This window comes from Hirundo rustica, chromosome 2 (genome assembly GCF_015227805.2).
Source record: "Hirundo rustica isolate bHirRus1 chromosome 2, bHirRus1.pri.v3, whole genome shotgun sequence".
Classification (NCBI taxonomy): domain Eukaryota; kingdom Metazoa; phylum Chordata; class Aves; order Passeriformes; family Hirundinidae; genus Hirundo; species Hirundo rustica.
In genome coordinates, this window is record NC_053451.1 from 102,076,047 (window position 1) to 102,148,135 (window position 72,089).

At 41.7% G+C, this 72,089-nt stretch overlaps 1 protein-coding gene and 1 long non-coding RNA gene across 2 annotated transcripts; both read left to right on the forward strand.

The window, feature by feature from the left end:
• Nucleotides 1–15,861: 15,861 nt before the first annotated feature.
• LOC120764897 (uncharacterized) lies at nt 15,862–31,954 on the forward strand. The gene is made up of 3 exons (XR_005704321.1): nt 15,862–16,004; nt 16,180–16,241; nt 31,833–31,954. It is a non-coding gene; the product is annotated as an uncharacterized LOC120764897 (long non-coding RNA).
• Nucleotides 31,955–35,714: 3,760 nt separating this feature from the next.
• On the forward strand, nt 35,715–57,870 carry GRPR (gastrin releasing peptide receptor). Its single transcript, XM_040056791.2, has 3 exons — nt 35,715–36,729; nt 53,931–54,282; nt 56,786–57,870. Exons 1-3 carry the CDS (start codon nt 36,308–36,310, stop codon nt 57,176–57,178), a joined length of 1,167 nt encoding a protein of 388 aa, XP_039912725.1. The 5' UTR covers nt 35,715–36,307; the 3' UTR covers nt 57,179–57,870.
• The last annotated feature ends 14,219 nt before the right edge of the window (nt 57,871–72,089 follow it).

The following is a 72,089-nucleotide window of genomic DNA, read 5'->3' on the forward strand; positions in this document are numbered from 1 at the left end:
ATTTCATGATCTATGACAGTGTAGATGTGTCCTCTAGCCTAATTCCCTAGGCCAAAATACATGTAATTCTAGCTTATACCAGTAGTAAGGCTAAAGTTTAAATGTTTCTCTTTGCATCAACCTTGCTTCACTCCTACCTTTTAAAAATGATGAGTACAGAAAAGAAGAAAATATTAAATACTCAGTGTAGGCCAACTTTTGAAGTTAATATTATTTTATTTTACAAAGTCAGGAGCATGTATATAAATGTGATACTGCTACAGTGCTGGGTAGAACAGACAGTTCTGTTATCTCACTTGTATTTCACACAGATCTGAAAGCTGCCACAGGGAGAAGGGCCTATTAGATTCATCCAGTACCAGAATTTGTCTGTCCTGAAGAACAGCAGAGCACAGTTAGCAAGCATCGATGCCCAGAAGACTTGAAAGAGCAGGTTTGCTTGAGCAGCAATGGAGGATGCTGGTGGCAGATGTGTATTGGGTGCGCAGGAGAATTTGGGAAATAAGCTGTTCATTTTTCCTTCCGTTTGTGCTCAGAAACAGGTTCCTTTATTTTCTCACTTTGGCAATTTTTAAACCTTCATTTGACCATCTCTCTCCCAGTGTGATGACTCTCGGTTCGCTTTTGGCATTCGTTTCTTCCTCTCCTGTCACTCAATTGTCTCTTAAACAGTACAGCACACTTTGCTATCAGGCTGGAATACCCCTGTTATACATTATCTACTGGAGGTCTCCGTTCATAGTCTCTGTGGTAAAGGTCAGGTTTTGTGCCTGCAGCAGCACAGGGCCCTGCACTGAGGGCTCTTGCATGCTCCATGTGCCTTTGGGAGCCTGCTGAGGCTGCTGGGCCAGGGCTGTGCAATGGATTTCCTGCACACACATGCTAGTCACAGTCTGTACTGATATCTCTTGGAAAGCCCAGAATTAATATTCTGGTCATTTAGTCACTTGACTGTTGCATTCAGACCCACTCCACCAGACTCCTTCCATTTAATCCTTGTAAAATCTTTTTTCATCATTTTCATTAGAAATCACAAATTTGTCTCATTTTTAGAGGGGTTTTGCAGGGTTTTTGCATTTATTTAAAAGATACATCTTGGATTGTCTCTGAGCTTACTTGTTTACTAGCTGAAGAGTTGTTGCTAATACCATCATTTCCTTGATTCCTGTGCTTTCAAAATTATAGTATTTCCTATTCCTTTGATGTCCATATTTCTAACCATTGATCTTATCCCAAGGATCTTTTTACTTGCTAAAAGCACACATAGTTTTCCCAGCTTCCTCTTAACACTTGCCCTGCTTTCACCTTTTATGGACTATAGCCCAGATAAGGTACTCAGGGCTCAGAATCCTGTTCCTATAAATGTCTCAGGTTAAAAAACATACCCTAATGCAATAGCCCCAACACTGTCCCGCAGTCCTCTGTGCCGACTGGAAGAATTCCACAGAATGTCTGCGCACCTCTAGTTACAGGCATTGCAACTCTTAAATACATTGTCAGTTTAAGGGCACAGATTGCCCCATTCACTAAAAGAGAACATTGTTCCAGCTGTAATTGTCCTTCACCACTTTTATATATGGATAGCAGATTGTTTACAACTCTGTTTCTTGTAATTTAGAACCTCTGAATTGGCACTATAAAAGTTGTTCATTCAAATTAATGTTTCTATTGGGCTCCTGCTGTTTTAAATGGTGCAGAAAATATGTTTTTCAAAATAGAAATTGGTTTATTTGCCAGAAATAGGTCTTACTTACTATTCATAATTTAGAATATGTTTCTCTGGACTTATATATTTCACACCACTAAAATTAATATCCTCTTAAATGATCTTTCAAGCATTATCTGATTTTTAATATGTCCTTTTTAATCATGAACAGACAAGTGCAATTACTGTTCACTTCCTGATTTTCTCTTCATAACTACTACTTAGTCTGCATTAAGCCACTCCAAATGGGAGTCCTTCATCAAGCTACGGAACAATGTCTTTTGTGACTGAAAATCATAATGATGAAATTCTGAATAGCTTACACTTTGCTGTATGATCAGTTATAAAATGGGACACATTATTTTTAGAAACAGTACAGGAAGTTCAGGTGAGGCCAAAGGTCCCTTCCAACCCGAAATATTTTATAACCAGGCAAAGTGTCTTTTCGCACACTCCTTGCACAGGCGCCATTCCCACCTACTTCCCTGTTTCCTGCACCCGACTCAGCTGAAAAAACCATGCATCTGCCCACATTTGTGGGGAGCCACTCATCTTTGTAGCTCTGCCATGTGGACTAAGTGGGTACTGTAAGGAATACACTCACTCCCCGTATAATGTCGTGTAGCACGCACGTTTCTTGTTTACCTGTCAGAGGGAGGAAACACAGCATCTTCCATGGCAAGTTTCATCTCACTAAATCTAGATGTGTGCAGCTTCCTTGACCTGAGGTGGGTTCCTTGCCTTCCTTTGCATCAGTGGAGAAGCAGGAATTTCTAGGACATGAGTCACTGCACCTCAACACAGACCCCTGAAGTAAGTCAGACTAATTTCGCTTTGCTCTCTTTCTCTCTACTGCCTAGAGGCAGTCAGACTTTTCATCAATTCAGCTGGAGAACCCCATCCATCCCATTTTTTCTGGAAAAAAATTGAACCAAGAAATTTTGAATCAACAGCTTCCCAGACCTGAATGGAGAAAGGCAGGCACTGCATCTATTTAGTGAGAAACAGATTTTGTTAACAGCTTGGTATTAGGTACATTTTGACTTCACAGAAACTGCATGTCTCCTCTGTCATGCACAGTGTTTGCAAATGATCCAGTCCCAGAGATGGCTAAGATTGTTCAGACCTCACATCCCTGGAGCCTTGGGCATGTCTCAGAAGCCCTTCTGTGTCACTGTGGGTCTAAAGCCACCAGACATCACTGCCAAAACGTGCCATATTTTCCATGTCGTGCTGAAAAAGTCCAGCCAGTACTGTGTCCATTTCCTGTTCTGAAACTTGTTTATCGAGGATAACTTTTTGTTGGGTTTTTTTCTGAGGACCATCCCCCTTTCCTGACAAAACCAGTACAGTCAAAGGCCTGGAAAAAAAATTTTAAAAAATCCTTTTACTCCAGATTTTTAATGCAAATGTCTAATTTGGAGTTGAAGTGTAAGAGAATTCTTTAGTGGACTTCCCTCCCTCACCACCCCTTTCCCTTGAACTTTTCCAAGCCAAGTATTCAGGTATTTATCTTGGTATTTTGATGGAGAAAAAATTGATGCAGAAATTTATGTCTGTCTGGTCACAGTTTTTCATATTTTAAGTAACGATGTATTTCATAGGAGAGGGACCAGAACAGAAAGATGCTCAGCAAGCATCAATGCCACTGTGAGCTAATTGAGACTATAAATGAGAAGTGCTGGTTTTTTTCTTGAATATTCACTTCAGTGAATATTTTTCAACAGGTAGGTCAGGAACAGCGGCCATATGAATCTGGGTCATTAAAATCACAGTGGCGGAAATTCCAGGTAAGGACAAACTGTGGAGACTGAGCCTCTTATTTTTAGAGAGGCAATGGGGGAGCATTTGTTTGACTGCTTTTATAGGACAAATCCCAGTGTAATTATATGAAACTGTTTTTCCTAGGCATCTTTTCTTTTTTAGTATATATTTAGTCGGTCTTTATTGTCATATATTTCTCCATATTTTTGTCATAGTTTTTGTCTCTGTATTTTAGCTCATGCAGGCTATTGAAACTACACACTGGAGGCAAAACTATTTGCTTCTTCCCACCACTCTTATTTTTTGTGAGATTTGTTAATGACTCGTGTTTATTTTATACCCAGCAAATGAGTGGGGATCCACTTCACAAAGAGGGATCTGAGACACAGCTATTAGAGTTAAAAACATGCATTAATTTTGAGTACCTAATTAGAGATACATTCAACTTTATTTTTCCAAAGCCTTGTATAAAAAATCCTGACTCCAGCAACAAATCTGAGTGTTCAGTGTTTTGATAGACGTGATCCCAGAAAATGAGAAATGAACATTTTGACTATGTGTGAAAAGCGCACCATATGCTTTGAATGCCCTTGCACAGGAACATGGTGGCAGAGGCAATAATTGCAACTGATCCTCCACAGCATCATTTGGCCATTCTTTTTTCCTCCAAGAGGTTCCTGCAACTCCTCCCACCATCTTTAATATATGGTGCTGCAGTCTTACAAGGAGCCATCTTCTCGACGACGTCTGATATTTAAACTTTTGGAAGTTTAATTCTATGTTTTGACTGAGGAGGTGACCTTTATCCAAAATGATAAGTAATCATGTAATTGAAGACTTCAAAATAGAGTGCTCAACAGAGATATAATCCCACTGTACTGACAAGCTGAACTCTAGCACTGCTTTGTTCTGAAGCACTTTCTGTTTGTTCACAGGGCGTTGTTCCCATCACGTCTAGGTGCTGGGTGTGTCGCTAGTGGGCACAAGTAAATACTCACAGATTTGACTCCACACAAAATGAAGGCTGAAGAAGGAAAGACATTTATTATTTACAAAGACCTTGCTTTATAGGTTTTGAAGAATGACCAGGGACTGGAGAACAAGGCTACCACCTCTCCCTCCCACTGGCCAGGCTAGAAGTCCATCAGCCGGGTATCATCAGAAAGGAATGTGAAAAAACAAGATGTTTACATCAGGAAACTGTGAGAAAATTCAGTCAGAGCTGTAAACATCTCACAGAAGCTCACATAATATGGTGACACTGGGGTTGGATCAAGTGCAGGCACCTCAGCTGCAGCTCCTGGACTGATTCCTGCCCTACCTGTGTCACCACAGCCTGACTGGGACACCCTGGCCAATGTCCCACACCTGCTGGTTTGAAGCACAAGACACGTGCAGCTGAGGTCTTCAGCCGTGTGGGATGATGTGGGGGAGTCTGGCTCAGTCAGACTCACAGTCTCCTCACACAGTCACCATTTCTTCCAGCCTGACCTTCTCTTCCCTACCCCCCCTTCAGCCTCAGTGTACCCACACTGATGTTTCCCATCCCTGACTCTGCCCAGGCTGATCTGGGACCTGTAAGGGGATGAATGCCTCTGTTGCTACACAGGGAAGGAGATACAGAGACCAGGAGAACTGGCTGCACAGAGTAGCTGTAACAGAGTGAATATTCAAAGGAGAAGAGATCATTAGGACACAGTTCCCAAGACACTGAGCCATAGGGCCTGGATTATAGCTGAATAATCAAATTGCATCATAGTACTTTTCTTAATAGTGAAAAACAGCTTCTCTTCTTATGGGATTTTTTGGGTTTTTTTTCCTAGTTGTTTACTTCCTTCTCGGAAGTTGCTAAGCTACTTTGCCTGAAACGTCTGAAAAATATTCAGCTTAGGGCGAGCACGTAGAACTGACATTTACAGCCTGAAGCGTTCATGTCTGACAAAGTTAAAAGCAACTGAAAACAGGGTATTGTAATAGGAAACCAAATAGGAATACCAAACTTAATAATAAGAAGCTCTACCACCTCTGCCTATTGTAATGAATGATCCAGAGAAGGTAATTCAAAGGACTCTCGTTTGCCCTTTCTCAGAAGATGAACAAGGCAACATTAAATGAAATGGAAAGGCTAAAGGGAAATACTTCTCACAGAGCATGCAGCACCTGAAATTCACTGTCAGATGATAATGCTGAGACCAAGAGTGCAGTGATTCACAGAAGAGTCACTTCCACATAATAAGAACACCTGCAATTGTTTGATAAGACACATTTATAGAGGACATTTTTCTTTATGCTTGGGGACATATGGCAAGTGCTAACTGCCTGAAGAAGAACTTTTCCCAACAGATTATCTGGCCACTGGGATTATCAGATCTGCTTCTCCAAAGTATTCAGCAGTGCAGTTGAATATATTTCAACTATGAAATATTCAAACCTACTTGTACACTCCTGCAGACCTAGGCAGTCCGCTCAGCCAGTGATAGTTGAGTAGTGGGGTGGTGTTTTGGGTATTTCTCAATTTAGGAGCAAGGGAGATGAGTTGCTCTGTTCAAACTATGAAATATGGATCCTCTCATGAATTAAATAATTGCAGTTTTGACATCAACATTCAGTGTTCCCAGAACAGATTGAAAATACAACTATTTATTTAAAATATAACCTCTTTCCTCGATCAGTATCTCATCAATGCTTTTAAATTGTAGCATGTCCTATTCAGCAGACATTGCATGATATATTTCAAAGGAAGAAAAGTCAAAAACACCTTTCACAGTAAATGTCTAAAGGCAGCACACACTTTAATTGCCAACTTGCCACCAGATATTTTCTGTCATTTATCTAACGTACTGCTGAATGTTGTCATCAGTGCTACAGGTGACTAGTAATAAAACAAAGAGTACAATTTCCCTTAGAAGGGAATTCTGCTCACCCTGCCTAACCTGATATGCAGGGTATGCCTGATAGGCATTTTGTTTAGAACTTATTCTTCAGATACATCTCCCTGTATTTGTGCAATAATGGGCCTTGTATAAGCAACTTCATTTCCTCTGAACCACAACAGCTTATCACACATAAGGTGTGAGTTCACTATAAAACCACTCACCATTGTCAAATTGTAACCTATTTTTTTTTGCATGTAGGTTTTTTAAACTGGTAAATCATTAATTGCAACTAAAAGTGTCTACAGATAGCCTTATTCTTAAAAATAAAGTTATTCTGTGGGTTAGTTTAAATCAGTCTTGTCTCAGCAGCTCCAGCTGGGATGGAAGTAATCTGAATAATGAGTTTGTCTCACTAGAATATCTCAGTGTTTTTCTGGGCTTCAAAAATAATACTTGTATATAACTCAAGTTATATATAAATCATATAAATATTACCAAATTATCACTTTATTATCATCAGAGATTTAAAAAAAAATAAAGCCACAAATAAACCAGAACAAAAAACACAAGCAAAAGAGAAGAAATATCTACATATCTGGGATTATTTATCTACTTTTAGATTTATCAAACTTTTATGTGTGATATTGGTCAAGAACTGATAGGATCATGAAACATCCTGAGCCAGATGGGACTCACACAAATCACCAGAGTCCAGCTCCTGACCCTGCACAGGACAACCCCAGGATTCACATCACGTGCCCAGGAGTGTTGTCCAAGCACGTTGTGTTCATCTCTGGATGAGCAACCTTTTCCTAATGTCCAGCCTAGATGTCTCCTGACACAGGTTCCTGCTTTTTCCCTGGGTCCAAATCAGAACAGTTCATGTGTCTGTCATAGCCTCTCTTTCTCCGTGTGCTGGGGCAGAGGGCTCCTCCTTCTCTGAGCCAGAAATTGGCTGCTGCTCCTGATTTTGACAAGATGTGCAAACAGGATGTAGCAAGCAGCACCAGTGCGTGCCATGCCTGTGTGCCTGCTGCAATCTTGAAATGAAGTCAGCGTTGAAACTGTAAAAAAAAGTTGAAACCCCCACAATTAATAACTTAAAGGCACTCAGGGAAAAAGGGTCTTTACAGGACACTTTTTTTAAATGTCAGAATCTACTGTTCCAAAAAAAAGCAAATAACGTGCCTTATCCATTCTTTCAGTGGGGTTTTCTTGGGGTTTTTATTTGGTTTGGGCTTTGTTTTTGGGGTTTTTTTTCTGCACTGAATAATCAGTGTAGTAATTCAAGTCACTGAAGCAAAGCTGAATAAGTGCAGCAAGGATGCTGAGACTACAAGGATCTTCTGCTGGGCTACACATGCACAAACAATATGGGTACCACTTCACTGCTGAGAGAAAAGTCTGTGAAAAGCAGCTGTAAAGGCAGAATAAAGTGGGAGAGGACTGAGACATCCTGGTATTTTGCTATTTCATGTTACCTCATCTCACCCTCAAGTCTAAATTATTTGGTATTTTCTTTAATGGGCAGTAAAGTCAATTGAATTTTTAAAATTTTCATTATAATGACATTTAATTACTCATTCTAAGGAGCTGGTACAAAATATCTGGAGGAAAAAAATTATCCAGAATTAACTGACAATGCTAATATTGCCAAAAAAAAAAAAAAAAAAAAAAAAAAAAAAAAAAAAAAAAAAAAAATTAAGCCTTTTCCTGATATTTCAAAGAAAAAAGTAGTCATCAATATTTTGATCAGGCAACAGGACTGAGCAGGATATTATATATACACACACACACACACACACATATACATATCTATATACACACACATATACAGCTTGACCTCTATATCTGTGAATATGTGTGCATATATATGAGTGTATCTATATCTGCATGAGTAGGTATATGTCTACACACATAAAATGTATTAAATCACTGGAAAAGCCAGATACCTAATAAGTGAGAGATACTCTGCCTGTAAATGGGAGATATTCTGCCTGTGGAAATCCATTTTTTTCTAACCTATCATGACCAGCAGTCCAGGATAATTATCTGACAATAAGTGAGATCAATGAGAAAAGAGATTTAAAAATTTTCCTCTTCAGTTGCAAAAAAAAATATTCAGAATGATGGGTATATTTCCTTTTTTCCTGAGGACCTGGCTGAGGAGGTTCTCATCTCTGAACATTTAGCTCTATTATTATGAACTAATTGCTGCCATTTCATTCAAGGTGGTCCCCGTGCTTGTGAGGCACATAAATGAAATAATCATGGTGAAAAATAACACACCAAGTGCAATTTTTCCATGGATAGGACTAACCCGAATTGTTCCAGCATCTTGGGTCATACAGGAACAAGGAGTTGAAGGGAGCAGTAAGGCTCATTTAGGCAGCAGGATTGTACAGGCACAGAGGGAACCACTGAGGACCACACATGTAGGACAGAGAGTTAAGATACATAGAACTGAACCAAATGGATTGAAATGACTTGGTAAGCTCTGAGAGCAGCTGGGAAACTGAGGGAGGGAGGTGGTAAAGCAGGCAGCAGGTGACAGACACCTTGTCCCTGCTGAGGACTGGTAACTCCAGTGTGATTATAAGGTGCATTCAATGAAAACAATTATTGTGCTTGCTTTTGCCCACCATATTCTGTCTGATAAGCAGACATCAGGTTATATCAGTTTACACCACCAGAGCATTATTAATCTGTCGTGTTGCTTGTGATTTAGAACAATCCAGTTGAAAAAGGTTTGGAACCCAGTTTGCAAAAGCTTTGATATCTTCACAGAAAGGGACCTTATAAAGCAGAAATACTACCCAGTGCAGATATCACTTGCTCATACAAATGATTTATTGCACTGTAAAAAATGCAAAAAACCATCTTTTAAGGAAGCATCAAGAAAGACTATAGATAAAACTATGCCACCATGTCACTTCTGAGGAATCCATACCTCACAAGATGTCTTCTTGCTACCTCTGATTTTGTATAACTTGCAGCCAAGCCACTCCTGTTCAGTCTGTGATGCTTTTGGTTCAGCACATCAGTTGGGATCAACCAGCACAAAATCACTCATGTCAGTGAAACTGCGCCAATCTGCATTCACCATCTGGCCTAAGGCAGTTACCATGACTCTTATGTCAACAGTTACAGTTTTACTTCCGTTGGCTTTACATATCTGTGACATACCAGCTGCTAGACACCACAGCTTGTTTTATTTCTGATTCTTACTTCATATGGTGAAGTGCCTGGGTGTTCTGGTACAGTTGCACACGCTTTGGGAGTGTCAAATGGCCCAGTCTCACAGTTAGCACTACTTCAGCAGACTGCCTAGAAGCATCATCTTAGGTCATACTCAGCTATGGAGGCTTGCTTTGGTTTTGTTCACTGTATGCTACCAGTAACCTGGATTTGAACTGTTCTCCATAAGTATAAGCTTTGAACATGACTGTGTGGCCATATGGAGTCTGTAGTCTTCTGCAAGGTGAAACTCCCCTTCAGCAGAGAGCTTCCCCACCACCACCACCATGCTCCTCAGCCTAATTCCCAGACCAGGCCATCACACAAGATTCTCTCTCTGCCCAGCTAATACTGACATGCAATTTTTATGGAACGTGAGAAGTGTTTTATCACCATGTTTTATCATGAAAATGAAAATATGCTTAAAAGTTATCTGTGTCATTTAACTACCACTTGCATCTGGAGTATCCTTGTACATGTCTACACCAAGGAAAGAGAAGACCAAGGAACAATCTCTGCAAGTGAGGCAAACTGGCCCAGAGAGCTGAGATTTTCAAAGTACCTGAAGTGATGTTGGGGCCATGTGAGAGCTTGTCAGACTCTATTTATTACACCAAACTGAAAGTGTGTGTTGCGCTCTCTGGGGTGGCATGAAAATACAGATGAATGGTCGATGGGTTAGCTAAGGAAAAGATGTTACAGTGCAGGAGATCCCTACATGAATACCATCCCATCCTCTCATCCATGTTAACCCATGTTTGGGACATAAAGTCTTTGTTATTTCAGTTCTTTGCTGCAATTTCCATAATGAGCTGACATCTTTGAATTTGTAGATATATTAGCTACTGTCTGCCTATTTTAGTGCTTCACTGCAATTTAAGGAATGGGATAAATCAGATCAATCAATCCCCTCTACAAAAGGCTACAAATCAGCCGTGTACAACTGTCCTAGTGCCAACAAATCCACAAGAGGATATGAATAATAAAAGAAATGTATTAATAATGAGCGAAATAAGGGAAATAACTTCATTAAGGTAATTTCCCTGGAAACAGTTATTGCTTGAAGCATTATAACAAAAGATATTTTGTTTATATCACAATTTAAAGAAATTATTTAATGATTCCCATGAGCATTCTCTGACTTTAAAATAAACACACTCTGTCTTAGTCTGTGCCCAGAGAGTTAATGGCAAAACAAAACCGTTCAAACTTGGCTCTCACTGACATTAAAAGCATTTTGTACTGCCCTGCCAGTTTCAAGTAGCCAGACTTCTGTCAGGCTTAAGAATTAGGAATTGTATTTTTGCACATTTGGAAGAAGTCCAAAATGTATCTCAATACCGAGTACATTTTAAGCTGCTTAAGGCGACTTTACATGATGAGAACAGCGGAAAGGCTCAGGAAAGCAAATGACTGCGAGGTACAACAGCTCCACAGGCACCCCAGAGTTGTAGCAGCATTGTGACATTCTAGTTATTTAGCTGTTTTCCAAGATCAGAGGTCCCCTTGGGCACCAGTACCAGTGGGACAGACTCAGGTATGGTGTTCATGACTGCTCCAGAGAATGAAGAATAATATTTTTGTTACAGAGTGTATTAGCTGCAATAAAAAAAGACCGTGTACTTGGAACACAACTGGTTTCCAGATTTGTGGGGAGTTTCTTGCAAATTAAAGCAGTGCCGGGTTGTTTTCAATAAACTCAGTCCTGTTCACCCCATTTGGCAAATTGTTAAAAGGTCCCAACAAAAACCATGGGTTAATAACATGCTGCAAACTATTCTAATAATACTTTCATGAATAGATAATAAATACTATGAAATCAAAATACCAAAACAGATCTAGTAAATAGCACCATAGAATATTGGAATGGTCCTGCAAAATCAGTATCTTTCCCCAAATACTTAAGATTTGTCTATATTATGTATTGAATGAGTAAGAAGCCTCATAATCACAAACCCTACTTTTTTCTTTCAGCTTCTTTAAGACAGAACAGAGCCAATTGCTCAGAAATGTTTCTCCTGAGCTGTGTTCAAGTGGCAGTGATTTACATTTGAAGTGTCCATGTCTTACACTTCCAAAAATACACATGAATTTAAAACTGAATTTAAGTGGTCATGCCATCTTCTTATTTAGTAATTTTTTTCATTGTAGCACCCTTCTTTGTTCAGATGCAAAACAAGTTAATGAAGAATAGCTAACTTTTGTGATGTGGACTGAAATCCAAAAATGCCTACATGCTCATAAATGTCAGGCTCCTATTTACTTACGTTTCTCCCTTCTCAAGCTAAATTCCTGCATGCCTCACTGTGCAATATGAAGAATTGCTCTTCTGCAAAGGGAAGCAGGTTTAATTCTGTAATAACTTGCCTAGAGTCCATATCCTTGCATCCCCCCCACCAAAAAAAAAAAAAAAAAAAAGGCCAAAGAAAACCCCACAAACCCCCCCCCCCCCCCCCAAACCTGACACAACAACAAAGGGAAGAGAGAATTCCCTGATTAGTGCCAAAGCATGCAAAGCTTATAAAAGTTGTTTCAGTGTAAGACTTACAAAGCTTAATCTAGTTTCATTTATTCTCAACACTAATAGAAAAGCTTTGATTACAAGGGTATTCTTTGTGAGAGTGAAAAAAAATCTTTGTTAGACATTAGAAATTTCTACGCTATTTTGAGCAATTTCTTCTAAATTTTAATCCTACTTTAATTCCTGTGAGAACTTACAGCAGTAATGGGAGCAGGTTGCCCTGTAGAGTGCAGACAGACCCTTACTCTTTATTACCTCTCCAGCTACGTCAATCTGTTGCTCAGGCTAACAGATACTAGTGAGAGAGAAAAAATTATTCCCAGCACAATATGGATCTTTAGTCTGCTCTTGGAGGTGACTTGGTACATCCAGGAGAGGTTAATTGGTGATATATATCTGTCTCAAATACATATAAGTGTATCTATATATACAAACACCAAATTTGGGGGTGAAGGGGATTTGTAGATTCATTTGTGTGGATTGACTTCTGTAGCCTCTGACTCTGTAGATTCAGAGGATTTAAGTGGCTCCATGTTGAGCCTTAAGGAATTTCAAAATCAATCAGCTGTCACCCCTGTTGATACTTCTTTGACGTTTCATGCTAAGGCAGTAACAAATAATAGTTACCTGTAAGGGGTATCCCTCACTAATATTCATGAACCACCTTAAGGATGGACCCTTCATAAGTCAGCCTCAGAGGAGGATTATTCAAAAGACAGCAACAAATGAAGCCTGAGACATCCTGAGTAGCGAGGTGTTCTGAGTAAGAAGAAAAAATATTATTAATGGCAAAGTCCATTAACACCTAACCAATATTAAAGTGACTGTTAAATAGTAAGACTTATCCTTCCCTTGAAAGTGATTGCTCTTAGAGGAGCGATGCTACAGCAGGTACAAAAAGAGATCACACTGCCTTGTAATTAAAATACAAACACCCTCGCTGAAGGAAGGTGCGTCATAAAAAAGCCTGAAGTGATGTTTTACTAAAGTGATGAAGTCTAGCACAAAAACAAAGAAAAAGCAGAGTCAGCTGATCTCTGTTGTAAGATTCTGCTGTTTAGAGCCTTACTATGTCTAATCACGCTATCTTCACTCAACAGTACGACTACAGTAAATGGCTGGCACTTCAAAACCTGTTTAATCATCAAGAGTCAAGACAAAGGATGTTTCTGGGGCAGACAGTATAGTTTGCTGGCAATTTTCCACAGGAAAAGAAAGGGCAGAAAAGTAGCATGGATAACTTTGATGAGGAATAGTGCAGGCAAAATTTCTGTCTACTTCAGTGCTTTGAAGTTCATTCTTCCATATGCCCTTACATGTCGCACAGCCATCAGCCACCTGTGTATTTTACTGACGGAAGTTAGTGCGATACAAGTTTCCACATAAGTACAGTCAGACCCACTCTGCACTGAAAAGATTGCCCAGAGGACAGTAAAGGCTTTTTGAACTATTCAACACTTTTTCACACTGTACAATGTCCACCAGCAACCTTCAATGGCACCTTTTCCGGCTCAAGTTTCATATACAAAATATTCGGAGAATCAAACAAAAAACTGCACCTGCTTCTGACTTGTACTGAAATTTGATTTCCATATTTACTGTCCTCCATCTGGGAATGCAGAAGAAAGGAAGAAAATAAATGGAATACACAGCATCGGTTAGATGTAGTGGTGTTGACTAGTTTGGGAGGATATAATTAATTTTATATGGGATTACTGTGCTATGAGGCATGTGTGCTTGCAGACCTTGATCTACTATTTCAGCATGCAAGGTTCTTTTCAAAAACCTTTGTAGTAAGCTCCCCATTCTCAGCATCTAATGCAATCACTAAGTTATATATCCAAGAGATCTTGGTCTCTGACTATCTTCCCCCAGTTTTAATATAGAACAGTCAAGTCATTCTATCAAGACTGTCTTAGCATCATAACAGAATCATGTTTCTAAATAACAGTAATTTTTAATCATCAAGGGCCTACTTCTATTTATCTGCTGACTGAATCATTACAAATCAAACTGGTAGTAAATTTACTCCTGTTGAGAAGCCTTTACAGAATCATTCAATTTTCTATAAACATGTTTAATTTCTGTAAGCAATAGTAAATGATTTCTCTGATTATATTTCAAGAGTTTCTTCTTTCATTTTTCTGCCTCCCAAAGCTGTTGATTGAAATCTGGAGGCAGATGAATAATAACTAGCTCACTCCAAGTGTTCAAAATGCAATATGGGCTCCATGGTGATTCATTAAATTAGGTAAGAATACATGGAGGTTTTCCCAAATTGCAGGAAGCTGTCCTAGTTACTATAAATGATAAATATTGTTATGAAAATAAATGAAAACTAAATCATCGCTTTTATTCCTCGGGATGCTCACAAATCACTCACAGTAATGAGTCAAGATGAAATACCTCTACAGTCTAGGAGATCCAGAGTGTCTAAACTTTAGACATGAAATACCCATTTCTTGTCTGCCACCAGAGACTTTGTCTAGGATGGGATTTCAGGCCTCATTAAGTGGCCCTTGCCCACCAAAAGTTTGGATGAAAGTGCTGTTATTGCCATTTGAGAAAAATTGGTGCATTTGGTTCTTCTGAAAATTTGTACTTCTCAGAGATATGGACTTAGAATCCCTGTTGACACTGGGGATCATTATTGGTGGCCAAAACTTTAGAAATAGGCATGATTTATAGGATAGGCATGGGAAAGAAAGTTGGCAGCTCTGCTAGTCCTGTTCTCAGTAGGGATGCTGGCTCTCTGGCACCTCACAGATTTCCCTCATGGCACCCATTCAGAGCAAGCCCCACAGGAAACACTTTCATTACTTCATTTTCTAACTCTGTTTCTCCCTGCTCCACAGGCATGAGATGTAGTTTCCTCTCAAATCATCCAGCTGAAAGCTCACTCATGCCCAGCTTGTTGTGATGACTCCCTGCCTGGCTGGAGGGCACCTTAGTAACAGTAAAATAGGAGAGTAAACTTATGTGAGCAGAAATTTGTCCTTTGTTTTTAATTTTCTTTTCCCGGCATAATAGAGAGCCGTAAAATTAACATCACTGCTTTTAGCAAGGCAGATTATATCTCTGATGTCTTGCAGCGCTGCTGACTGCAGTCACTGCATCATTAAACCCTGTGTGGTGAAGGCAGGTGATGGCTCACTGTAAACAGAACAGGACTTTTCCCCTCTTCTGCATCGTAAGTCCCTCACAACAGGAACAGTCTGTAACAACTTCTGTGCAGAGCTGCAATGAATCAGGAGGACTTGGGAACAGTGTCAAAGCAGTGCCCAGGGCTGGCAGAGAGCAAAGGAAAGGAAGGTTTCCCTCTCTAAGGACTGAAAAGGAGCACCAGAAGGGGTTGCCATAGAAAGGGAGGTAAACAAGGATGATTTGCCTACAGTGCATTCCAATAAGATAAAGGATACACTAAAACTTCTCTAACAGGGAATGAAAGAACTGTCAGGGGTTTAAACATTCAGATAAACACTTTTTACAATTTCGGTCACAAGGAATTTTCTGTGACTAAAGAGAGTAAACAGTGGCTCTCACAAAGATGATTCCTATGTTTGTGAGCTGAGGCTCATGAGACATTTAAAATACAGAGATTTTTCTTTTTTTTACTGTTCTTCTGAGCCTGAGGGGAAATACATAATGTCAAACCTTTAAGTGCAAAGGTGAAAAGCATGTGCACAAAACTTCCAGAAAGCATGGACAGGGTGACTCACATGGAAATGGACAGTGGTTTTAAACATTTCCAGCTTTACTGTAACTAGGCAAGTAATTTTTAATTTTGAAGATGAGCAACTGAAGATTTTAAGAAAATTTCCAGCAAAGCACCTCAACTACAACTGCTAGAGGCTTGAGGCAAAATCCAGCCCTTCACCTCTGTTTCAACCTGCTGCAGAAGGTGAGAGTAACCCAGGTTCTTGTTAATAGATCCCTTGGGATGGATTAGAGTGATGTGACCCTGAATGATTGGTGTTTGTAAAAATATATATGGAGAGTTTATTTTTTGAACAATTTGGTTGCAACTGAAGTTTTCCAACTGAGCTACTCACATCCTTCATTTCTTATGGGACCAGACTTGTTTGGAAACTGACCTCAAGTGGGAAGACAGCTCCAAAGAAAATTGTCCCAGGTTAAGGTAAGAAAAGAACAAAAGCAACAATCCATAAGAAAACAGTATTATCTTGATCCTAATTGCTCCAAACATACCATGAGTCTGCCTTACCCATTACCCAAAAATCATCCAGTATCTTTCATGAGTGTTTTGTGGACAGTTTGCCACAGCAGTGTACTGTTGAAGAAAAAAATCAGCTCTTTCCAAGAGCAAGGTCATGGATATTTGATAGTTTAGTTAGGGATAAAGAATTGACTAGAAAATTAAGGAGAGGCTTACTGCCTCTGTAATAGGTAATATAGCTATGAGGGGGGTGGTGATGTGAAAGCAAAAAATGGAGCTTCCTGGAAGTGTTCAGATAGTTTGGAAGCCAGCTGAGTTTCCAACATCCAGTTATACCTAACTGAACAAAAACCTCCTTCAGCAGACCCCTGATTTTGCAGAGATGCAAATATTTTTGTCAAAAGCTATGGAATTGATTGACAAAATGAATACATCCTCCAGTGAAAATTAAAAAAAAAAAAAAAAAAAAAAAAAAAAAAAAAAAAAAAAGGATTAGATGAAGCAGAAAAAAATTATTCTTTGATAAAGTCTGCAGAATCAGCGTGGTCAATCCATCCAAGACAGGAAGCATTTAAATAATCATATAGCAGAAGCCTCCTACTAAGATTATAAAGAGAATTTTCTAAAAAACAGCATACAGCCTGTATCAGTTAAAGATGCACAGAAGATGCTGGCCAAGAGAAAAATTGGCACACTTAATTGTTTGTGCTTCAGAATTACTTAAAAGTTTACAGCATTGCAAAGAAAGCATAGCTGCAGATGAATTATTTGACTTTTTTTTTGTTCAAAAACATGGACAGAAAGACAAGGAAAGATGACACTTGTAGGGATAAAATCAACTGCAAGTTTCCACCTGGTAACTGGAAGAGCACTTTGTCAGGGTGACTGACTCCATGTGTTTCTGTTATTAAAGAAGCACCAGGGAAAAACTAAGAAAATAAATGATGCAGAGAAGCAAACTGTCATCCTGGATTTTTCTATCTGAAATGGCTAGACCAATAAAGAAAATCTGACTTTAACTGCACCAAAATTCATCTTCTAACAGGAGAGTGGCATTTCTAAACTGCTCTGCACCTTAGACTTTGAGCAATTCAGCGTTCCTGTATGTTCAAAACCAAACATCACTTAGCTTACATCTTCAGTTTATAAAAATGGCACACAAAACTGATCTTTATTTTCAGTAATTAATCAGTTCATTAGCTAGTTAAAAGAAATTCATCACTGAGAATAATAGGCATTTCTGTCTGCGGGCAGTTGTCAGCAGGATGGGCTCAGACTCTTCAATGCTGCCCAACAACAGGACAAGGGACAATAGTCACAAATGGAAGTTCCATCTAAATATGAGGAAAAACTTCTTTACCGTGAGGATGACAGAGCACTGGAAGAGGCTGCGCAGAGAAGTTGTGAAATCTCCTTCTCTGGCAGTACTCAAAATTCACCTGGATGTGATTCTGTGCAATCTGCTCCAGGTGAACCTGCTTTAGCAGGGGACCTGGGCTAGATGATCTCCAGAAGTTCCTTCCAATCCCATCTATTCTGTGATTTCTGTCATTCTCTAGATACTTTGGGGAAAATTTGAGCTCTGCTCCGTTTTTTACGCTCCCATGCTTCTTTCCAAAGGCCATATTCTGGAAACTGCTGCTTTCGTTGTTCAGGCTATTATTGGATCAAATAATATTTGCTCAGGTTCTCTTGGATCAAAACATGATCATTATAGGTAACTCTGATGCAACATACAAAGCCATCACGTAATGCAATATCGGTGTTGCAGAGAAGCAGGAGCACTTTAGTACTCAACTGTTTGTGTCAACGGCACCGCTAGGATGACCAACATAGAAACCCAGGGAAGCTTTGCCAAAATGATGAATTAACTGACATAAAAAAGCTGCTTAAGCTGTTTGGCCATGGCATGGCAAATGACGACATTTTTTGAATGTCCTGTACTGAAGCATGAAACATGCTCTGAAAAAAAGAGAAAGAAAATTGAAGGGAAAGTATCGAAAGTATCACCTAATAATACAAGAAGGGAATGCACAAAGAGTGAAGGAGATTAAATGAGCCAGTGGAAAGGACACACATCAGAAGGAGGGCTAGGATGACAGTAGGTCAAACACAGATCTTTTTTTAAAAAGGACAGCTGGGATGAAGCATTTGCAGAACATTCTCATTTAATGCATAACATTCTCATTTAATGCATAACATGCATAACGCAAGAGAAAAGATGACACTGATTAGAAATCCCCCTTTGGAAGGGGGAAAAGAAATAGCAATTTTGGGCAAACATCAAAGGGTGTAATTGCTCTGTTTATACTGAATGAAAAATATTCTGCAAATGAGTCAATTTACATAATGTGGAGGCATTTAGTAAGATTTATAGCCCTGCCTTAAAGGCAGTGGAGTGAAATAAATGTTGTTAAAACCCCTACATTTTCTTAGAAGAATAATTGGTGTTGAAGAAGAAACATGTAAGAACATCACATGTTTAGAGACTGGAAGGAAGTGCAGGTGGACGTGTGTTATTGCACAGTTAGATGGGGAGCCACCAGGACACCTTTTCCCCAGTACCATTATGGGGAACCGGAGGAAAGCACCTTGCAGGCAGCCACAGTCAGATCCCACAAGATCCTGAAGAGCACAGATCTTCCCCCAAGTGCTCTAATGTGTGGTGATATACTCTCCATCTTAAACAGGAAACTAGAAGCCACCTGCCCTGCTGAATCTCCCCAAGTTGCCTGCCTGTCTGTGCTCCAGCTCATGTCACATTTTGCTTGGTAACTTCCACACCAAAACCAATCTGGATGTAAACAGTGTTCCTTAATTTCTTTGTGCTCTTTTTGTCTGCTTCTTGAGACTGCCCAGGTGTCAGGTATCAGTACCCAGGAACACAAAGGTGGATGTGGAAAACACACAGCCCAGCAAAGGGACAGGGCAGAACCTCTCTTGGGACAGCTGCCCCTCAATTTTTGCAGCTTAAAGCAGTTGCAGGACAGCCTCATTCTCTGCAGAGAGCTCAGCTGGGAAGATAGCTAAATCAGTGAGAGGCACAAGGCCTGAGACTGTATCAGGCTTCAACAGTAAAACAACTTTCTTATGCCACTTAAATTACACTCAGGGGAAGAGAAGTGCAGATAACTCCGAAGAGCCTCCTTTACACCAGTGTGACAGGGCTGCCCGAAGTTCATGATAGGAGAAGCCTGACACAGAGGATCTGGCAGAGCTTTGAGAGAGAGTTCCATGTGGATGAGTTCCCAGCTCTGGGATCACTGCCTGGGAGCTCAGAGGATACACATGGCATGAACAGTTGCCTAAATGAGCCTAAAGTTACAGCTCAACTTTTCTGCTGGGATCCAGGGCAGTCTTATTCCCAGGCTCCCTCTGGCCTCATTTTGCTCTTGAAAAGGGACTGCTTTTCCCACAAAGATGTTGCCACAGCATTCTGTGCTTGCTCTCCATGCTGATCCCTCTGCCCTTCTTCTGCTCTACAGGTCCTGATGCCAGGTAGAGTTAGCTCCTTGTGACTGGCACAGGAATATTACTGTGAGTTCTGCAGAGCCTGTGAAAAGCTCTCCTTTCTGAGAAAAACTGCTCTGCTGCTCACCTTCCAGCTGAGATGGAATTTGTGGCATGCCTCTTTTGTTTTGAATCAAAAGAGGTGAATCACATTTTGATTTGCCAATGGATAATATTTAGTGCAGACTTTTAAAGAGAAACCTTTTTGCTTTGTTCTTCAAAACATTGAGCACTTCCAAAATTTTAACAGCATGGTGTAGTGTGAGTTATCCCTGACCATGGCAGGGGGGTTGAAACTCGATGATACTCTAAGGTCCTTTCCAACCCAAACCATTCTATGACCCTATGATTCGCTGACCTAAATGATAAATCATAATTCCCCACATGTTAATGGAATCTTCTTGATTATGTTCTGGTGACAGTCACTGAGAAATCAGTAAAAGCTAGAGCTAAGCATTCTTCTTTTCATATGCAGTGTTCTATTCACTTCCATAAAAACGTGGAGATTGAGTTTCCTCAGCTGAGTGGAAAATATTTTCTACCAAACAAGTACTTACGGAACAAATTTATTCATGTATTTCTGAGAGGTGTAAAAAACAAATGAGAACATTTTTGTGAAAATTGCCACAGATAACATTTTACTGTTTATCTTTGAAAAAACAAAACAGAACAACATTAAGCTAAAAATTCTCCCTCTGATAGCCAGGGTTTAGCAGGTTGATAGTGCAAGTAAAATCAATACCAGATAACTGAATTGTCAACTAATCTCAATTCACACATTCCTAAGGATAAGTGTACTATAGAGTCGACTGGGATTTTTATCCTGTTTCATTAATGAAAAAGGAAAGATTCTTTCCAAGATTACCCAGGCTGTTAATTTTATAGATTGTCCTTTAAAAAACACTGTTCTGTAAAAGTGAGGAAGCAGGAATCTGATACAAATCTAATACAGAAGGTAGTTGGGTAATTCATAATTTGAGCTCCATTCATAAAGGTATTAGCTTTATAAAGGTAGAAAAATGTTTACCCTCTCACACACAGTCTAACTCATTACCCCTGTCTGGTACTGTAGTCAGGACATTTGTCTTTTGAGCATTATTTAAACAATTTAAACTCATTAGGGACCACAAAACCATTACTTACAGGGAGCAACATCTTACATAAAAAGCAGTGTCACCCGTCTCACCTATGGAATAAGATATTGGCCAAAATCAGTACAGATTGTACAGCAGGATCCTGAGTGTGTGGTAGCCATAGCAGACAGAACAGGAAAATGTCATGGTATTATTATGTCAGCATGAAAGATCTTATTGTTCCCAGTTGAATTCTCTTTATTCCTGAACATGTTCCAGTTACACACTTGCTGCGGGATTTTCAGGCTATTTTAGAGTATTTGTGACTCAGTTATGAATCTTCATAAGCACAGATCATTGTCACCATGGGCTCAAGTGAATTCAGTATTTCCAAGGAGAAATAAATCGTCAATAAGAAGCATACTTCTCATTTCACATGTCTATTCAAATACTGTCTCACATCAGTCAGATGCATACACTTTAAAGCCTGCCTCGAGAGACTATGGCTGCACGTGTAAATAGGAACAGAAGCACTCAACAAGCCAAAAAGGAGTCACTGAAATAGAAGAGATGTCACTGGACATAAAGCTTGGCAGACAATCATGATGAAGCATGACAACATGAAAGCCTTGGCTGAATGCAGATCATGTTCATGGTTGTTAGTTTGTGGATTTTTTTAAGAATAATTGCTTCCAGAATTGTTAAGAGTCTTATTTACTACTTCATTATTTCCTCTGTAAAACAGTACTTCACTGCTATTTCTTTCTTTGAATCACAGAATCAATCATATTGGAAAAGACCTCTGAAATCACTGAGTCCAACCCACAACCCAACAACGGTCAACTAGACCAGGGCACTGAATGTCACATCCAATCTTTCCTTAGAAACCACCAGGACAGTGACTCCACCAACACCCTGGGCAGTCCATTCCAATATCTAATCACTCTTTCCATTAAAAAACTCTTCTTAATGTCCAACCTAAACCTCCCCTGGCAGAGTTTATTATGATGTCCTCTTGTCCTGTCATGGGTTGCCTGGGAGAAGAGGCTGATCCCTGTCTGGCCACAACCTTCTTTCAGGCAGTTATCAAAGAGCCAATACATTTTGGTGCTCTGAGAGAGCGTTTCTGCCAAAGGGAAGACACCAAAGCTTGGCAATTGTCTTGTAGGAAATGGGTTCGATTTCAGCTCATCCTTACTATCTGCTTCTCTCTTCAATGAAAGAAAAGTGAGTTGCCACATACTTCATAGGGCTTTGCTCCAACAGCCATGAATTTCCAGGATGATTATATTGATAAGGAGATGCTTATTTGTTTGAGCATGGTGTTCCTACAAATTGTTAGTAAATAAGACCAATCCCATGATTAAGCATTTCTCTTCCTTTGTCTGATGAGAATTGCACTTTTAAGAGAAGGTACTTAATTTTCACGATGTAAACCATTAGAAAACAGATGTTTACATTTGCCTTAGGCTGTGATGCCTAAACCTAAGAGGAAGACAAAAACCAAAACCAAAACCAAAACCAATATAAAGGAATATATATAACATATCCTGCCTCTATCCCCATGCTGCACAGGGGATAGCATTAATCTGAAAATCCGAAATCCTTTCTGCTATTTCTAATACATGATGAACTCAAAGAATATGAGGAGCAGTTTTTTGAATCCTGGTATCTAATACTGAAAAGGTGGTATTACTTCATCCCTGACAGGCATCTGCAGGGAGTTAGCCAGCTTGCCAATTCCTCTTGATTAGGGCCATTTGGGTCAGCTCCAGTGAAAATGTTAATTATTCTATTGAACCAGGTACAGAAAGAAAAAGATTAATGAGTTGGTTGGAGTAATGGCCACTGCATTTGGAAAAGGTGCAGAGCCAAAGGCCAAATGCAAGGCTCAAGAGTGTGAAGGAGAAGAGAAGCCAGGGTGAGAAATATAAGGAGGACCAGCCGTGGCAGGGGCTCTGTGTGCTTTGGGCCCTCATTCTGGGAGTGAAGTGGGAGTGCTGCCCCACTAGAATATGCTTACCTTCCCCATCTTCCTGCTTGTTCACACCTCCAGCATGCAGTGGAAGAACAGCACAAAATACAGATGCATCTGGGTTGTCAGTGTGCCCTGGTGGCCAAGAAGGCAAATGGAATCCTGGTGTACATAAGGAAGAGCATTGCCACCAGGTCCAAGGAGGTGATCCTGCCCCACTATGCGCCCTGGTGAGGCCACATCTGGACTGCTGTGTCCAGTTCTGGGCTCCTCAGTACAAAAGAGATTTGGAGCTCTGTGGGCATCAGCCTGGCAGAGGCACAGGACTTGCCAAATCTCACCCCTTACAGGCCAGGTCTTGGCTTCAAGCCCTGGGAAACATTTGTTCAACTTAGGGTGAGACAGAGATCTCCTCCCAGGTGACTTTGCAGTTATTATGTTAATGAACACAAGTTCTGCTCCCTTATTTGTTGTCAATCTTCCATATTTGGTCATGTTTCTAGAACCCTCTAAACACCTCCCCCCCCCTGCCCCCCCCAAGCCTATATATTGCCACACCCCCCCCTCATTTCTGGTCTTTGGAGTTTGTCCCCATACAGTGTACAGTTTTTGTCCCGAGAGTTCTGTGTTCAGTTTCTGAGCACCATCCTTACTTTATTTCTCATTAAAGTGATTTTACTTTTTGGGCACTTCATTGCATCTGCTCCTTTTTCTGCATCACATTTGCCCTGAAATCATGGAACCCAAAGGATGTGTCGCAGTCAACCCCCAGCACTGTGACAGAGATCCTGGAATGGGTTCAGTGGAGGGCAAAAAAGATGAATAAGGGATCTGAGCATCTCTCTTATGAGGAAAGGCTGGGGAAAATGTGCCTGCTCAGCCTCAAGGAAAGATGACTAAAACGGGATCTCATCAGTGTTTATCAGTACCTGATGGGAGAGTGTCAGAGGATGGAGCCAGGCTCTTCTCAGTGGTGCTGAGCAATAGGACAAGACAACAAAAAGTAAGTCTTTAACTCCACTAGCAAGTTGGTAGGTGGGAAACTTTTGCTCATAGCTTTTTGTTGTGGCTTAGCTTATCCTCATGAAACACTGAATAAGCACACTTAATAACCATTCTGAGTGAAAGGACAGCTTGGGCAGTGAGGTGAAGTGCCCCCACCTGCTGTGTTGACACAGACAAAAAGAGCACTTGGAATTGCCTTTACACACACAGAGCTTACTGTCAAAAACGGTATTTTCATTTATCAGCTCCCTCAAAGAGTTTTCATAATAACATTTTCAAGCTTTTCTGGTTCCTTGGTCTCAAATTAGATCTATTCAGATAGGAAGTGTAGGGTGCCGTCCTGTGTACAAATATATATTGATACTTCTTAGTCTTCAGTTTAGTTAAAGTTTCTGTGCCAGGAAAATGGCTCTGGATAGACATTGGCCAAGAGTGTTCCCAGTGCAGCCTATTGGCATTAATGGAAAACCTTTTATTTGACTACAGAGGGCTGGAAAAGAACCACAAAATCTGTACTGAGTTTTCAGATGTGGCTGAAAGCTATACAACTGTGTTGGGTTGAGTCTGCCCCAAAATTGTTTCAAATACTGTCGAGGTCATGGTTTTGTTTTACCTTCATCATATTTAACACATTTGAAATGGTCCATTTGCACTGTACATTACAGAGAGCAGCCTGAACTGTTACTGCTGTTAAATCTCTTATCAGTACTGCCGGGTTTTTTTCATCTAAGGGATAGAATGGTTTTCAAATTTGGATGGCAAAGGTTTTAATTATTTCTACCCTTTCTTCTCTAGCATTTTTAATATTAATATTATATCTGTGTTTTGGCACACCTGAAAGAGCAGACAGGATTAGGCACAAAAGTTTAATCTCACAGAAGCTGGGTGAAGGATAGTCTTGTTTTCAGTCACAGCTCAGGTTCCCGGAAAGGATTTTCAGTTTGACAGAATAATTGGTGGTAAGTCAGAGTCCTCTGATGACTTTCATCTGTGTCCATTACCCCACCAGCATAGCTGTTTTTCTGAGGTTAGCTAATCTCCTTCATTTTACTGACAGCATCTTTGCAAAGTAAGCGCCTGCCGAAAATCTTTTCTTTCCTGTCAGATTTGTAAGGTGGAAGCTGAGGACCCCAATGTTCTTCATGTAGTCTACAATGTGTTTCTGTTGCCTAAGGTTTAAACTTCTTTGCTCAATAGAAGTGAATAATTTAGTTTCAGCTGCAAAGTTACTGACAGCTGGAATAGCCTTTTTACCTTTTCTAGTGCTGCATATCACATCCAAATTAACAATACGAGCACACCAGAAGAATGCTAATACAAAGATTTCAGGGCAGATGAAAAGCACCCCAAAGATTAAAAAAAGGTATGTGTCCAATGTACATGTGTCCCAAGTAAAGGGATCAAAGCAAAGTGTCACAACTACAGCTGCAGTTGAATGACTGCGGAGTCATTCCTTGGTAGAGGATCCTCAAAGCATTTCTCATTTGCTTTGTCTTTTCCATATTCACATTTTCACTGAACTTCCAGGATGATACAGTCACTTTGTACTTGAATTCTCTTCTCTTCTAATAGTGCAGTCTGACACATAATAGGATTAGTTCCATGAAATGCAAAAAAAAAAACAATAGTTAAACTTGGTGTATTGTTTTAGAAACCCCTTATTTGGGATTTCTATGAATAGGATGTTTGCTGAAGCACAGTGATATGCTGAGAAAATAATTCAAAAAGTCATTTATTTTTCACACACTTGTCTGTCTGCCCAGAAAACCAATAATTTGTTTATTCAGTTAAATAAGAGAGGACACTGACTTGCCAAGACACAGAAATGAGTGCTGAGAGCTGTCAATACATTCATGAATACAGAGAATATTTTACATTGACTTTGATTTAATTTTAGCTGAGGGCTCATGCATCTTTCTGGAAGATTTTTTCCCTATGGTATTCATGGTGAGAACCGTCAGGGCTGTAAACTCCAGGGATCATCCAGTTCTCTCATTTCATATGGATAACATCCATTGTGGGAGAAGAGCTGTATTTTATTGGAATGACATTTCTGAATTGAGGTCCTGTTAAATTATATCCCATTGGCACATTCTCTACAAAGCTTCGGCAGTGTGATTTCTGAGTGAAGTTTAGGAACATGTTTATGAACATGCTCTCCATGGATGGAGTGGGAATTGCACACTGTGCATTTCTTCTTTACAAAGGATGGAGAACTTTCTTCTCCTGGTTCAGGGCTGACTTTTCCAGTGTGCTCATAGTTCTGCATCTCAATTTTGTCTCTCTCTGCAGTTGCTATAAATTCAGAATTGAATTTGCTGAATGCTGTTATGTGTTCTTTTTTCTGGTAAATCAAGACAACACATCACTGAGTTCAGAGAAGTTATGCCATTAGAAAAGCAGTGTGGTATCAGAATTGGCTGTCTCACTGCAAGCAGAGCTATGCTCCAAAGCAGACTGAGCTCTACCTATTTCACACTTCCAGGTTTCCTTCTGATGCACTATTTTTCTGGGGATAAAAGCCCAGTTACTTTAGCATTGCAAAGCCTCTTGTCCCTCTGTCTTCATTGTAATTAATATAATTGCTTGTTGCAAATGATTGATTTTCCCCTTTTTCCTTCATTAGTTTATCATTGGTTAGATGCTCAGAGGATACCACCTGACCATTCTGAACACCCATCTACCTGTACATTTTCAGAAGTTGTTTATATGAAGCACTCTCCTATTTTGTAACCTTTACTAAACCCTAAGTTTATGAAAGCATTCATGGAGTCCAAGCACATACGTATCGTCTGACTATCCTTATTTACAACCTCACAGACTCCTAACTTAGCTTTGAGGGCAGTGGTTTCCTTCCATGAATGTTGTGTTGATTTTCCCCCTACTCTTTGTATTTCTTCACATTCCTTTTGATTTTATTTTTAATACGGTGTTTTCTTCGGACACTAGAAGCAAGGTGAATGCCCTGCAGCTCTCTCTCCACAGTTTCTGAACATGACCGTAACATTTGCACCACCTTTCCTTCTGCTACCATTTTTCAGAGCAAACTCATTACTTGGTACAAAACCCAACACTGCCAAATTCACAGAAACGGAACTACACTGATAGATTTCTTTGCTTTCCAGAAAACCCAATTCTTCCCTTGCTTCTCAGACATGGGCTTGAGTTAAGCAATAAGGATCAAGTCAAATGCTCTGTTGATGTGCAAAGCCACTAAAACAAATCCCGTGAATGTGCGTTGGGGACAGCGCACGAAACTAATATCAGAGCTAAATTAAACTGAGTCAGGAGCAGAAGCTGTGCCTAACTTCAGCCTTTCTCTCCCTGCTGTAGGAAGACCCTCCGAATCTGTCACTATCTGTCGCTTGCTGGCTCCTCGCGCCTGCTGAGGCCCGAGTGCAGCAGACGGGTTTTCTCGGCCTGCGGTCGGTGCTGTCGGTGCCTGCGATCCGGTGGGGCGGCAGCGGCTCCCCCACGGCCCCTGACGGCCCCTCCCGGCCCCGTATGGCTCCTCCACGACCCCTCCCGGCCCCTCCCGGCTCTCCCGGCCCCTCCCGGCCCCCGCCCCGCCCGGCCGCGCCGCCGACTCAGCGCCGCCCTCTGGCGGCCGCGCCCCTCAGCGCCCGGGCGAGCGGAGGGCCCGGGAGGCTCAGCCCCGGGAGGGCCGGGGGAGCGCATCCCGCCGGGCCCAATAAAGCACAGAAGACTTGCTCAAGCAAAACTGTCCTCAGAGCGTGTGTCGGGGTCCAGGGAGCCGCCCTGCCCCGCGAGAAGCCGCCGGAGCACGCTGCGGGGATGGGGATGCGCCGCGGGCCCCGCGGCTGATGGAGGGATTCGTGCACGGCTTAACCCGGAGCATCGCGGGGGCTCGGGCCTTCTCGCTTGTCACGGCCGCTCCCCCTCGAAACTTAAAAAGCAAATTACTGCCCTTAAATATTTGAGATTTGCTCTCTTTCTCACGTGAGGGAAGATAACAGAAAACAAATCGGATACCAGAAGTAGACAAAAACTATTTGTTTAGAATTATTATTACTGCCTGAGTCTATATTGCATGATTTTCTTCTTGAAACATCCCTGAAGTACAATACGAAGATGGTAATAGTACCTTGTTGTGTTTCTCCAGCATATTTCTTGGTGAGTTATGCCAGGAAGCTTTGGAACCATTTGTTTAGAAAAAAAAGCTTTAATAGCCATGTTGATGATGGATTTTAACTTTTTTTTTTTTTTTCTCTAAAATACATATTTGACACTGAGTTGTTTCATTTTTTCCAATCTCCCAGAGTACAATTCTTATTATTAATAATAACAATATTTCCATTTTTGTGTTTTTCTCTTAGGTGGGGAATTGTACTTTCCCATGACAATCAAGATAGGGGGGAAAAAAAAAAAAAAAAAAAGGCATTTTACCTTATAAAAGGAAAAGAACTGCATGCATTCAGCAATAATATATTCCACCAGCTGCTTGTCAGTGACAACACTGAAAGAAAAAAATTGTTCCTACCCCTGGAGCCCAAGGAGAATACTGGGATGATGCAGGGAAGGAAGGGAGTGAAACTGGGTGTGAATCCATCAGCTCTGCTCAGCTCAGGGAAGGGCTGGCACATCCTAAATAATACTTCTGGCAAGTCAGGGGTCAGGAACGAAGATTTGTTCTTGTTAAATTGGCACCTATATTTCCTGTGAAGTGACACAGCTGAGATGCTGATGGACACAGGGCTGATGCTCACTATTCTAGATCTCAACATAGACCTTCTGGCCTTTATTATTCCTGCCTGGCCTTGCCAGAGTTAGTGTTTGAATAAACTCTCAGGCTGACTCTGCCCAGGTTTCACCTGCAACTAAAATCTCAGGCACCTCCTAATGGTCCCAGTGGAGTTCAGTGCTGTCTGGCAGTTGGTCCTGAAGAAAAGGGTGTTAGAAGGAAGGATTGGTAACATTGAGGGTAGTGTGACATTACCTGTTTCGCAGTGTGCACGCCACTCCATGCTCTGCTCTCAGTTGTCTTGCCAGGGAAATGCTTCCACATCCTTGCTAAGGGCCAGCAACTTCAGGGAAGTGCTGGCTCTGCTGATGGCCAAGAGCAGGAGAGCTTTCCAGGAGTGTTTGACAAAGTGCCATGCTATATATAAAGTGCCCAGTTTAAGGTGCCCTTCAGGAAGAATTAGCAAACTCAGGACAATCATGAGTTATGTACACTTTTCTTGCTCTTCTAATGATGCTATCCCCAACCTTCTTGCAGCTAGATCCTTTTATTCCCCTTTTATCTTAGAAAAGAGATGCATGGAAAAAAGAGCATCTTCTTCTACAGCTCCAGCCCAAACTTTTAATCTGGCTTCATTCCTTTCACAGCACTGAAGTTTCATGCACAAAAGACTGTAATTCTTCTAGATTCCTCTAGCCCAAACTGTGCTACTAGCTTCACCTAACTTGGACATGTAGTTACTTAGGATGATGTATTTGATTTTACATTTAACCCAAAATCTTGACTTCCCCTGCTTTTCTCATCTGCCTTCTCTTTTTCGGCATGCCTTTTCCCTTCTCTGGGATCTTTGATGGTTTCTTTTTGTCCCGCTTCAGCTGTTTGTGGGATGAACTTTCCTTTGTACCCTTCCTTGTCCCTCTGAGCTGTCCCTATCCACAAACTTATGGATCCTTTTCATGCAGATGACTTTTAAATCTCAGTGACTTTGCCTTCATCTATCAGGATGGGAATCTCATCCTGCAGTATTTCCTTGGGAATTATTTGTTGCCAACATGAGTTCAGCATGGTTAAAAGAGATGCTAATGTTTTCTCTGCACCAAAGCTGCAGCACTTTCCTTGACTACTTTTCACTCAGTCCTGCTTCCTACTTGTTGGTCTCCCTGCAAACCATGCTCTTTCTGTCTTGCAGGGTGTGGGTGTGGGGAGGTGTGTATCTGTATAAAGTATGTGAAATAAAACTTTTTAGCTAAGAATTCTTGCCCATATCTTGCCTGTTACAACATTCTTTGCTCTCAAAAAAAATGCATTGTTGCTTCTTGGAGGGTTGCCGAGATCCTTTGCCTTGCATTGGGCTCACATCAATACCATGCATCTTTTCCAAAAGTGCCCTCCTTGAAAGTGGCTCATGCAGGCAGCTCTCTACATTCCCAAGTCCCTTTTCATCACTTGCTTACCAGGTACAGACTGGTTCTGTGCTCCTGCTGGCTCACCATGCAACCTTTACTTTCTCACTTACTCCCTTTTCAGATGCTGTTACGGCTGTGTTATTCTTCCTGTGTCTCCATCAAACACTCCCTTCTCCATGAGCACACATCCAGTGTGTTAGGCATTTCAGACATCCCTTCCAGCTGTGTCAGTTTTTGATGACTGTGTGTCATGATGAAACGCTGGGAATATGTAAGGGATTTGTGAAGCTAAAAACACACTGAAGGAGATGCCTAATTTAGAATGGAGAAGCTATTTTCAAAGGCACAGTGGGAGCACTTCGCATTGTATGGCCTGCATCTTCATTTGCACTGTAGGCTGTGCATCAGCAAGGCTGCAGGATGGAGGAAACTTGACAATGCTTCATTTCCATTTTTACTTATGCAAGAAGCCAGCATATCGTATCTACTCAGAGGACTTTTACGTTGTGAATTAGATTCAGTTCCTTCCCCAGCCCCTCTGACCTCTAGTCATGCAGGTATGAGTACAGATCTTTTCTCAAGAAAATAAAAAGTTAATGTAATTTACTCTCTGTTAAGCCCTGATATAAATCTGATCCCTGGAATGAAATGGGTTAGAAAATCACCATTTTGTGAACAGTTTCTGTTAACTTTGATGACTGAAATTGAGTGGTGAACACAGAGCACAATTTGGGCACGTAGGGGTGACAGCCATAAAAATGAAGAATTTGCTTGAAGATATTATAGGCAGGATGCCTTACACTGCTTTGTTCCCTCTGGGAGATGAAGAGTTTGCAGAAGGAGAATACTTTGGTAAATCAGCGGATGTTGTGCTCCACAAGCTCAGCAGTGAGTAATCCCTGGTTCACTAGTTCCTAGCCCCAGTAATCCAGTTATCAGGAAACAGCAGAACCCTAGCACAGGGACTCCTCTCCTGACTCTTGACTGTGAATCCAAGTTTATCCATCTCCTCTGAGCTGGGAAGAGGCTGATACGAAGGAAAGTCACAAAAACAACCATGACAGCCCTGGCAAAGAGCCATGCTCCGAGGAGATGATTCCTCATCATCCCCACATTCCCTGCATGCTGGAGGTGCCTGGTGAGGGATAATGCATGGGCTGCCCACCCTGGTGCAGCAGGTTGCTCCTGCTCTCCGAGGTGATGGCTGGGCCAGCCTCAGGGTCTGCTGGTCACCACACCAGAGTTCTCTGATTCCCATCACCAGATCATCTCCCATGGAAATTCACAGGGCCTCAGAATCCTCTTGCATTAGATTTTCCAAAGGGATCCATTTAGATTTGTGGAACACATGATCAGTGCCTTTCAAAATACCTCAGCACACTAGCTGTCAGGGTTCTGAAAATCTGCCTGGAGTAGTGATTTTGGCAGCTGCAGCTCTCCAAGCACCTTTGAAAAGTGGGTCCTCACATACTTTTCTCAATGCAGACCGCATTTGTTTGAAACTCTGTCTCCACTTCTGGGTGGTGAGCTCATTAGCAATGTAGGAGCCTAAATTTCATTACCTTTCATGTAGGTTTAAGTGCTTTTGAAAATTTTGCCCACCAAACTTTTACAAATCTCCTCCATTGTGCCCAGTTAAGGAGTAAAAGAAGGTTGTCTCTTAGCAGCTGTCATTTGGAGGCTGGACAAAGGTTGAGAGATGAAAAAAAAAAAAAAGCTACTGAAAGTATGTGTGGAATCTCTCATTGTCTAACCAAAAAGCATCACAATGAAGGACCAGGCTCATAAACCCTGCATTATTCTATTCACAACTCTGCCAACGTCTTGTTAAGTAACTTTGTGCCACTTATTTTATTTTTTTTTTTTTTTTAATGCATGCAGGTTACTCCAGCGGTGAAACAGGGGTTTTGTTGCTTTCCTTCCTTTGGAGAGAGGCTTGGGATCTTGAAATGAACACAGGTGGTATGCTCATACAAATGCCCAGACATTTTGCCTGCTCAGGGAAGATAAACACTAGAGTGAGATTATTAAAAAGGTACACGATTTATTATAAAAAAAACTTCTCAAATGCAATTTGTGACAAGACAAAAACATGTCTGGGAAACATCCTCAGCATTTTTAAGTTACTTCTGGGAAACATCTGCAAGCCAGGCAATGGGGAATAAAACCTATGTCCTCCATTTTCCCTGAAACAGTCTGTTTACATTTGACAAAAATAATGAATACTTTTTATTGTCTAAACTGTTTCAAGCATTATAGGATCTGATTTTGTTTGGTTTAGAGTTTGGGGTTGTATTGGATTATGTAACCTAGAGATGTGTATTCTATTTCATCTGTTGAAGGCTGGGGTTTTTTTGGGAGATGTTTTGTCTTCCTCTTGTCCCTCCAGTGGGGAAGGAGGAGGATGCCTCCTGATAATGGTTCAGCCATTAAAACAAGTGGGGCAGAGTTTCTTATCTCTTTCATCACCCCTCCATCCTCCAGGAGGACATCTTCTGATAATGGGCCATTAGGGCACATTCCATCATCCCATTGTGAGATGCTCCACACAGTGGGGGAGGAGCCAGCTGTTCCCAGCTAGATAAAAACTGGGACTGAAGGACACAAGGTATCCGGTTTTTCCACTGGATTCCCAGAGGAAGACCGGACCCATCTCATCACCACTGGACTTTCTACAGGACCATTTCTACTCCACAGAACCACATCTGTTACTCCAGGAGGACTTATTTGGACGGCTTCCAACACCCTGACCAACAGGGTGCCAGGTCGTATCCCTGACTCTGTCAAGTTTTTTTGCAGGATCTTTGTTTGCTTTTTGTTTATTTTTGGGCTTTTTTACTACTACATTTCTATTTTCTTTTTTATTTTTAATATTCCTAGTAAATAACTGTAACTCCTATTTCCCATATCTTTGCCTGAGAGTCCCTAATTGCAAAATTATAATAATTGGAGGGAAGGGGGTTTACATTCTCCATTCCAAGGGAGTCTCTAGTCTTCCCTGGCAGACAACTGTCTTTCAAAACCAAGACAGGGTTTGTGGGTTTTTTTTTTTTTTTTTTTTTTTTTTTTTTTTTTTTTTTTTTCCTTTTTTTTTTTTTGTTGGGGTGTTGTGGTTTTTTTGTTTTGTTTGTTGTTGTTGTTGTTTTGGGGTTTTTTTGAGTGGGTTTTTGGGGGGGTGGGGGGGTTTGTTTGTTTTTGTTTGGTTGGTTTTTGGTTTTGTATTTGGTTTTTTGTTTGTTTTTGGGGTTTGGTTTTGGTTTTGGTTTTTTTTTTTTTTTTTTTTGTCTTTTCAGTTTCTCATTCTCTGTGGTCAGAAGACTTTGTCCTAAACCTGAAGCCTGGATTTGTCAAAAGCAAAAATGAAAAAGCTGTAAGTTTAGACCAGAAGTGCTTCCTGGAAAAACCATCAGTCTTGCAAAGATAAAGGTGAAATGTGTCCTCCCAGAGGTCACAAGAGCCCTTTCCTTCACTGATGGAGACATCTGGAATATGATGATGTGCCCCATCTCAAAAGAGAGATCAACATCACTGTCTGCTGTCAGATCAGCAGGATTTCCAGCATTGCTCCTCATTTCTTCCTTTGCTCACCCCACATAGTTTGCCATGTAAAAGGAAGAGAGGTTGCAGTGTAGAAGAGTTCAAATGGTGAAGAGGGATGACTTAGTGGTTCTGTTAGAGGATTTTTGTCAAACTGACCACCTTGTTTTCCATCTGGAAAAGTAAAGGCTTTTGATAAGAGCCAGAGATGTTATATCGCTGAGTGGTGGGTTTACGAATCCCAGTGTCAACAAGTCATTTGAATGGGAAGGGGCACAAGAATTCCCCACCTCCTACTTAGGGTAGGTCACAGCCAACTACTGACCAGGCGGCTGGGAAGAGGGGTCCATCAGGATTACACCAAGTGGCTGCTTCCACTTTCCAAAAGTGTCTATCCTTCCCTTTATCCCAATGCTCAGGAGGCAAAATGTGGGGGGAGGCAGGGGGGAGGTGTGCATCCCTTTGTCATGCAGCTCCTATCACCAGGCTCCCAGCTATGCTGGGGGGTATTCTGGCAGAGGTGTCCCACCACAGTGTGTGGCAGGGCTGCTTCAGTAGCTCCACAGTTCCTCTCTGTGCCTTTGGTTCTGCTGTGCCAAATATGGCACTGCCTCCAATTGGCATCCACCCAACCTGGCAGCTTTGCCCAGAGCTGGCCCTGGCCCACAGAAGTGGCCATGTGCCCCGATCAGAATGTGCACAGTTGCTCTGCGTCCTCTGCTTTTAACGGTGGTAACCTCCAGCCTACTCTTAAAATCAGGTTTCTGTCTGAAAGGAATACCAGAAAATTAGGCTTCTCCTCTGCATGCTCAAGCTCCCGGCACAGCACTTTCCTGGGTGTTTGGCTTGAAAAACATATGTAATTAGCCCTACTTGAAGTTAAGGGTACACATAAGTCCTTTGTTGACTTAGAGTGGACAGCAGAAAAACAGCTGAAAACACTGACCCAGGTCACATGAATGAGGCAGAAAAATAGCTATTGAATCCTCCTGTTTCAAATCCCACTCTGGGACACCGCTTTCAAACCCCTGGGGATGTTCCAGATCGTGTTCTGAAATGCTTATTTTATGCAGAAACCAGTGATCACACTTTAATGCCTGCTTTGAATTGCCTCTCCTCTCACTTCTAAGTAACTCTAGCAGTTGGTGAAACATTCTTTTACTTGCAAAAGTGAGCAGTTGCAAGAGAAAATATAAAATACAGCTTCATTTAATTCTGCAGGCTGGTTTCCAAATTAACTATGTATCACCACAGTCCAGAAAGTCCTTGTATATATTCATAAATAGCCTGGTGTAAAGCAGTAAGTCATCAGTAATAGTTATATCTTAATTTCTTAATTCAGTTCTATGAAGGAGTTTTTCAGACTGTTACAAGCCAAGCAAATTTCTTTCTGCTGCATCTCAACATGCAGTATCTATGGATGCCAGTATGATGGGTGTCTCATAAATAGAAATTATTGCATAGAATGGTGAACCTTGTCCCTCGGTATTGTTACCTCCAAATTAAAAAAAAGAACAAAAGAACAAAAAAGTGTACAGAATTCAGGCTTCCCAGATAACTTCAGACTCACAGTGCTAATACTCATTTGTCTACCTTAACGACAACTTTGGGTTTTATCATAATTGGCCTTATTAATTTCTCTTGTCTAGGGAGGAGAGTGGAAGATGAATTTGGTTTTACATCATCACTCCATTTCAATGGAACAACTGCATACCAGAGTGCAAGAAAAATAGGTGTGCTTTTAGTTAAGAAGGTGGGATGGCTTTTCTGAACACATTGTTTGCAGCATGAAATTAACTGGGTTGGATTTTAGTTGGTTGGTAGGTTTGTTTGGGGTAAGGCTGTTTGGTTTTGGTGTGTTTGGAGGTTTTTGTGGTTTGTTTGGGGGCAGCTTGGGGTGGGTTGTTTGTGGGGGGGGTTGTTTGTTTGTTTGTTTGTTTGTTTGTTTGTTTGTTTGTTTGTTTGTTTTGGGGTTGGGGGGGCGAGATTTGGCGTCGGTTTTTTGCGGGGAGAAATGCGGTTTTGGTTTTTCTTTGGGGGGAAGAGGCGGGTAGCGAGCCGGTGACGCGCGTCAGGAGCCCTTAGCGAGCAGATGTGTATTTTTTCACCCAAAGAGTTAAGGGCGGCGCTGGCCGCCCGCCCAGCGCGGCGCTGCCGGGAGCATCCAGCAGGCGGCCGGCGCTCCCGCCGCTCCCGGCGCTCCCGCCGCGCTGCCAGCAGCCCGCGCACACCGTGGGAAGCAGCGCAAGGATTGACGTCCAGAACATCCTGCCTATAGGATCCGAGCCGCCACCCGAGCCCCGCTTTCCCCCCTCGCTTTAAATCCGGCTGGCGAGGGCAGGCACCGAAAGCGGGAGAGATTGGCAATGCAGCGTGGCAGCAACTCCCGAAAGTTCTTGCTTTCTGTAACTCCCTGCTTTCGGACACGGAGCTGCCGGGCAGACCTGAAGCTGGGAGTTTAACGAGCCCCACTTGCGAAAATGCCTGCCACTTGCTGGTCTTTGAATTCGATAATTGCCCTTCCAGGGCTCAGGAATACTTAACAGCAAGAGAAGTCAAAGGAGGAAACTGCAAGTTTCACCATTCAAACGATGCTAAAACATGTTCTCCTTTCACCTTATGGAAACGGGACTGTGGAGACAGCTGCAGGTGCTTTTTGGTTTGGTTATTGACAAGATGTGTCACAAAGTAATATGACTTTTAAACTTTTCTGACTGTTTGAAGCCGGCAAGGAGCAGCAAAATTAAAGCAAGAAATTAATTTGAGGAATCTGAGGACTTTCAAAGAAGAAAGCTGTTTTCCGAGAAGAGCGAAGTAGGATGATGGCATCTGGAGAGTGCCTTCTGCTAGACCTAGAAACAGATAACTTCATTTTCTATAACATCTCTGTCAACCAGAGTGCAAACTTCTCCCTCCCCGGGGAAGACTGGTTTTACCCAGCGTTCCTCTACGCCATCCCCACGATCTATGGGATCATCATTCTGATAGGCCTTATCGGCAATATCACTTTGATTAAGATCTTCTGTACTGTGAAATCCATGCGAAATGTCCCTAATTTGTTCATTTCCAGTTTGGCTCTGGGAGACCTGCTGCTTTTAGTGACTTGTGTGCCTGTGGATGCCAGCAGGTACCTTGCTGACGAGTGGCTATTTGGGAGGACTGGATGCAAACTTATCCCCTTCATACAGCTCACCTCTGTAGGGGTGTCAGTCTTTACTCTCACTGCTCTCTCAGCTGACAGGTAAGCTTGGCAGCTGTTGCCTTGAAAAGAAGCCTGCATAATTATGACTCCATAAAATGCACAATTACAAATTTGTATTTTCAGGTAAAATGTTTCTTTTTTAATGTAATGAGGGAAGAAGAAGCACCTCCGGTGATTTCTGGTGGATATTAGCTTACAACTTGAGGAGGATGCAAATTGAACACAGGGTACTTTTCCTAAACTAAGTGTTTGTCCAATTTAGCTAATAGTCTACATTAATTCAAAGAGAGACAAGAGCAGATCCAGCTAAAGACCAGAGAGATAAAATGCCATTAATGAAGCTCTGCGAAAAGATAGCATGTTCATATTTGCCAAAAAGATAATTGATCCATACTTCATGAAGTGTGAAGGCACTGCAGCAGCAATTTAAACTGCAGTGAGAATCATTTCTTTCTAGTGGCTTGTTTCCTTAAAGTTAATAATATGTTAATATGTTAATAACAATATTTCATAAAATATTTTTCAAATATTCAAATGAGCTTTCCTGAAGCCAGGAATCGCAGTTGCCATAGCCAGTGTATTTCCCTTGGTTAAACAGTTTGCCCCTTATCCAATCAAAACAGATCTGTGCTGTTGGTTCAGAAACTTCATTTTCCAATAATGTTTAGTAAAAAATAATGTGTAGTAAGTATGCTGGTTTATTTTCTGGATGCTTCCAAAAGAGATTAAGGAATACATTGTCACCATGCTGAAGTGACACAGAAGTACTGAGTGAAAAATTATTTCAGTTTTGTTGTGATCAAAAAAGACATGGGGATTGTATCCTTGCTGACAAGTGAAACTAGGTTTGCTTTGGGTAGTTTCTTGCATGCCACTGTCTCTTGCTAAGCTGCTTTAAAATATAAGACTTCTTTTGTTCACATTTCAATATCGTTCACACATGTATTTCATTATACTTTTTGCAGTCTTAATGAAAGCAGATAACTCCTCAGTGTTTCAGAGACAGAATGGTCAATATGTTTATCCTCTTCTCCATGTTGGGATATATAAAAATAGCACTGTCTGTCCCAGTAGCAGATGACAAACAGACCTATGTGTAGATAAAAGTCTTAAAGATAAAAGCTTTAAAGGGATATGAAGATAGGAAAATTGCACTAGTGAAAGACCACATGCATTTTTGTTCCCAAGTTTGATGTGGTGTCTGGATCCCCTCTGATTGCTCAGAAGAAAATGTTGGGAAAACAATAAGTATCTCTCCAGGAAAATACATCTTTCTAAAGTTGTAATGTAAGTTGTTTTAAGGGATGTAAGGAAAAGAAAAATGCATTGTAAAGAAGATTATATCAGAGGTATATCAGAAGATTATATCAGAGATATTTATTGCCATCTGATCACATGCTACATAAAGTAAACATTGCAAATGCTTTTACTAAGCAGCACATCAATAGCACTTTTTGCCTGAAGGGATAGAACAGAACAGAAAACAGCAGCTGTGCCAAGCTTGGGATTTGATGACTTCAAGTTCTGTACTTTAGCTTTATCAGGAACTTGTTAACCATCATGCTGCACTGATGATCAAATGTTTCCATTTCCAAGGGATCATGTTACCCTCTTCTAATGCATCTGTGGTCCACTGCAGAAGGAGAAAATAATGAAACTTGTAACTTCGTTAGGTCTGTGAATCTAATATGCTGTGCATTGAAACACAAGTGTCCCTTATCTGTAAAGTTCGCTGAAGTTTCTATTTTGATAAATTTACAGCAGTGCTGGGTTAATTTTCTTGCAAAATAATACAGTCTATATTTTGTCAGCTCACAGCCCATTAGTCTATTTCCTTAAAGTTTCCACCCTGAACTCCAGACCCCAGTATTAATCATGTCAGAATCATTAGGGAAATAACATTAAAATTTAAAGGGAAAACTTCCAAAATGAGTTTAATGTGAACCAGCATGGTGATTCTGGTTGGGGGCTGTGAAGGGTCTGGAAGCCCAACACCCTGCTGCAGGTGAGATGCTGAGCCTGGCATGTGGGGTGGTTTCATAGGCAGCAATTTCTAATGACAGACATGGCACTGCATGAAGGGAAACCGAAGAAAGGGGCATGGGGGTGAGATGATTAATGCTCAGTGATGTGAATGCTACCTGAGATGCTCACATGAGGCATGTGAATGTCTCTGTTCTCATTAATCAAAGCCATAGACCACGTGAGAGAAAAGCCTCCTAAACCTCCTGCTCTGAATAGCATTACATGGCATTGCCTCCAAGGAAGAGAGACTTGTCAATGTACTACAGACCTTTTGTCTATAATTCATCATCTGCAAAAAATTACCATAAAACCCTCTTGGTTTCTGCATTCTTCCATTGACGAAAGCAAATGGAAACAACTGCTGGCATTAATGCACATATCATGGTGGCACCTAGAGAGACATCACTGGGAACAGAAGTCTGATGTGTAAAGAAGAGCGCCTTCTGATAATGAGGGGCCCAGATGTAGTAGGTTTTTGCACTCACATAATCAGTGCAAGAGTATATGCCTTCCTGAGGGATACTTTTATGATTTCCATTTGCACTTTGCCCTTTGTTAGGAATCTCTCATCTGGCAGTGACTGCAAACACTTAGCTGCGTGCCAGCCTCCAGCACAGAGCACGTAAGGCTGCTCAGTGGTTTGACCTGCCAGAATGAGGGGCTGTCCAGAGGATTGACTGTTCACTTGCAAACTTCTCAAGGAGAAACAGAGGCACAACCTGCTGACCTCCGCTTTTCCTGCGGTGGGAGCCTCCCAGCCTGCAAATGATCTGTGTACATATGGACACAGCTGAGCATGCCTGAGCAGGAAGGGACAGCCAGAGGGTCCCTGGGTGCATAGGATGGATCTGTGTGCAATCATGAGATTTCCTTTATTATTTCAGAAAATATGTAAGAAAGGACAAGAAACAGTCAACAATATTACAAATGTATTTCCTCTGCGACCGCTCCACTGGCTGCACTGTGCTTGCATCTGTCTGGCTGCATTTGCAGGAGCAGCAGCAGCCGTCGGGTCACACCTGTTTTCCTGCAAGTGGGTCAAATTCTCAGAGCAGCCAGGAGAGGGTTAAGGCATGTGCTGTGCTTCCAGCCACTTCCATGAGTGATAAGGTGCCAGTGCTGAGTATACAAGAGCAAGGAAACAAACAGCCCATGTGTGTGTGATGTTTGTGTGTTTTAGAAACACTACTGCAAATGAGGTTGGTGGGGAAGGACATCTGTCTGCCCTTCTGCTCTGCGCTGTGGAGCCAGTGGTTTCTTCAGCTACTTCTCAGTTTATCCCGGAAAAAACGGGAGTTTGGGTTCTGCCCTCCTCCTCCTCCTTCACCTCCCCCCTCAGTGCAAGGATAAGGGTACAGAGGCACCCGTGAGAGCAGTGACACCTGGGCTTCTAGCCCGGGCAGAAAAGCCAAGGCTGTCTCAGCAAGGGACAGGAAATTTAGGAAAATCTTTGCACAACAAGAGGAAAAGCAACTATTTAATTGCCCGTGTCATGGGAGACGTCTTTATTTAATTGGCTTTTTCCCGTGACTGACAGGGTATATACATTTGCATTTGAATTAGCCAGGCTGTCAAGCATTGATCATACTTCCCCACTGTTAGGCTGACATCGTAAAAGATCGAAATGCCCTGGTGCTCATGCAGCGAAACCTTCCTGAAGCAATGCTGTTTTTACAAGCACATGGCAGAGTTAAGTGTAAAATGTAATTGGAGTTTACAACAAGCCTCCTTACTTTAAGCACCTTGGATTCCGTGGATTCTAGCCCAGGAAAACTGCAGCATGCCTGCCAGCCGGAGCTGCCTGCAGTCCTGTGCTGGGAGTGACAGTGTAGTGAGATATGTGGAGTGACATTACACAAGAGATTAGGTGGCTTACGGTGGTAAAATCAGCTGCAGACAGCAGGGTTGCAGTCATGTGGGACACCTGAAATGAGGATGTCAGATTTGGAAATGTTGACCTCAGTGCCTTGGGTGCAGGGATGGATGCAGGAATGCTGCAGCGCTCCCAGCTCTGCTGGGTCCATTGGAATGCACCATGAACACAACTTTTGATGTTGCTCTGAACTCACATGACAGTTTGTTTATCTAAGAAATAAAACTTTCAAACAACACTCCAAAAAAAAAGCAGCAGTACAAGGAAAGAAACAAGTCCAGAATTTCTACAAACACACTTTTAAACATGCAAAACTCTTTGTTTAGTGGACTCATCTCTTCTGTGATTTAGATGTCTCCAGCCGCTACTATTAATATTACCTATAATACTACCGGAGGTGTAATATCTACATGCCAGTTAATTTATTTTACTTTACAATCACTGGATTATATGTCAATAGAGGACTAAGGGAAGTATGCCACCCTAATAAAAAGCTATGAAAAATCACCCCAGATTTCCACACACTTTTTTTTTTTTTTTTTTTTTTTTTTAAATACCATCAGTTTTAAAGTGCCAAGTCCATAGTAGTTAAGAATATATTCTGGGCTTTCTAGTCACAGTATTCATGAAATACCTTCAGGTCACTAAGACACTATTTTGGAGCATTTTACTTGTGCTGTTATTTACTGTGCAGCCCCAGGAAGGTTTGAGGGGGTGGCAGAGAAAGCCACTCTGAACTACCAAGACAGCCTCTAACTCAATCAGTGCAAGCTGGCAGAATGATACCCCGCATGGAGAGTTTGGATCCACTGATGTGGACTCATGATCTCAGCCAAAACATCAGTCCTTCCAAGCCAGGGAACAAAACTGGAGGGACTTTGGGGCCCATCCCAAAGCTTTCCCTCACGCTGAAGCGGTAGGCAGCCCTATCTCCACCCTTGCCACTGGCACAGTGTCTGTGCTGCTGCCCTTCATGTGCTGATGGATGCAGGGTGATATACACAGATCTTCTTCAGCTGATGTACAAGAGTCTTAAATCTTGGTTGCTGGCCACTGTGTCAATATAATATGAACACTCTTTACACTCTTAGTTTTAGCTCTCATTTCCTCAGCCCCTGAATCCATCTGCACTGCGAGCAACTGATCAAACAGCACAAACTTTCTGAAATCTTGATTAACCAGAGCAGATGGCCAAAACACAATAGATGCGCTTCTATAACCAGGAAGATTAGAGCTCCCATTTATAGCGGTGGCACTGGTGCGGAAATCTGAGTTTAGAGTCAGTGCTAATGTGCTGGAGACTGTCAATATTTAAGCAATCAAAAGGAAGAAAAGTCAGATTACCTATTGTTTACATTTCAGTAAAACCTAAAACCCCCAATCAGTTGTCATGGTCTCATAGTACGAGGTGCTGTCCACACTGTTATTAAAGTGAGCAACCGGCTGTGGAGAATTAGCTGACTGTGTGTCCCAGCAGTGGGCTGGGATTTCACCATCACTGCAGGGAGATGAGCTTACAGTGGACTCATCAGTTCATGTCCTACTGCTTGATGTTCAGATGTGGACAGCAGCATGGCTGAGAAGAGTAGGAGGTAGCTGAGCTGAAAAAGTAGAAGCACAACCATGCTGTGAAGCATCCAGTAACTGCTTTGCTCAGAGATGACCCTTGCAATAACCTGTTTTCGTTTATTTTGGAGACTTCACCACTGTCCCTATGGAGTCCCCTCACCTTGTTTTTCAGCAGTTTGACACCTAGGTGCCCACCTCACCCCCTACAATCTAGGACACCATGGGCCATGATCTGCTGCCCATAGCAGGCTCTGCAACCCACCCACACAGTGTCTGCTGAGTAGGATCTCAGGCAGAGCAAGGGCTTTAAAAATCCCTGTGCCTTGGGCCAGAAAATAGGGACAGTTCATGGGTCTCTCACAGTGCTGAGGCACCTGAAGGCATGAATCCCAGCAGCAAGCCAAGTGCTCTGCTGTATAGAAAAGCAGAAAGCTGGAGATGCCTTGCAGAAACCCCTCCTGATGCCAGGCTAGTGTTCAGTTTAATTGGACTGCAGAAAACTGTGGAGCATCAAAGGGAAAAGCTCTGCCCATCCTGTTTTCACTTGCCCTCTGTCCACAGTCAGTCTCTGAAGCTCTCTGGGAAGGCAGGACGGAAAACAGTACCATGACATCATGACGGAAAAAAATGTTTCTTCACACCTTCAGGCAACCCTGAAGCATTGAGACATGAATGTTCAAATGACCTGGGAGAACGAGAGATGTGGATGCAGGACTAGGAGATACTGCACTAGCCATCATCTCAGCAGTATGTCTTGCCCACACCTGTGCACGGAGGCTACTGAGTATCTCATAGGATTTGGATTAAAACAAATCTTTCCAGTGACGTGAGGCTGCTTTCTGAGTATTCAGACTAAAGGCGCGTATATCACTCTGCTGCCTCTTGTGTATCTGGCACTCTGTTACCCTCTCTGCTTAGAACTCATGTCATGCTTGAAATTGAAACTTGTCTGACCTCTAACCACTGCATAAAAATCTAACTCACAGCAAACCTGAAAGGCTGAGAGCTGGAGTTTTTCAGTCTGGAGAGCGAAGGTTCTGGGGACACCTTACTGCAGCCTTTCAATACTTAAAGGGGTTCATAAAAGACAGAGAGGGACTTTTTACCAAGGCCTGAAATGGACAAGGGGAATTGGTTTTAAACGGAAAGACAGTGAGTTTAAGTTAGACATAAGGAAGAAATTTTTTATGATGAAGATTATGAGGCACTGGAGGGAGCTTGCTGAGGGAGGTGGTGGACACCCCACCTCTCAGAGTCTTCAAGGCCAGCTCAGAAGGGTCTTTGAGCAGCCTGATTTAATTGAAGGTATTCTTGCTTATTGCAGTAGGGTTGGGCTTGTTGGTCCTTTAAATGTCCCCTCCGAACCAAGCTGTTCTATGGCTCTATGATTAGAGCAGTCAAGGATAGCAACAGATTGTTCAGCCCCTACATGCTGCTGAAGGTTCATATAGTGGCGATAATCTCTTATGACACCGATATTTACTGAAACCATGGAAAGGACTTAAGCATCATATAACTGTCTTAGCATTATATTGAATTTACACTAAAGCTATGACACAATGAGAATTTTGTGAAATGAGAATTTCATTTTATCACATGCAGAAGAGTTGCTCTAGTGTCTTCTTTTTTCTCTTCTTTCCTTAACAGAGCACTAATTTTTTGCATCTCCTGCTCACTTGGCTCCTGTATTTTACACAAAGCTGAGTTAAAACGGTTTATTTTAGACTGTGGCAATTTACCCCAATGACTCTACAGCATTCTCAGTCTGGTTAGCCACTATGTCATCTGCAAACTTTTCCAGCAAAGGTTTTATAGCCTGCTCAAGGCAGGTGATATGCACAATAAATAACACTGCAGCTAGAGAAAGTTCCCAGGACCCAGGGTACAAATGGTTCCACACTGCTTTTTACCACCATGCTTGTTGCCCTGCTAGGGAAACATGGGCATCAGGGTCCTCACCTGAAACACCCCCCTTCCTAGACCAGGAGCCCTAATTTTGACCCTTTCCTGTGGGAGTGGGACAGGGATTACATGGATAGGAGAGGGAGGACCACATGTACCCTGGTTCACACATGTGCTTTTCTACGTGCACGCTCACCTGTGCCAACATGCCCACGAAAGCTGCAGCTCCTCTGTATACCAGCATGGCCCACATCCTATTTACATCCCCTGTCATGTTGTGATCAGATAAAAACCCCCTGACATCTGCTGTGTGTTAAACAAGACAGAGATGTTAATTATCACCTGTTAGCAGGATTAACCTCTCTTATTCCCTCTACAACTGGCCTTGGGCAGCACAAACATTTGCAACTTTCTTGGTAACACCATCGGGCTTTTCTGAACATCACATCTCTGAAGCCAGTTCTCCACTTCTGAGGATATTTACCACTTTTTCAAGATTTGTAAAAAAGTTAGCACCAGTTGTTCCTCAGCTGGTTCCTTTAGTACTCCTAGGTGTAAATTATTCAGGCTTGCTGGTGTGAAGTTAGTTTATGTTATCAGATGTTGGCTCACATCTTCTTAAATACAGCTCACAAGTTTTCTGCTACATCTGTAGTACTGCTCAAATAGTACAGAAACACATATATCTCTGTCTCATTTGGTCTTGAAGACGACTGTTGGGTTATTGCTTTTCACTTTGCCTCATCATAGTTCATATCTTCACTATTTATGTGTATGCCTGACTTACTGATTTTTTTTTTATTTTTTTTTTATTCCTGATGTATTTAAAAATACACATTTGTCCGTTACAGAGTGACCTTTGATAATTTGTTGGGTCCTTCAGCTCCCCTTATCAGTCACCAACATTTAAAATTCTGATACTTGCTGTCATTTACTTTTGCTTTTTTCCCCTATATGTTGCATATTGATTTTTGTATTACTTCTTTGAGGTTTTAGCATGACTCCTCCTTTTCTGTTATCCAGGGCAGCTTTTTGCTATGCTTTTTCATGGCAAGGAGGGAGACACCAGGGAGCAGGCTGGAAGTCAGCAACTATTGTATAGTTAGTGATGCCCCTTTAGATTTGTGTTCTCAGTCAGTTGATTTGAAAGCTGCTTTTAACTTTAGGAAAGCTGCTTCTCTAAAGTTAATGGAATCATAGAATCATAGAATAGTTTGGGCTGGAAGGGACCTTAATGGTCGTGGTACTTCCAACCCCCCTGAAGTGGGCAGGAATACCTTCCAGTAGACAAGATTGCCCAAAGCCTCATCCAACCTGGCCTTGGATATAAATATATATAGCTTTTTATTCTATCTCCACAAAATTAATATAAGCACACCACAGCCATAGCTTATGGAAGTGCTAATTTTTAGGTCAATGATGAGCTCTTCTTTCTGTGTCAAAACAAGGTACAATATTGATTTATTGTACATCACAGGCAGTCCTTTTTCTGTTGAGAAACTCTAATGAATTTCTATAACTGGCTCTGTGGGATATCCAGAAGTTATGCCACCTGCTTAGATTACTCAGTGATTCTGTCTTTATGCACCAAAGATGGTGCTTTCAGCAGAAATAAGGCAGATTCTCAAGTGAAATGAGGACTCCATGTCTGAGGCCACAGCTTTAGTTGCCTTGGTCACAGTTCAATCCTCAGGCATGCAGATCTCCCACTCCCAGGCTGCTGACATCCCTGGAGACTTGGGTTGAAGCAGTAAAGCCTTAGATGGAAAGTGTCCCTGGGGCTTATTCCTTCTCATGCCTGGTGGCCCCGGTGGCAGCACCAGTTCTCCCAGCTGCACTCCAGACACTCAGCACATTGCAACCCCAACACCAGCATGTGTTCTGGTGCCACATGGCACGAGCAGGAACTTCCCTCTGGCTGTACCCAGGCACTGAGCACGTAGAAATGTGTGCAGTGCTTAGCTGGTGCTGGAGAGCTGTGTGGGACCTCGCTGGTTTTGAAAGTAGAAGATGTTTCCAAACCATGTCGAGAGGGGTATCAGGCCCAGGCAAGGGAGGGAATTGTCCTGCTCTGCTCTGCACTGAGGCAGCCTCCCCTCCAGTGCTGGGGGCAGTTCGGGGTACCATAACATAAGAAAGATATTAAACTGTTACAGAACATCCCAAGGAGGGCAACAAAGATGGTGAAGGGTCTCAAAGAGAGGCTGTATGAGGAGTGGTTGAGGTCACTTGGTCTGTTCAGCCTGGAGGAGACTGAGGGGAGACCTCCCTGCAGTTACAACTCCCTCATGAGGGGAAGAGGTAGGACTGGTACTGATCTCTTCCCTTTTGTGATCAGTGACAGAGGGAAGGGTCTGAAGTTGTGTCAGGGAAGGTTTACGTTGGATATCAGGAAAAGGTTCTTCATCCAGAAGGTGGTTGGGCACTGGAACAGGTTCCCAGGGAAGTGGTCACAGCACTGAACCTGACAGAGCTCAAGAAGCATTTGGACAATGCCTTAAGGCACAAGGCCTGACTCTTAGGGCTGTCCTATGCAGGGCCAGGAATTGGACTCAATGATCCTTGTGAGTCCCTTCCAACTCAGCATATTCTGTGGTTCTGTAAATGAATGGGTCCCAGCCCTGCTTCAGACAGCAAGTTTCACATCTGTTCACAAGGAACCATGAAGCTGTCCCCACTGAAATAACTTGCCATGAGCCTGAAGATCACCTTCTGCGAATAACTATCCTGGGTGAAAAAGGTTTTTTCTTATGTCCATGGGCCATTTTTTTTCATATGTATAGTTAATTTCTGAAGTATTTTAGACTGTGGATGGTTATGATTAGGAATAACACATTCACTATCAAATGATTAGTGTTTAAGCTCTCCTTCCCCAGTACGTAGTGCAGTTCAGTGGTCTCTGAAACACTCTGTCTGAACTCAGAATTTAGGCATTCCTAGACTGAGATTCTTATTTGTCCATATTCCAGGATAATGTAGCAGTATGCAGGTATACAGATTGATTTTTGAACATTTGCTTTAAAAGTGAGAACTGTGCCACTTCCATCAATGCCTCCTTTTTCTTTTCATTTAAATGTTAAATTAATAAAAAGAGAAAGTAGGCAGTACCTGCCAATGTATTTAAGATTTGCCCATTAGAGATGTCTTTGTGCCCATATGCAATTTACTAAAGATTTTAATAACAGATGTTCACTCGAGAATCATGCATAATAATGATAATCTTAACTAAGTATTCAGAAAGCAGATAGACCCAGAATAGGTTGTCGGAGTATGTTGATGAGTTAGACAGTGTAGCAATTTTGTGGATTTACTGAATTGTCTTCAGAGCTATAAATATTCATAACATCCATGGTAGAAACAATAAAGAAAGTTTGTGGCATTACATTTGTCATAATTATTTGGTATATTTAGTAAGACTCTTTTCTTGCTTTTCAGGTGGAGTTTCACACTCAACATCTTCTTCATTTATGTAGTTTTTCCATAGCATCAATTTTTCTCTGTTGCCTGAGGCTTTTTTGCATGGTAATTGAGCCAGTCCTTTATATTGTGTGGGCAAAACAATAATGTGATGCTTGTAGAACATAATTGCAAAATCTTAATGAAAGGATTTTTGTTTGGTCTGTTCTTGGGCCAGGACGAGACCAATGTGTCATTAACCCTACAAATGGGAACAGGTGATTGGGGATCAGAGGGACTGCAAATTGCACTTTTCTCATTATATCAGTTACAAGTAGGAGCAGAAGAAGTATGGGGGACATGCTGACTGAGGGGCAGTTCTTCCATCATTACTAGAGGAAGGTATGGCAATTTCAGGAGCTCGTTTTCTAGAACTGGGAAGAACGCAGTGTTTTCACTTCTCAGCAATTTACGTGACCGTTTCTGTAAGACATCAGTCCATTCCAGCCAATCTCTGCTTTTTTATTTAAATTTGAGTTTCAAATTAGCTCAACTTCTCAAAATAGAGCACAGTTTAAACAGATTCAAAACTTTGTAAGTGGATTTCTCACTTCAGAGAGAAATAAAGTAGCAATGTGTACATCTTTCCACCAGCCTGATGCACTGTAAACTGTGGGACCAATAATGAAGACAGGGTGGGCAAGGCTCCTGAAATCCTGTTTGAACAGGTTTTAACACATTTGGGTTTTAAACCATTATACAAATTCAGGAGTGGGGCACAGGATCTTTTTATGCAAATGGTGTAGGGCATAGTAACAGATGATACTGCTTGGAGGAAACTTTCCTTGACACTTATGTACTCCTGTGAATTTTGGAGGGGTACTGTCCCTTTACTCTGGAGGAATGATGGGCAGATCATTTTTTCCTCTTATATTTCTTGCAAGAGTGAGGTTAGGATGTAGAAAGACGGATGTGCTTGGAAGGACTGAGATAGAAAAAGGAAGTACTCTGTGGCAAAGCCTTTTCCAGACATTTTTGCTCCCTACGCTTCTGGGTCATCTATATTAGCTTTCCTTGCTGACATAATGGAAGGGAGAAAGGCATGGATACAAAGCAGTCATAGAAGAGGAGAGCGAGCTGAGGCTACCTATAGCACCAGCTTTTCCACACTGCATGAAGTTACTTCCCTAAAAAAAAAAAAAAAAAAAAAAAAAAAAAAAAAAAAAAAAAAAAAAAAAACCACAACCCGGAGACTTGGACATATGGAGCTAAATTAATTTAAAATCCCAGGGAAACATCCGATTTTCCTCCCCATGCTTTTGTTGTTTTAATTTATTTTTTGTGGCTGTTGTAGCAGGCATAGGTGGAGGAAGGTGACAGGAAAAAGCTGTGAAGGAAGCACTGAGGCTGCAGTCTTTGTGGATAAGGTCCTTTCTTCCCCAGAGGACAAAATTGCAGCCCTTCTATGCTTAGAAATGTATAGGCAGTGTGGTATTTCTTTATGAGACCAGACGACCGCCGATTACAAAAGGAAAAGAGTCTGCTCTCTCTCCCCGGTTGGGATGTGATAGCTTTATTCTGGAGTCCTCTCCCTGTGGACCCCGGTACCAGAGAGAGCGAGGCCCCACCCGTGCCGGGGCTTTTTCCCCAGGGGGCAGGGCCCAGAGGCAGGGACACGGCGCTGCCCAGTCAGGGATAAAGTGGGACTGGAACAGAGTTGGGGTACATTCCAGTGTGGGGGACGGGCACTGCTGGGCAAGGACAGACCACGTGATACAGAGAAAAAACATTACAAATCCTATGAAACACAATATAAACCCAATTAATGTATTACAACAAGGCAGTATGGCTTTGAAGGCAAAGCCTGTTTATGCTTCAGGTAGGTGTGCATTTTCTTGGCTCAGGTGAGGAGCAAAAATATGGATGAAATATCCATATTTGTACCAACAGAGAAACTACACCTAGGAAATGTTGACATCCATTTGGGGCTGTATTTTGGTTGGTATCTTTGGACAGTGTATCTGTAACTGTCTTTTTCATGCTACAGCTACTTCTGTGTTTGTATTTGAAACTGCAGCTTTTGGGCTAAGTGCATGGTATTAACCAATGTTTGCACACTCCAAGCTTTAGAGTACACTAGGCAATGCTATCATTAGTTACATTATTATTAACACAGGGACAATGACACAGTTTTCCTGTTTCCCTGGCATAATAACCTCAGTTGAAAAAGAATTTACTACAGAACGCTCTTGGGTGTGCCACATTTTAGTGGTTTATGGTCATTTCAGTAGTTGCATTGGTGAGAAACAATTACTGACTGAGCAAGATAGATATCCTAAGGGATGTGTAAAAGATGTTTTCAAGTATTCAGTGGAGATGCACATGCTCTGTGAGCTCCTACCAATCCACAATGAATTTTTGGGATTAGGTTAGGAACTGATCAGGTGTTCTGGGCTGAAGCAACACAATTACCAGCTTTCTCTTGGAGGCTTGGATGCTGACCTGGAAAACAGGGACAGCACCAGAGTCATTGTGGCTTGTGTGGGGAGGATTTCCTTAGCAGGGAAACCTCACAGTGCCTCATGAATTGCAATTATATTAAGCACACTTAGGACAGCCCCATGAGTAATTTCTTTTGAGGACTTCTTTGAGTGAGACTGTGAGACAAGGAGCTGACTGGCCATACATCCTGGCTGGGAGCTTTGTGTACATGTCAGGTTGCTGCTTCACAAGTGGGAACAGAGAAATTCAAAGACTGAGCAGTAGTAAAGGTCAGCATCTCTTTCATATTTTCAATTGGATCAGCAACCCAGTCATTTTCATCTGGGCTGTTTGGCATGAGTTCTTGACTGTGTCTTTTTTTATTCTACTGGATCTTCAGAAGGCATATTTTGAAGTTCTTCACTTTGTTGCAGTGCATGCATTGTACCTCGGTTTTTTAAACTTTTTTAAAAAATTCTTTAAAAGCTAATAGGGAAAGAAGTTTAGATGAAAAGAATATATATATTTCAAACAATAATTCAATAATTAGAGACTGACTGTGCAAGTAGCTGAGGTAGTCAGTCCAGGGCCGTGTCTAGATCTGCTGCAGACAGTTGAGCATGCACTGTGACTCAGAGCCCATGTTATGACCTGAGCTAAAAATGATAAGACGTTTGCATCAACGCTCAGTTCCATGAGGTCCATGGCTCCTCTAAGGTGTATAGGTATATTTATTAATGTCCCCTTCAAAGCAGATTGAAATATTCACATGCTGGTTATTAAATACGGGAAAGTTACGTGCCTCAGGGTAACTCATTGAAAAACAAATTGCAGGGGACAAAGCTGTGGCAAGCTTGAAATATTATTTGGTATACAAACTGGAAATACACATGCTGAAAAGCAGAATGAGCTGTTACTCAAATCAAGACTACCTTGATGAAGTTCTGAAGAAATGTCAAATAGATTATAAAATCCAGTCTTGACCCTGCCAGGAAAGCAGTATGGAAAAGTAAAGGAGCGAAGGCATTTCTGGACCCCACTCAGAAGCCTACCAGGAGGTGCAGCTTTTTCCAACCCTGAACACCAGCAACAGGAAAATCTAGTGATGTCTCAGCCCAAGCACCAGCCTGGGGGGCCAGTTTCTCATGGGTAGCACCCCTGTGCCCTCCTCTGGAGCAGCCCCTGCAGCTGCTGTCCTGAGCTGGAGTGGCAGAGTAGAGCTGCTGAAACACAAACTGGAGAGACCCACTGACACATCAGCAAGTACTGGATCACTGAGTAGTGATGTGTGACTAACAGATTACTAGAGATTTCTGCTGAAATTAACCCACCATCAAGGAAGTCATGCAGATAATCAGCAAAATGATTTTATTTGATTTTCAGGCTATTAAGAAAATATCTACCTGTGTTTCTGCACCTGAGAACTTATATTTTCAAAAACTGTTTGCTAGCTTTGTTTCTTCTGTTTTATCTTTCTGTTCTTTCACTCCCATCCTTTGGGTTTACACTGAACCCCTTGCAAGCAAAACCTCTCTCATATCTTCTCTTACATCTGCTGTAGGAGGCTTTAAAAAGACACTAAATACCTAGTAGTCCGTGCCAGCATTCCTAGACATTTCTGATTATGTTCTGTCCAAATTAAATTGTTTGTGAATGCCATCTCTGATTAAAATGTTCCATTAACTTGAAATGGAGTAATTTTCTGGCCCCCCCAACTCTGTTAATGTTAATAAAAATTAAACAGTTTCTCTATATTCTTTAATTAATCCATGTTCCTGGAATATAATACTGGAAAATATTCTCTCAGCTGTCTATATTTTGTAAGACAATCCCTGAAATAATCATGCTAACATGTCCTGTTAATAAGCATACAGTAAACATCTGCAGAAAGACCTTTGAATCAAAACTAAATTTGATAATACCTTGATATATTATTAATTTCCTTTTGCATTTCTCTTCTTTAGGGTTTACTGAAGACTTTCAGTGAGCTAGTGTTTCTGTCAATAATCTATATCTGGTCAATTAGACTATAAATTGAGCTATTTCAACACCACTCCTTTAGTAATCTGCCTAGCAGTTCTGCTTTATGACTGCAATATCCAGAGCATCGTATTTGTTTAAGAGCCATGACGTTCTTCGCCTGAGTTTACGATCTTGTGCTGGAAGATTGTGCTTTGTGGTGTGACACCACTTAATCCCCAGTTTTCAGAGTGCTAAGCAAGCCTTAAAAATACTGTGCCTGGCCACTGCAGCTGGAAAAAAGGGGAGCGGCAGAGCTTGGAGAATAAGTGGTTAAACAGCACGGTGTTTGTAGTACATGAAAGGAAAAGTCCTCTACACAAGAAACCTGTATGAAGAAATACCTGCAAATGACAAAATGTCTAGGGACAGCCTTCATAAAAATAAGTGTGTAATTACTTACATACTACTATATATATAGTTATATATGCATGACTATACATGCATATAAATATGTGTATGTATTTAAAATACACACAGAGAGACGTAGACACATATATACCTACGTGGAGGGAAAGTTAGGTACACTGAGCAGGATACTGCATATAATCAGGAGTTGAATGCATGCTTACCTTGCAAATAAAGCAATTGTCCAGGTAAAACAGTGCAGGACTGATGGATTCCTGTTTCAAATGTTGAGCTTTGGGATAATTCAGGCTATAGCAGGTGGGGAGTGATGAGGAGCCTGAGTTTGTGCTGCTGCATGGAGGGGCCCTGGTGTGCTGCCTGAATTCAGTCCAGGTGTTGTGCTCACTGCCTCTGCTCCCACCCCAGCGCCCAGTTCAGCTCACTGAAGGAACCAGGATGCTGGAAGGAGTTTAGCAATGGACTCTGAAGCAGCTGATGGGATGTACCCTGCCATGCCAGAGAGGGCTGGGACGGCCCAGGACCCAGGCACACACCAATCCCCAGGGAGAAGTGACCAAAGGGGGGCCAAGTGCACCATGGGCAGAGTGAGGCAGATCCTGGAAGAAACATCCAACAGTTTGTAACCGTTATAATAATGACACTCCATGTTAATACGGGAAATCTATAGATACTCCTTCCTAATTACTTTTTTTTTCTTCTTTTCTTTTTTTTTAACTTTTTTTCTTTTTTTCTTTTTTTCTTTTTTTTTTTTCCCTACCATGTTCCTTAAATACATATGTGAGTTGTGGCTTGCTTGGAGTGTCAAATCCTGCCAGAGCAGGGCTCCAGCATATATGAATCTCTGATGATTTCCATTCCTTTGATAACACACACCAATTTCAAATAAGTTTGTTTATTTGATATTCTTGGATTCTAAAGTAAAATTTTCTGAAAGGCTGAAATCATGAAAGACAAAATTTCAAATCAAAAAATGTCTCTGTGGATCTAAAATAGTGAGCAATAGTCATGGGGTTTTTTCTGCAAGAGACTTAGCAGTTCTGGCTGCTTAACCTGAATGCATGGAGTTAGGGAAAGCTCTTGCCAGCTACACCACCAAACAGCAATTAAGCAGGCAACGTGCTCTTTGTAGCTGGAGAAGAAATAAGATTTGCAGGAAACTACTGTACTCACAGCTTGAAAAGTGTGGCAAAATCTCAGCCAAGTTTCTTTCAACACTGTTCTGCGAAGGGGTGTAAGCTGCTGTACACTTTTGAAGAGAAGCCCATGATTGCACTTCCTGTCTTAATGCTATTTGAATACATATTAATGTCATTAATATTAATTAACATGTTAATGTCAGGGAGCCCTCTGCTTTGCCAGGTCAATTACAAATTAAATGAATTCAGAATCAATACACATGAAACTGAATGAACTGATGACAGTGGTTCTGGTTTAAATTGAGAAATCTATTAAAAATATTGAAATTAAAAACACCAGAAAATACAGTCTTGATTAAAGAGTGATTTTGTTTTTGTTTTTATTTTTGAATGGAAGGGAAAAGTAGGAATACTATGCTTAAATGTTGAAGTCAATAAATTATTTCTTTTGTTTGTTTGTTTGTTTTTAGGTATAAAGCTATAGTAAGGCCAATGGAGATTCAAGCATCCCATGCACTGATGAAGATTTGTGTGAGAGCTGCTATAATCTGGATTGTATCCATGTTGCTTGCCATCCCTGAAGCAGTATTTTCAGATCTGCACCCTTTTCATGACAAAGGGACTAATAAAACCTTTATCAGCTGTGCTCCTTACCCTCATTCAGATGGGCTGCACCCCAAAATTCACTCAATGGCATCATTTCTCATATTTTATATTATTCCCCTATCTGTCATTTCAGTGTATTATTATTTTATTGCTAAGAATTTGATCCGGAGTGCTTACAACATCCCCGTGGAAGGAAATGTGCATGTGAGGAAACAGGTAGAGATTTGACTTTCTTCAAAAATCCACATTCTCTATGAATCTGGGAGAAGAGAGGGAATACAGGGAAATTTATACTGAGAGACTGTGTCTGTCATACTAATTTTAATAGATTAGGTGGGGTAAAAGAATTAAAATGGATGAAAGAAGCCATGATACAGGGCTAAACAGTTAAAGCATCTCCTGTTTGTAAGTTGAGAGACTTTGGCAGAATGGTTACCATGGCAAGCATAGCAGGAGACCCTTGCCAAGGCCTGGGAAGGTATTGACTGGGATGCAGGGAAAGGGGCAGAGCAGATACAGTGTTTGCAGACTGAAGCAAAGGGGTGATATGGGAGAAAATCAAAACTTCACAAAGTTGCTTTGTCAGAGAGAGGATGTTGGATAAAGCCTTGCCTGTTTCTAAACAGCATATTTACCTTGACGTATTTATCTTATTTGCCTTACCTCTTCTTTTCAACTGGGGTGTCCTTCAACCTCAGCTAAACTGACACAAGCTGCTCGGTAGCTGAGCAATTGTCCTCTCAATTGCACCCAGCTGACACCTCCACCTTAGTCTGACCCAACACAATCATCTTACATAGCCTTCAGGTGCTGCGCTGAAGCAGTAAGGCTGGAAAGATTTGGGTTTTGCCCATCAAATGATGTGCAGTCCCTGAAATCCTTATCCTTTTTTTGCTTCTGAATGTGCGTAAATCTTTTCCCCTGCAGGCCATTTCTCTGCTGATTCGATGGCTGTTTTGATTAGTGGCAATAAAGTGAGCAGTACAAGCAGCCCTTTCCCCTTTGGTTTTGGGGAGAGAGCTCTAAAGAAAGCAAAAGGCCAGGCTGGTCTAGCACCCTCCGTCCATCATTCCCGTCCTGCAGTGCATTCAAGTGCTATACGTCTCCATCTGAGATAACTGGTATCGATTTCTTTATTGCATTGCTTCCTTTCTTTATAGTGCAGATGTGGCCTCAATAGCCCTATATCAAATTAAGAATACATTTTAAAAGAATATATGGTTTAGCCAAGGAGAGCCCTTTCTCAAAGGATTTAATTTTCAGCCTGCTTGCTGGAGACGTTATCACCTGGTGCATGTCAGTCCTTCCTGAGCTCAATGGCTGATTCTTAGTCAGTGCCATTAAAGGGGCACAAAATAAAGTCAAAATGGCCTTGCCTTGTCTCTCCTGCCTGCTTCCTGCTTGCATCTGTCCTGAGAATAGATCAGCCTGTGCAAGATGCTCAGTTTCTAATTTACCTATGGAGCTTGGAAGCAGAGTGAGGATGGTGCAGTGTCCTGGGAGCCTGGCCAGACACTGTGGCTGCACTGGGGCAGGAGCAAGGGTAGCAGGGCTGAGACTAGGAGCAGTTGCAGGCCATTCGCATCCTTCTTAAGTACAAGAAGTGGGATGCAGCTAATTCCCTAGAAGTGTCTGGGGAGCATTACTCTGGGATTACCAGAGGAGAACATTAGGGAACCCTAAAAGGTCAGCGTGTTACATTTTCCAGTCCTGCAAACTCTGGCTGCACAACGTCTCCCAGGGAGCAGTGAATTTTAGCAGGTTTTTCTGGGCAACTCTGTCTGTCCTCTCATTCTGGGCAACCTCCTTCACGGCTTTTGCGTTCATTAGGAAGAGAGATGTGTTTCCAGTGGCTTTGTTATCTTAATGTGCAGCGCTTTTGGACAAAAGACAAGGTATGGTTTACCTCAGGTCCCTTCGGTTGTGCAATACCTTTGGGTCGATTCCAAGCCTGTAGAAGTAAGTAAAACAAAAGTGTGGCTGGTCTGCATGGAAGTTATACTGCGTGCTAGCTGGCTTTGTGAAAGCACCTTTCCCTGACAAAGCTCAGATAATGCCAAGAGGTGGTCAGCCATCTGTTCACCACCTGCAGCCCTCTCCCGGTGGCTCCAGTGCTTTCAGCTGAAGGGCCCACCTCACTGCTGCCTTGGTGTTCCTCCAAGTACAGAATATTCCCTCTCTGTTTCTCCATCTCCTTCAGACTCTGCCTTGGTCTCAAAGGGCTGTGAGCTGTTGGCAGCGCTTTTGTGTACATACACCACATGGCCCCATGGCAGAATGTCCTGCCTGTGAGCTCTGTGAAATATCCCAGACTCCTACACGATAATTAATTATAATAACAGTAATAATAATAAGGTAATTTATTAAAATTACATATGATTGTATGTATTATGTGTGGATAACTAATGCAGATTGCCCACACTTTTGTTGCCAGAGCTGGGACTTTGCAAAGTGACAAGCCATTGGAATTTTACCTCTAAACAGGGAAGGAAAGGCTACTACTTATGTAATAAATTTCCAGAATTGTTTATTTATAAGGGAAGAGAGTTGAGGAGAGACAAGGAGAGTTCTTGACTGTGTTCACCTGCAGTCCAGATTTCTCTGTTCTGGACATGCCACCTGCCATATGTTAGCTGGAAAGCTGCAGCCCTGGCAAAAATAGCCAGCCCCTGGTCTGATCTGGGAATAGCAGCTAATCTGTGTTTCTTTCTTTGTCCAGATTGAGTCCCGTAAGCGCCTGGCCAGGACCGTGCTGGTCTTTGTGTGCCTCTTTGCCTTCTGCTGGCTGCCCACTCACATCATCTACTTATACCGGTCCTACCACTACTCCGAGGTGGACACCTCAGTGCTGCATTTCATTGCCAGCATCTGTGCTCGGATCCTGGCATTCACTAACTCTTGTGTCAACCCCTTTGCTCTCTACTTGCTCAGCAAGAGCTTTCGGAAGCAGTTCAACAACCAGCTGCTGTGCTGCAGAGCCCGCCTCCTGATCCGCTCCCACAGCATGGCCAGGAGCACCACACGAATGACCTCCCTCAAGAGCACCAACCACTCCCTGGCCACCTTCAGCCTGATCAATGGCAACCACATCTGCCACGAAGGCTGTGTCTAAAGGGCACAGTCAGGGACGTCGATAGCTGAGCATGGCTGCTGGACTGTGCTCCGTGGGGATGGTGAGCAGCGCACACACGCACGCACACACGCATGCACAGGTGCATGCAAGGAGGTGTGGTGGGCTCAGAGAACTCAGAGGAGCTTGAAGCGTCCAACACTTCATCTTGGGCTGAGGTTGAATCATCCAGCATTTCACCCTGCACTGAGGCATCGCCAGAGCATCAGATCATTGAGCACCAACACACAGGATCTCCCTGGGAAGTGCTGCTGTGCTTTCAGTGAGAGCAAATTGAGCGCCTCAAGATCAAATCTTTATTGGCTCTGCAGAATCTTCATCACTTCCTGCTCAATCCCAAACTTATGCAGACTTACAGCAGTGATAAAGACCATATCAGGTGCACACAATTTGTCAGAACAGTTGCATCCATCACTTCACGGTGTAATGTATTTTGATATAGAAATAAATCCATTTAAATAAGGTAAATGGTTTTACAAAGGAGTTCAATGTAGGTCATTTATGGACTTTTCAAGTATTTATTAATGTTCTGAGTACAGTATTAATTCATGGTCTAAAAGATATCAAGAGTTTACTGGGGCATGTCTGTGGTCCCATCTGAAATGAACAGCAACTTGCACCACATCAATGTAAAGGCAGTAACGTGAATAAATGTGAGTTGGAATATGTTTACAGCTTTCAACTGTGTGAGCTTTTGCCATGTTGTGGAAGAGACAGCAGGGCAATTTCCAAGCATTACTGTTTTGTTCTTCCTGTCTTCAAAGGTGTGAGATAGTGAATGTTCCATCACGTAAGTGGTACCACGAAATTTTAGTCAGGTTTAACTAAGGGAAGGCAATAGCAGAAACTGATGTACAGCTATTTTTCATTTAGTAGCGCTTTGTAAAATACTAGTTTTTCAGCAAAAGCTATGAGCAATTCAAGGTGTGATCTCCAACCTACATTTTTTTCTACTCTGTCTCCAGATTTCTGTGAAGACAGAATGTCAAAACTGGCTAACAGATTGGAGAAACAGGTCTACTGTAATGTTTGACCCAGAACAATTCCTGTGCCAGGTACCATCTATTCTGGAACAGGAGCACAGTGTCCTGCAAATAACAAACTCCTGAAGCACCTGGGCTATAAGACACGCAATGAAGCTGCACACCTGATAAATAAAACTGCTGCCAAATGAGGCCATAAACCAGTCACTGTAGCAGAATATTGGGTTTTTAATGGCCCTTATTCTCTTTGATGATGATCCTTTTCATTACCACACCAAAAGATAAATGAAAGCTGGTAAAACTTTGTCCTGGGTTTGCTTTGTGTTTGTAGAAAAAGTCATGTGTGCAGTGTAAAAGCACTCAGCCCTGTGTCTGCAGCTGCTTTGGGATGCTGTTGGGAGCTGCTGTCTCCGAGGACTCAAACAAGTTCTGAAGCCAAAGGCAGAGCTCTGAACACTTCAGCTGATTTTCCATTTTGTCCTCTGGATGAGATTGGACACGCAGGTATGTGAGCTCAGGATAGAGCCACCCCACTGTGCTGCTAAGGGTAACACTGCCCTGCTCCCCCACCAGCCCCGGGCACTGCCAGCTGTGTGTCACCCCCTCCTGCAGTTATAAATGCCCCACACATCCCAGTCAGGCTGAAAACTAATGGGGTAGGGTTATTTTACAGCTGAGTCAATTCCCTTGCTTGGCTGACTGTGTCACTGTGATGTTAATTGCAATTTACTGAGCTATCCGAAGTCCTCATTTATTAAAATTTTCAGTGCTTTCCCTAATCTTTATTATGAAGCCACATACAGTACCAGAAGCTCAGTCTGCAACCACTTCAGAGAGTTTGGTTGAGTTCTGAGCTGTTTATGACATTTCAAAATGAGAAAAATTTATATGGTCTAAGGTATTTTTATTAATTATTTTCTTTAGCCTTGTAAGGATTTAATCAAAGGCAAGCAGGAATTACATACTTCAACAGCAAACACACCAGGTGTGCTACACAATGTGTCCTCCTGTTTAATAACAAACAAGAGATTATTGTTGTTCTACAACAGACTTCAAAAGTTTCTGAATTTTTGTTTCTGAGGGAAGGGGCTAAAATAATAAATCATGAATCATAAAAATGATAAAATCATAAGCATGGGGAAAAGAGCACTGTTATATCTCCCTTAGGGCTCTGCTGAATCAAGTACCCTGCCTCCTTGAGAAAGGTGGTGTTTTGAACACAGGAGAGCTATGAAGATTTAGTGCTGTAGATTTAAATAAGTGCTATTGATTATATACTTTCCTTTGAAATAGAGTAAGTGTCTCGTCCAAGAACAGGAAAGATAGTTAATGGCTCTGGTCTGAAAAGTGCTTTCCAGAAATGCAGCTGCAGGTTGTGCACACGTGTCACAGCCTCACTTCTACCTAAGTTGCTCAGTATTATTTAGTGATGAACTTGCCACTGCTGGTTGAACTCAATGACCTTAGAGGTCTTTCCAGCCTTAAGGATTCTGTGATTCTATGATTGCTTTTAACTTTGTTTTGGCATCTGATAGGCATGAATTTAGGGGGAGCCCCATGCAAAATGCAGTATTTTCATCAGAATCTAAGATACATACAATTTATTTTAATTTTTAGAAAATTAGATCAAGTCTTTTCAAATGAGATGTCAATTTTCATTAACATTCTTCATTTTATTCAGATCCCTAGCTCCCTGTTCAATATCTTTAGGACACTTGGGCGGCTCTGTGAAAAAAAAATACATTGAAAAAAGTTCCTTGCAAAAAGTATTTTGAAACATATTTCACAAACTTGCAGTCATTTTTTAATGTCGTTGAAAGAGCAAACCCGAGGTTGGAATTGTTTCTATTTCATCTTCATATTAAAATAATGAAAAAATGTCAATGCAGCAGTTGAGGTCATGGAAGAAAGAAGATTCAAGAGTGTTTTCTGAAATATTCCAGCATGTAACTGAAATATTTGTAGCTGCAATTTTTAATGTGTGTTTCTTACTCCTTGTCTCATTACCTCGGTTTCAAAAACACGATGTACTTTACACTGCTGCAGCAGCCCGATCCCTTATCTAGGGCTCTCGCAGTGTTTGCTGGCACAGCTGCAGTGCTGATTCTTTGAACCTGGAGCGTCGTCTGCAGCATTTTGTTTGTTTGGTAAATTTTCAAAGTGCCGAAGATAAAACCTGTGCCCAAGCATAACCCAAGAAAACCTGTGCCCAGGATAAAATCCTGGCAGGCAACTCCACCTGCACTCAGGTATTGCCCAGGCAATTTTAGTCCTGGGGTGGCTCTCCACCCTCCTTTCAGCTCTGCTCTCTCCATCAGCACTGGAATCATTGCCGTAGTGACTCAGACCACGTTGTTTAAGGAATGTTGTGTTTCAATATCCCCAAAATGCCTGGCTCTTGGGAGACTGAGCAATTTTCCACACTGGGTCCACGTCTAAAAGCGGAAAGGTGAAACTGCTTTTGAACCAGGCAGCCCTTTGCGTTCAGTGTGCCCTGTCCTGTGTGACACATGGCATTTCAACTATCTGCAGGGTGGGGGTGTGGGAAAATGGTCTCTGTGTCAGAATGTGTGTGTTACATGGCGGGGCAGTACTGCTGCTGCCCGCAGTGCAGCTGCGCTCTCCTCCTGGGCCACAAGTGCTACCGGACAGAGGGGCTTTGAAAGAACCTGGCTGCCATTTGCTGAATCGGCGTGAAATGCAAAACTAGTGTTAAACAGGGATCGGTCCAGTATCTGAAGGGGGTCTACATGGAAGCTGGAGAGGCACCCTTCATCAGGAACTGCAGTGATAGCACAGGGAGCAGTGGGTTGAGGCTGAAAGAGGGGAAGCTGACATTTAGACATACAGAAGAAATTATTTACTGTGAGAGTGGTGGGGCACTGGAAGAGGATGTCCAGAGAAGCTGTGAATACCCCACTCCTGGAAGTGTTCAAGACCAGGCTGGATGGGGTCTGAGCAACCTTGTCTAGAGGAAGGTGTCCAGGCCCATGACAGGGGGGTTGGAACTAGATGGTCTTTATGGTTCCTACCAAACCATTTTTTGATTCCGTATTGAGTTGTGTTCATTGTTATATTGAATTACGTCCGTGCTTTCTCAGGAAAAATTAAATAGGATAAAACATTGCTCTTCTTTAGGAATTTAAATTTTTCTGAGATTCCTGAATTCCCTTCCTGAACCTGCTGGGAGATAAAGATGCCAAGTAAATCACAGCTTTCAGTTGTTCTTACTTTAGTTTAGGATTAATCTGTGCAATTTGGCTCTAAAACTATTTATTCTAGGTTTGAAAAATCACCACAAAGGATCCAAAAGTATAGAAACTTGCTAATACTGACAGCAGGTAAACAATTCAGATTCCTCATCTGTGTCTACGAGAGGCATTTTTCTCGCAGTACTTCCAAATATTGCCTTTTAGAAAATGTTTAAATATGAAAAATCAAAGCTGTGTGATTCTGCTGCATGGCAACAATAGGTGCAAGCAAGAAAAAATATCAGATGGTAGAAAGGAAGAGTTTTACTTTTAAACACAAATATTTATTTCTGAAAATATTTGTTGAACTCAAGTAGTTATTTTTAAAAATCCACCAAATAATATATAAGGTAATGAGTTTTTCTTTGTTTTAAATAATGAACAAAAATTTAATGCATCTCTATTCACCTAACAATAAAACACAAAACCTGTTACTGATACGTGTAATCCTGATTCTCCCGATTAGCTTGATTTATGTGGAATGAAAGCTATAGTTAAAACCCAGAAAGATTATATTTTTATGCATGGTTTAGCAGAAATAATATACCTTCTTCCCCATTTTTCTGACAAAATACTTTTTTTTTTTTCTTTTTTTTTTTTTTAAACAGCAGAAAACCATCTGTGTGTATTCAGTTGGAAAAAAAAAAAAAAACAACCCACAACTGTCTTTCAGCCTTCTATAAAGGCAAGAAGCTCAGTGCTTCTTATCTGAGCAGTGAGCAATCCCCTGAATGTTAACTGCTCATTGTTAGTGTGGGACCATGATAACAGGGTAGCTTATCCTCTCCATCCTAGGAAACCACAGCAGGTGATGGGCCTCTATCATTCACCTGAAATCATAAGAGATTACTGATATTGCCCTTTCCAAGAGGAAGATGGCAGCAGTTCAGGGATGCAAGGAAATATTTCGATGGCATTGTTCCAACCTAAGAGTTTTCTGTACCTTACTGAAATATTTATGCTACCCTCACTTCATTTTAGGGTGGTTTTTTTTTTTTTTTTTTTTTTTTTTTTTTTTTTTTTTTTTTTTTTTTTTCCCCCATTGTTTTGACACCATCTTTATATGTGATACTTCCTTTTAACCCTGAAAATCATGGGTGGAAGATATCTGATTCTAGCTGATTTGGGTCTTCTGTAAATCGATATTTAGGAACAGAAAAATTGTTGTTAGGCTGTAACATGTATTGTAGCTTGGGTAGCTACAGACACCCCTCCCAGGCGAGTTCAGCCAGCCTGCAGGGGAGCTCAGCAGATGAGCTGGACAAGCTGCTGCTCCTGCAGCCCTCCCCGGCACAGGGTGTTTCTTGCAGGGGCAAGATCATCTCACATGCACCCCTGCAGCTGGACCCTCCCCAGAGCCAGCAGCCCTGGGCCAGTGTGGTGCTCACTCTGCTTCTGGTCAGACCACCCTGCCCCTGACCCCTCTCTCCTCTCAGAAGGGCTGGCAGGGTTCCACCCCTGCCATCCTGCCTGCAGCTGGGGCTGTAAGCAGCTGGACAGCCTCCTGCTGCACCCCGGGAAGAAGGGGCTCTACACATCTCCAAATCATGCTTCAGGCACCCCAGGTACTGTTTGCTTCAGACCAGGCTACAGATGTCCCATAACTATCCCTAGGAAGCGTGAAGTTTAATTGTACAGGCCACCTTGAAAGGCTCAGCACCTTGAAATTTGTTGGAGTTTCATGAGGATTCACCCTTAAGCCATGAGTCGTCACACAGGTAGGGCAGCTGTGCAGGTCATGCCACAAAAAGGATAAAAGAGTTCCCTTTGAAGAGTCCCCCCTTCGAAAGTTCCTCACTGCTGGCCAGCTGGATTAATATTACATGTCTGCCCTGCACTTCATAATAGTTGAGCACAGCAATTGTAAAATCTTAAAAGAATAGAGACTTCATAACATTCTACTTAATGCTAAGATTATCAATGAAGACTGTCTCATTTTATATTAAAATCACATCTAAAACTCATTTTATGAGTGCCTAATTGCTTGTTTATGGAAATAGCTACTTCAAATGATTTCTGTGATTAGCTTGACTGTCTTACTGTAAGTGGATATGAATTAAAGAGAATCAATCCTAGAATTCTTTTGAAATAAAAGACTGAATCTATCTTAATGTAAATTAATTACACATAATGGCAAAATGCCTGCCTTATGCTGAACATCTCTTTGTAAGTGCTACTCTGTGTTTTCAAGGCACGTCAGGTCCACCCAGTATGTTGCTTTGAAGTGAATGGGTCTGGGCTTTGTGTCAGCACTTCCAGCTGCAGTCAGACAGTGTATATCCACACCAACATCTCTCTGCAGCTGGGCTTTAGTGGACGTGGATTTGACACCAGGCTCCGCACTGAGGCAGAGAAGGAAGACCATAACACCTGTCCATTGAGCAAGTCTTCTTGTCCAAAGTGTTTCAAAGGGTTAAAGGAAATTAAATAAATTATATATATATATATATATATATTAATTAAAAAGTGATGTTTCGATCTGTGTTTTATAAGTGGCCTAAACCCAAGTCAAAGCAGGTAGAAATGGGCGGCCCACGGGTCCTGGAGGTCAGCAACAAAGTTGAGCATAGTTCCAAAGGTGTAGGGTGCCACTCTCCTGCCTGTAGCACTGATAAAAGCAGGCACCCAGCCTTGTTGAACATCCACCTTGTCCTCACCAACTCACAGAGATGGACAGGCACATCCAGTGCACATCGTACCCCCTGTTTTGGACACCTCCCCTTGCATGAGAGCCCCATTTTCCACCTCCCAGACCAGCTCTAGCTGACCACATGGGCTGAATGCCTAACTTTTAGACGGCTGATGTCTGTCCAGCTGAGTCCTACCACTCTTATCTGCGTGTCTCTGCCCAAGGCCCTCTCTGCTCAGCCCTGTCTCCCTGCTGGCCAGCAGAAGGATGCACCTGATGGCCCATTATTCTGTTTTCACCAGCGGCTGCCCTTTCACCATGCCCTTTCACATCTCATGTCACCTTAGGCACCTTAGGCTCTTAGGAGGGTTTAACAAGGAGAAGGGGTTTTTACTCCCCACAATCACCTTAATGAGGCACATAGACCTCTTCAGATGGTGGTTCAGGTCTTTGCACATTTGTCCTCTGGGTTTATCAAACTCCCCACTGGCATGATAAAGGGGATTTGGCTGTGAAAACACTCCCAATGGCCACAGGGACCCTGTGGGACAACTTTAGACAACTCGCTCAAGCTCTGTTAGACTGGAAGTCTAACTCATGGCCTGATTCCCCTGTGCCATGTGGTTACTCATGTAGCAGACTGAATAGGGGGTAAAAGTCAGAATAAAAATATCTTGTTCATAGATTCATTCAGAATAAGGTAATAGCAAATCCAAAAAGTTCTCAAGCCAATCTCATGCCTACAGTACTCACACTTTAGCTATCTATGCCAGAGGCTGAAGGTAAAGAGCAAGATCAAAGTCCTTGGTCTGATACACACTCATATGTGCCATGAAAGGGACAATCTGTAGGAAAAACATAATTTGTTGATGACCAAAAGGAAACTTGGGAAATTGAGTGTGTTTCTCCCCGTAAGTGTACTGCTGCATTTCAGGGAGGAGGCAAGCTGCATAGTACCATCTGAAGGACAGAGTCTAGGTTGAAAAACACTCAAATTTTATGCCCTCACTCAGCAGCTAGCTGTCTCCAGGCAGAACTCACCTCTCTCCAAGAAGTGGAGCCCTTGAAGGGAGCGGTGAGCACTAAACTCCAGGAGGGCATTTCAAGTTCAGTTGTTTGTTCATGGTGGAAAAATCATTGAGCACTTCTAATCGTTCTGAATGTGCATTCAGGACCAGTTGCTGACAATCTAGAACTAGTCAGGAATCGATTCAGGAAGGGTGGCAATCCATTACCATGACATGCACTTAAAAATATCTTAAAGAGAGCACACAGTATTTGCTTTTTTATAAAAATGATAACAGCAAGATGAGAGGCCACAGACCAGCTTTATTAGCAGTGCACTCTGAGGACAGCTGAAGACACAGCCCACTTCATTTCAGTTTCCAAGTACATGTGTGCAAAACCTTAGTTGCAAACTACAAGATTGTACATGTTTCATAAAATGTGTGTAAATTTGATATCTCCTATGAATATTATTTATTTATTTGTAAAGTAATGTATGTATGCATTCAGCCATCTGTATAGAATGTAAATATATTGAACTGCTGCGCACAGAGGCAGTGCAGTTTATTTTATCTGAAACATGCTTTGGTTTGCTTTTCCAGAGGCTGTATAATCTGCTAAGAAAAACAGTGAAAAGTAATTTCCCTATTAAAAGAAAATTTGCATTAATGTCAATGTCTCAGCTCTCTTGAAATAGCATTTAGAAGGAAATTTAGAAGAAAAGAAGTCAGAAAGTGAAAACATGTTGCAATTTGGATTTTTTTTTTTTTTGTGACTTTGATGTATTTTCTACTTTTATATGCTATGCTTTTAAAATTGCTCATGAATGGCCTCTACATAAATATGGACTCAGCTGAAGACTCCATCAAGTGTGACTATTGAATTGCACAAAATTTACATGTAATAAATCATGACAGACAAAATAGATGACATCTGTTCCTTTTTAGTTAGAAGAGAACCCACAAGTTTCATAAGCACTTTTATCCACTTGCTTTTGTGTCAATTTTCAAGCATTGGAAAGGGTTATCTTCCAGTGGCCAAACAGACAGCACCAGAAGCTGTGCCACTAAAAATCCCGCTGAGAATCCTCATCCCAGGTCCAGTTTGCTCCCATGGGCTTCACTGGACTGGCGACAGGTGTGCAAACCCAAAGGGCTTGGGAGAGGTTTTTGAAATGTGAAGTACTCCCTGTGATTGCTGCTGCCACAGACCTGCAGCAGTGGTGGAGATGTGGGTGCAGTACCAGCGGGCTGTGAAGGGAGCAGGGGAGAGAGGAGGCCACAGGCAGAGCAATGAAAAGCTGCAGTCAGCAGCATTGCCTGCAAAAACAAAGGGCTCAGGGCAATTGTATTAGAATAATTGGATACATCTACCAGTTATTGGCTGTGAAACTCAGCTACATTAGGTTGATTAATTAATGGAAAAATACAGAGGCATGTTGTGAAAGCTCTCCTATGATATGTTGGCAACGGTGGGCTTTGTGTCTGGCTCACTGGAAAGAAACTGTGCGTGACCTTTGCTTCAACATCCATACCACTTTGAGCATCTGTTACACAACAGTTTTGGCTCTCTAAGAATCAATTTCAGCTCACAGCTTGAAGGAGATGTTTCTTTTGTGGAGAATTATTTCACTTGAGGTCATCAATCCAATCCACCAAGTCTGTGGATCTTTTCCATCCTCATTACAAACATTGCAAGCTGGATGCAGATATTAGGAATGTAGAAGTGCTGCAGGAGGCAGAATGTCATACTAACTTCAATTTCTTCTGCTTGGCATTGTTTGATTTGGATTCATAATGCAGCTCACACTTTGTTCCATGTTTGACTTACTATTAATAATATTATTGAAAGCTTAAACAGTATAGACAACTGACGAAAGACTGTTTATTGGAAAGGCTCTCTTTACATCTTTATGCCATCCCTCATTTAAAACTTCAATTTCTTTTTCTATCCTGTTGGCTACAGTTCTGTTACATAATATTATACAAAACTGCTTCTTATATTGCATTATCTTGCAAGTGATCTGTGTATTATAATATTAAACACTATGAAATAATCTGAATACTGTATTTAAGTAGGTATTTTTCACAGATTACATGTTTCAAAACAGACCTTTCACTGTGCATTTAGCATTAAAAGGTATGGAGTACAGTAATATCCCATTAGTTTATTTTTTTTTTTTTTTAATGTAGCATTTTGCACAAATTGGAAGGTCCCTGATACTCACTGGAAAATCTATAGAAAAAAGTGTTGCAAGACATCTCATAGCACTGCATGCAATGAAGTGCCCAGAGATGGCAAATTCTCCAAGTCTGCAATCTGGTTTCTTTCTGCTCAGGCAGAAAAGGCCAGTACGAGTTGTGCTGGCACATCAGCAATCTCATGACTTGAACACATGAAGGAGTAAAGAAATTCTCTGGGCAACCTGTTCCAGCACCTCACAGTAAAGAAGAATTTCTTCCTGACATCTAATTTAAACCCATGCTCTTTCAGTGTGAAGCCATTCCCCCTTGTCCTAGCACTATAGGCCGCTGTAAAATGTTTCTTTCAAGCTCTCTTCTCAGCTGCTTTAGGTGCTGGAAGTCTGGTAGCAGGTCACCCCAGAGCCTTCTCCTCCCCAGGCTAAACAGCCCCAACTCTCTCAGGTTGTCCTCATAGGAGAGGTGCTCCAGCCCTTTGTCCTTCTCATGCTGGGTCCCCAGAGCTGGATGCAGAACTCCAGATGGGGTCTTACGGGAGTGGAGTAGAAGGAATGAATCCTTTCCCTCGGCACCACTTCTGATGCAGCTGAGGATGCAGTTGGCTCCCCAGGCTGCGAGCACGCGTTGCTGGGTCACCTCCAGCTCCTTGTCTACCCACAAACACAAGTCTTGAAACAGCTTTGTCATATAATACAAAGCAGGCTAGAAAGAATCACCTCATGTTGCCTGACATTACTTTCAGATAGCAGAAATGTTGTTCTGGAGCAGAACTATGCTTCTCTTTGTTTCTGCTGCATCTTGTCCAATGTTGACATTAATTAACACTTTACATCGTATTTCTATTTGTATGGCAGAACCTGGGAACTCTCTACTGGAAAAATACATTTTTTTTTGCTGTTTCATTCCATCAGACTTAGGGTTTCATTAAGATACTCATTAAGAAAATATGTCAAGTTTCTCACCTAGTAGGTTTTATTAAATATTTTGAGTTTATTAATTTTACTGGGTTTTATTAGGTTTTCTGCCACTGGCTTAAAGGACACCCTTACCAGAAAATGAAGTTAGTGAAGCTTCTATTTCCATATTATATTTATAATCGGAATATTATCAGCACCCTTTATTCAGAGCTGGTCAAATGTAAATAAGGATATCTTTACTGGGAGTTACTCTAGGGTCCCTCAGGCCACTTAATGCAGTTTAATCAATATGACCCAGACCTGATTGTTAAGCCTTCTTGTGTAAGGTCAACTTCTTTCCAGTCCTCCTGGAACAGAGATTATTGGCCTTTGATTAAGGTAGATTTTTTTATTATTATTATAGTTTTTAATTTATTTGTAGTAGCCATACTTGAATTTGTTAAGCTTCAGGAGACACTCCAGTAAACTTGTGAGTGCAGTTTCCATGTAAGAGGGGAACAGACCTGATAAGTCACTATACATTCACACAAATATAATAGATCTTAGAACAGGCTCTAAAATTCAAATTAAGTCAGATGATCTACAAACACATTCTCTTGCACTGTAAAATTAAATAAAGATTATGGTATTGGGGGAAACAAATAAATGTTTGCTGAGAGAAAAATGTGCTCTCCCTGCTGCCTCGCCAACCCAGGATAATTTTATGCAATGACACTCTCCAAAGTCTGCCCAGTAGACCTTTTCCTGGAACAAGGGGTATAGAGAGGACCAAATGAAACATCACTACAGCTGAGTTGTGGTATTTCATCCATTGAGAAACTTGAACTGAAACATTTCCAATGCTGGAGATGTTAGAGAAGGTGTTAGTTGCAGCACTGGTGTGTTTGCAGACTTTTTCTAGATGCCATGTGAAAATAAGACTTCAAAGAAAACAGCAAAGATGGATGGGGTGAGTCTTCTCAAGCAATGCAAGATATTTTCTGATAAAATTAGGCCAAATCACTGTGCCTGGTGAAAAGAGTGGAGAAACAACTGAAAAAAGTGATTTGAGTTATCTAAGGGAAAGACTGAAGTTTGAAACAGTGACTGGCCATACAGGTAAACATTACTTTCAATGAAGAAAGCAGGATTATCCTACTCTATTTGAAGATCAAAACATCAAGACTCTTCTCCAAATATCGCAAACTCTGCTATTACTCTAGCATAGGCACTGCAGAGAGCCAGAGTCTTACCTAGATTAGGCTGAACCCTGTTCATTGAAAAGAGGCAATCACACAGATTTCACTCTTGTTAAACATTTAAACCCATTTTATTGCATTATTTTAAAGAGTACAATTGTTATGCTGACTTTTTCTAAGAGCACAGGATGAGTTTTCCATCTGAACATAGTTGTTGGCAGCATATGGTCAAGGTGGGCATAACCATAATTTCCAAAATAAGCAAAGACACATGGGTGCAGACAAAATAATGACTCTTTGTTTTTAGATTTGACTTCTCAATGCAGTGAATTTTATATTTGAACTAAATGCAGCGTAGACAAAGTGCAAACACCAGAAAAAAACTGGTCTGTGTATTCATAGGCAGCATTGCCATAAGTGCTACCTCTCCACAGGTATCAGGGAAACAAAAAGATAACATTATTTTTCATGCTTCTAAATGATGAGTTGTAGGAAATCTTGACAACTCCTTTATAGTCTTTTTGATTAAGCATTTATCAGTGTTGTCAGTTTAAAGTAAAATCCCAATGACAAGTTCATCCTCTCCCTGTGTGCTGCAATGATTATGAGCTGGACACGCAACAGGACACAGAACACTCCTACCTTGAGTTGAGGCTGGATGGGCCATTGGCTTCAAAGAGGCTGTGAGAATCTGTTAGACTCTTCTTATGGAAAGATATAGGGAATTAAGTGTTTGGGTTGACTATAGCCTTCTGCAACTTCCAAAGTGGAGAGACAGGCCTGTCTCAAACACTGGAGACGCATGTGAGTGTGTGCCTTCTCCTGGTTGTATAGGAATGTTCCTTGCCTACTGATGGTTGTTCTTCTGTTTGTCTGGCATGAATGTGTGGGTTTAGAGATGCTTTAAAAAAAAATGGTTCTCAAAACGTAATTTTTAATTGTCATTTTAGCTATGTATGGGATGAGTCATTCCTATGATGAGTGTTTGCTAATGGTAAATTCTCCCCTTAAAGTGAATATTCTTAGCCACAGATACTTGTTTCAAACCATCTTTAGTCATCCTGAGGCAGCTCCCAATCAAAGTGGCAGATTCCCACTGAAGTATTTTTCTAATTTTTGGAAAAGATGGCACCAAGACTGAAGAGATCACCGGTTTGCACTTCTTTTCAACATTGCTTTGGTGAGCACATGTCCCTGATAGCATTTAAAAGGCAGGGGAGCAGCAGTCAGGCTTGATGGGGCACGAGTCTATCAGCTGCAAGGGTTTGTTGGAACTCTGAATCTCTAGCCTTTTCTGATGTCTAATTAAAGCACTGTATTCTGCAAAAAGTTAGGATTTTTAGAACAATTCCATGTAACTGTGGCAATTGTTTCATCTCACAGTGCATCCAGTCTGCCTACAGCTGATGGTGGTATCCCTGTCTGTAGGCAGCCTGAGGTAAGTGCAGAGCCTAGCTGGTACCAGCACATTCCAGAATCTTCCTGAGGAAGCTCCAAGGCTTGATTCTGTCAGTACCCAGGGCAATGCCTTTTCACGGGAAGCTGCAAATGCAGAAGCAGTCAGGTATGGACATCACGACACAAGCTCTTTGCCCAAGTGACCTGGCTCTCCTGCATCAGAGCACTGCAAACTTACACTCCAGGTTGCCTTCCAGTAACTTCCTTGCATGGCAGTTTTCATAAGCCAAGCAGGAAACACTGAGCTGAGAGATTCAAGGGCATCTTTCAGTGGAGACATGTTTGTATTTGAGATTTATAGCGCTCTGCATAAAATCATGACTTGCTGCTTATGCCATGGAAATTTCAATTCCCATGACAATCCAATCTTCTTCAAACCTAGTTAAGAGATGCCTTATTATAGCTCTTGAAGCAGATCACAAAGCCTTAAATTTCCATTACATTAATTAACATTTTGAAGGCACACTCTTAAGACACCTTGTGAGAGCCCAGGATGAGAAATAAATTTCATCAAGACGCCCACTCTGGTACCACCTTCCAAAATGCCCAAACCTTTCAGGGTAGCTCATCACTCATGTGCCATGAGTGAAATGTTTATTAGATGTTCTGCATCTGTCCCCCCATCTTTACATAATGTTTTCTTGAATCTCTCTAGACACAAATTCTATTACTATTTTTAAATTGTCTTTCAGAACTGTTAATCTTCTCTATTCTTCAGTAGTCCTGCAAGTCTCTCTGCATTCCTGAAAGATTATTTTAGTATCATAGCTATCAGAATTTCTTTTTAAATAGAAGGTTTAATCTGTACTTTAATCTAATTCTTGTTATCAGCAGGAAATTAGGATAGCATCCAGGCAATTTGCAGAAAAGTAGGACATGAGAAACAGCAGTGAGCAAGAAGCCTTCAATAAGCGTATAACCACAAGATAAATATTTTGGGAATTTATTGCTTATCTTGATTATTTGCCATATTGGTATCTCTGGAGCTGCTGGAAAGAAGTGAGAGAAAAATCTGTTTTGTTGTGGTTTTGTCTGCCAGAATATGCTGGTTTTAGCTAGGATAGAGTTAATTTACATCATAGTAACTGGCATGGGCCTATGTTTTGGATTTGCACTGAAAACAGTGCTGAAAATACACAGACGTTTAGAACCATAGGGAAGGAAGACAAGGAAGGAAGGAAGGAAAAAAGGAAGGATCACTCAGGAATCTCAGCTCCAGCTTTGGGTGATCCAGCTGACGGGGTGCCCAGTGTCCTGGGACATGTGCACCC

Coding starts and splice junctions, on each gene's coding strand:
- GRPR (XM_040056791.2), top strand. CDS start 36,308: ATGATGGCATCTGGAGAGTGCCTTCTGCTAGACCTAGAAACAGATAAC. Junction 36,730..53,930: donor ACTGCTCTCTCAGCTGACAG/GTAAGCTTGGCA, acceptor GTTTGTTTTTAG/GTATAAAGCTATAGTAAGGC. Junction 54,283..56,785: donor ATGTGCATGTGAGGAAACAG/GTAGAGATTTGA, acceptor TTCTTTGTCCAG/ATTGAGTCCCGTAAGCGCCT.